The sequence below is a fragment of the Anomaloglossus baeobatrachus genome, chromosome 4 (genome assembly GCF_048569485.1).
Source record: "Anomaloglossus baeobatrachus isolate aAnoBae1 chromosome 4, aAnoBae1.hap1, whole genome shotgun sequence".
In the NCBI taxonomy this organism is placed as follows: domain Eukaryota; kingdom Metazoa; phylum Chordata; class Amphibia; order Anura; family Aromobatidae; genus Anomaloglossus; species Anomaloglossus baeobatrachus.
The window spans coordinates 684,527,155-684,599,243 of record NC_134356.1 but is presented as its reverse complement, the minus strand read 5'-3'; the positions used below and the strand labels follow the sequence as shown (position 1 = coordinate 684,599,243).

The 72,089-nt window shown below is 47.4% G+C and overlaps 2 protein-coding genes across 3 annotated transcripts; both read left to right on the top strand.

The window, feature by feature from the left end:
• Positions 1 to 7,622: 7,622 nt before the first annotated feature.
• LOC142302154 (vitelline membrane outer layer protein 1 homolog) lies at positions 7,623 to 14,065 on the top strand. Its single transcript, XM_075343238.1, has 3 exons — positions 7,623 to 7,847; positions 12,970 to 13,082; positions 13,757 to 14,065. Exons 1-3 carry the CDS (start codon positions 7,698 to 7,700, stop codon positions 14,040 to 14,042), a joined length of 549 nt encoding a protein of 182 aa, XP_075199353.1. The 5' UTR covers positions 7,623 to 7,697; the 3' UTR covers positions 14,043 to 14,065.
• Positions 14,066 to 39,719: 25,654 nt separating this feature from the next.
• Positions 39,720 to 70,378, top strand: GLTPD2 (glycolipid transfer protein domain containing 2). Of its 2 annotated transcripts, none has more exons than XM_075343237.1 (4): positions 39,720 to 39,848; positions 44,496 to 44,578; positions 54,821 to 55,005; positions 67,444 to 70,378. In XM_075343237.1, exons 1-4 carry the CDS (start codon positions 39,740 to 39,742, stop codon positions 67,967 to 67,969), a joined length of 903 nt encoding a protein of 300 aa, XP_075199352.1. In that variant the 5' UTR covers positions 39,720 to 39,739; the 3' UTR covers positions 67,970 to 70,378. The 2 variants fall into 2 exon arrangements, with proteins under 2 accessions (XP_075199352.1, XP_075199351.1); XM_075343236.1 differs by having other exon boundaries at positions 44,493 to 44,578.
• The last annotated feature ends 1,711 nt before the right edge of the window (positions 70,379 to 72,089 follow it).

Here is a 72,089-nt window from a genome sequence, read left to right as displayed (position 1 = left end):
GTGCTGGGCTTATATAGTCCAGATTCACACCCTGTGGATAACTGGTTGTGCTGGGCTTATATAGCCCAGATTCACACCCTGTGGATAACTGGTTGTGCTGGGCTTATATAGTCCAGATTCACACCCTGTGGATAACTGGTTGTGCTGGGCTTATATAGTCCAGATTCACACCCTGTGGATAACTGGTTGTGCTGGGCTTATATAGCCCAGATTCACACCCTGGGGATAACTGGTTGTGCTGCTCTTATATGGTCCAGATTCACACCCTGTGGATAACTGGTTGTGCTGCTCTTATATAGTCCAGATTCACACCCTGTGGATAACTGGTTGTGCTGCTCTTATATGGTCCAGATTCACACCCTGTAGATAACTGGTTGTGCTGCTCTTATATAGTCCAGATTCACACCCTGTGGATAACTGGTTGTGCTGGGCTTATATAGTCCAGATTAACACCCTGTGGATAACTGGTTGTGCTGCTCTTATATAGTCCAGATTCACACCCTGTGGATAACTGGTTGTGCTGCTCTTATATAGTCCAGATTCACACCCTGGGGATAACTGGTTGTGCTGGGCTTATATAGTCCAGATTCACACCCTGTGGATAACTGGTTGTGCTGCTCTTATATAGTCCAGATTCACACCCTGGGGATAACTGGTTGTGCTGCTCTTATATAGTCCAGATTCACACCCTGTGGATAACTGGTTGTGCTGCTCTTATATAGTCCAGATTCACACCCTGTGGATAACTGGTTGTGCTGCTCTTATATAGTCCAGATTCACACCCTGGGGATAACTGGTTGTGCTGCTCTTATATAGTCCAGATTCACACCCTGTGGATAACTGGTTGTGCTGCTCTTATATGTTCCAGATTCACACCCTGTAGATAACTGGTTGTGCTGCTCTTATATAGTCCAGATTCACACCCTGTGGATAACTGGTTGTGCTGGGCTTATATAGTCCAGATTCACACCCTGTGGATAACTGGTTGTGCTGCTCTTATATAGTCCAGATTCACACCCTGTGGATAACTGGTTGTGCTGCTCTTATATAGTCCAGATTCACACCCTGGGGATAACTGGTTGTGCTGGGCTTATATAGTCCAGATTCACACCCTGGGGATAACTGGTTGTGCTGCTCTTATATAGTCCAGATTCACACCCTGGGGATAACTGGTTGTGCTGCTCTTATATAGTCCAGATTCACACCCTGTGGATAACTGGTTGTGCTGCTCTTATACAGTCCAGATTCACACCCTGTGGATAACTGGTTGTGCTGCTCTTATACAGTCCAGATTCACACCCTGGGGATAACTGGTTGTGCTGGGCTTATATAGTCCAGATTCACACCCTGTGGATAACTGGTTGTGCTGCTCTTATATAGTCCAGATTCACACCCTGGGGATAACTGGTTGTGCTGCTCTTATATAGTCCAGATTCACACCCTGGGGATAACTGGTTGTGCTGGGCTTATATAGTCCAGATTCACACCCTGGGGATAACTGGTTGTGCTGGGCTTATATAGTCCAGATTCACACCCTGGGGATAACTGGTTGTGAAAGAAGTAAAGACGGTATCCCCTACCCTAACTCATTTATTTTCTTTTCACATCAATTGTGCTATTATGCGCCACTAACTTTGGTGCCACCTTGTGGCCAAAATGCTTAATTACAATCAGTATGAATTTCCTGTATTACACCTTGGTTCCACTTGTGTTGTGCTTCAGATGTGAGAGCATCGGATTTGATATGCTAATGGTCCTCGGCTCCTGTTCTGCTGCGAGCGTGAGCCGAGTGTAATTATACTGCGATATGATCTTGCGATCGGATCACAGCTGCGGAGAAGAGGGGGGAGCACTTTCTCCCCATCTCCTCTGCGTACATGCACTGCGGTCAGATTACATGCAAATGCAGTGCGATTTTTCACATGCTCCCATAGACTTGTATGGGGGAGCGTGAGCCGAGACTCGCTGCCAAATGCAGCATGCTGAGATTCTTTTTGATATGGCATGCAAAATCAATCACAGATGGACAGTGCCCCACTGGTGCGAGTGCAGCCCAATGTTTTATCGGATTGCAGTCGTCTGTGCAAAACGCAAATGGAACAAAGGTCTTAGTGGTATCTCTCTGAAGGGGATTTGCAATCAATACATTTGCGGGATTATAATGTCTTCACTTCCCATATGCAGATGTGCATTATGGCTTTATACCACTAAATATGTGCAGTGATGGCGGCCTCCCAGCTAAAACAACTGTATCTAAGATTTATAAAGGTTACAGGTCTGTACATGTCTTACAGCATCTGCCCCTGATGAAGCCGCATTCAAAGCGGCGAAACACGTGGGGATACACCCCAACTGCATGTATTATTTTTTCCTGGATGCCCCAGTATGGTATACTTCACTAACTGATATTTTTGCATCGGTTGTACTGGTAATGGGTTCACAGGACTTGAGAGTGCGCACATCATTATCCCTTACTTTTCATTTACGAGGCTTGAAGGTTTGCCTTCACCAAGCATTTCATCCTTTATATTACACGCATTAAGGGTTATACTCTTTATACACACTATTTTCATGAATCCTTATAAATTGCAATCAACATATCTGTTGTGATCAGCTATATATTGTATCAGCTTTAGTACCCAGCATTGCCCGGGATAGTAACTAATCTCTCTCTCTCTCTCTGTGTCTCCCCCATTCTCTCTCTCCCACTCTGTTTCTCTCCCACTCTCCCTTTCTCCATCAGTCACTCAACCACTCTCCTCTTCTCTCTCACTCCCTCTCTCCCACTATCCCCCTCTCCCATTCCCTCCCTCTCTTTCTTTCTCTCACTCTCCCCCCCTCTCTGTCTCTCCATCCATCACTCTTCCTCTCTCCCACTCTCCCTCTCTCTCCATCCATTGCTCTCCCACTCTTTTTCACACTCCCTTTCTCACACTCTACCACTCTCCCTCTCTCCCACTCCCTAACTCTCTCTCTCTCTCTCCCACTCTCCCTCTCTATCGCTCTTCCTCTCTCCCACTCTCCATTCCCACCCTCTGTCTGTTTCCCACTCTCTCTCTTTCGCTCCATCCATCATTCAATTACTCTCCCATTCTCTCTTCCACCCTCTCTCACCCCCTACAATTCCCTCACTCTACCTTTCTTTCTCCCACTCTCCCCCTCTCTCCATCCATCGCTATTTCTCTCTCCCACTCTCCCTCTCTCCCGCATCTCCCTCACTCATCCTTCTCTCTCCCACTCGCCCTCTCTCTCTCTCCCTCTCTCCATCCATCGCTATTTCTCTCTCCCATTCTCCCTCTCTCCCGCCTCTCCCTCTCTCTCTCACTCATCCTTCTCTCTCCCACTCGCCCTCTCTCTCTCTCTCTCCCTCTCTCCATCCATCGCTATTTCTCTCTCCCATTCTCCCTCTCTCCCGCCTCTCCCTCTCACTCATCCTTCTCTCTCCCACTCGCCCTCTCTCTCCCACTCTCCCCCTCTCTCTCTCCCTCTCTCTCCATCCATCGCTATTTCTCTCTCCCACTCTCCCTCTCTCCTGCCTCTCCCTCTCTCTCTCACTCATCCTTCTCTCTCCCACTCGCCCTCTCTCTCCCACTCGCCCTCTCTCTCTCTCCCTCTCTCCATCCATCGCTATTTCTCTCTCCCACTCGCCCTCTCTCTCCCACTCTCTCTCCATCCATCGCTATTTCTCTCTCCCACTCGCCCTCTCTCTCCCACTCTCTCTCCCACTCTCTCTCCATCCATCGCTATTTCTCTCTCCCGCCTCTCCCTCTCTCTCACTCATCCTTCTCTCTCCCACTCGCCCCCTCTCTCTCTCCATCCATCGCTATTTCTCTCTCCCACTCTCCCTCTTTCCCACTCCCTCTCCCTCTCTCTCCCACTCTCCCATTCCCTAACTCTCTTTCTCTCCCACTGTCTCTCTCACCACCAAAATCATATTAGCTTTTTAAACTAAGACTGTCCTTCGTTGCCTATAGCAACCAATCACAGCTGCTATTAATGACCTGCAAAATAGAAGCCTTTATGCAATTAAAATAATATTTCCTCTGTGTGTTTTTTATTACTGGGATAGTAATGGGGGTGTCTGATAGACACCTCTCCATTACTAACCCCTGCGCTTGATGTCAGCTGTCACTACATAGCTGACATCAACTTCAAAAGTATTACTCCGATCGCCACTGCACCAGGGCAGTCGGGATGAGCCAGGCAAAGTGCCAGAATTGGTGCAACTAATGTATCCTCCAATTCTAGGGCAGCTGCAGGCTGGTATATTTAGGCTGGGAGGGGCCAATAACCATGGACCTTCCCAGACTGATAATACCAGCCCCCAGCTATCTGCTTTAGTTTCCTGGTTATCAAAAATAGGAGGGAGCCATATAGGTTTTTTTTACTATTATTTATTTATTTATTAGGTTAAACTAGGCAAAAAAAAACAAACATGAAAGGCACTAAAGGGTGCAAGTGTAAAACCCTGCTCTAATCTATCCGCTCCCTCCTATATCACCTCTCCCTGAACTGCTTCTAGAGGAAAGTGTGCCGAGCATCTCGCTCACAAGTCTCAAATAAGACCCGATGATGTGATGCGGCCGGCCAATCACATTAATGCTGGTAGCCAACATAGTTACGGCATTACTGTGTATGGCAGGCAATCCTCAACTCAAGCACGGCGCTCGTCCAGTAACGCACGTACCCGACCACCTCGATGCTTGGTTGAGTATTGAGCAGTGGCGAGCACGCCCGGTCATCACTAGTTATTTTCCATAATTACTTGCATATACTTGTCCATCATAGAGAATTACAGTATATTCAGTATAATCTGGCAAGGTTTCACTATTGGGAATGAGCACATGAGGAGCCAGTGGTGCGGTGTGGGGTGCTGGCACACAACCAAGGCAGGTTTTGTATCCCCTAATTTGTAAACCATTAGCTTTCCCTGAGTCTCGTCCAGTATTTAATCCCTTATCCCCAAGCACATGTGTTGTAATTTGAGGATAATACTGATCTGATGTGGTTATATTCTGAGCTTTGATCTTCTAGTCCATAAAGACACCACTGGTCTCCATATGATAAAAGTTTCCCTCAAAAGACTCCAACGTTTCATAGTAACGGCTCCACTCTGCTCTTGGCTGATCTTGTTGGATGCACTTGTTCGAAAGCTCCTTTAGCTATCTTGGCCTACAATTCCTCATAGTCTGTCAAGCTCCCCATTACTTATTCTGCCTATTCCAGGTAACCGGTTGGCTGCACGGTGACTAGCTTGCACTCCGTCCCGGATTGTAGGATGTTGAAGAGTGAGTTAGATCAGAGGTGAGAGGAACATTCAGTGTGGATGTGCTGATAGAGACGTTTGGAGATGAACAGAAGTTTGGATGACAGTTAAATGTATGGAGGAAATGTAGTGGTTGAGTGTAGCACCCCTAAACCCTTCAGGGCACTACAAGGTATGGCATTCTCCCCAGAGATGCAGGACCTACCCCCAGGGACCTGGAAGAACAGTGCAGGTAACAGCAAAACACATTAAAATCCCTGTTTTTCCCTAATTCCCACAGACTGGTGACAGACTAGAATTGGACCCAATGGATGGCCAACCAGGGGTGGAGCCGATCCAGTCTACTAGACAACGACCAGCTGGGAGGGGGGAGACAATCAGAGAGTGAGTTGGTTGGAGTGAGGAGACGGATGCGACTGCTCTGACGCAGGAATGTAACGGTGACCTGAGGGTCCAGGCGTGTGGTTGACGGTGGAGTACAGCGAAGTACTCCCGAAACCATAGCACCCACGGGGCACAGAGCCCTAGGTCAGGCAAGCGTTCCAGGCCGACCTGACAAAAATCTGCACAGTGAGGGGACCATCCAGGACCTCATTGACCCTAGAAGCCTGGGGGCACCAGCAGTAACGGGAGAACCAGGGACCGGAACAGAATACCAACCCTACAGGGTTCACACTGCCCGCCATATGGACTAAAGACAGAGACAAACAGGAGTGGACCCCAAGACGCTCCAAGCCACGGAGACCCACCAACTTGAGAAAGAAGCCACCAGGTCATCAACCTGGCACTGGGACTAAGGGGACCAGCGGTGAATACCAGCCTTCCTCCGGGTACCAGTTACCATCTACCATCTACTGTGAGTAAAGAGAACCAGTTACATAGCAACCCCTGGTGTGGCCTCCCTTACTTTTTGTGCCTAACGCTATCACTCAACCCCCTGGGGCCCCAGCCCTACTTGTGGGGGGCCCAACATCCAGGCTGCCCTCACATCAGCCCCAGTGGAGAAACTGCGGCGGCGGTTCTATAACCATAACCGCACCCCGCAAGTGGCGTCGCAACATAAACTTTGTTGAACATTACCTTGTATATAAACCCCTTTTAAAGTGACCCCCAGGGTCACGGAACCGGGCAACGGCCACCCAGTGACACATCCCAGTAGTACACTGCCGAGTACCCCATAGCCCTGGGCGGCACATGAGCAGTAAAGATTTGATTAATCTCATTTTTGAAATGGTTGGCAAAGTCTAAAGTATGTCCATCTGCATGGGTGGCTGAAGAAGAACATTGGTTAAGATGTCCCTTGCGTAAGTAAATTTCTGCAGAACCTCTGAGCCTTTTCATGATATTGTGTACTAAACAGGGTGAGATACACAAAGTTTTTGTAATTTTATGTTGAGAAACATTTTTCTGAAATGTTTCCACCATTTTTAAATGCAGTTGTTCATAGTTTGGTGACCTCTGACCATCTTTGCTTCTGGGAGACTCTGCCTCTCTTAGTAGAAAATTGACCATCCAGCTGTTTTTTTCATTTGTACCACTTACTCTTTCAGCTTTTTGTAAAGCCTGTCATACAAATTTTACAATTTGCTTCTTACATTAATTTTTAAATGAGTTAATTTTTTCAAATGAAGTGGAAATATGTCTAATGTCCAACTTCAGATCTGTGCTCTACGTTCTGCTGTGGGTAAAGTATGGCTACGAGAAACTTCTAAACTGCTGCATTGTTGTTTTCTTTACATTTTATGCAGAATCCCAACATTTTTGTAGTTGATGTATATTGTAAAGCAGGATTGCAGTAGTTTAGTACCTGGTCCTCTCCTACAATGGGGCTGGAGAGTACAATGGATCATAAACATCCATATGTGCCATAAAGTGTAATTTTGGTAGACCTATTTTTTTGGCCTGGACCATGTCTTGGACCATCTTAGTTTTGGTAAATAAATTCTCCCAATTTTTATTTTTTCATTTCCGGTATTGATTTGCGGCTCATCTGTAATACATCCATCTTGAGAAATATCGGAGGAATGCAATAGTCATGTATCTCATTTGTTTTTGGTAACCCGGCATATGAAATCATCCATTGTATTCTGACGGCTGGCAAATTCCGTGATTTGTCCTCCTATGTCTTCGCACCTACGTAGAGAACACAAAGGAGCATGGTTGTGCCATAATCCAAAGACAAGATGCTCAGTATCCAGTCCATCGCAATGCCAGATATAAAGGACAGCCAAGGAGTTATGAAACCAGAAGGAAAGAACAAGACATTTCTTAATGAATAATAATCTTTTGTCCGTCGATTGGAGCAAACATAAACCAGGAAATCTGTTATAAACCTGTGGTGATCGGCCAAGTTCCTTGTAATATCCATATAAGAAGCCATGACCATCCACCACAGCTTCCATCCAAGTGGATCCTTCATACAGAAGACAAGATGTTGTCCGTCCTTCTTCTCCTGGTGACTTTGCAGAACTTAGTGGCAGCTCAAACCACCATATCGGTTCCAAATGGCGTACCAAAGGGTGAATGGGGACCAACGGAGGTTTGTGATCCAGGAACGAGAGTACGAGGCTTCGAGCTCAAAGTGAGTAATGAATGGAAGATGTGGAATTAGACCATGGGATTAGAATGAACAAGGGCTAGGACATATGTACAGACAGGGGCTAGGGTGGACTAGGACTGATGTATAGACTGGATCTAATATAACAAGTCTAGAATCTAGTATATAAAGGTGTGTGTGTGTGTGTGTGTGTGTGTATATGTGTGTGTGTGTGTGTGTATATATATGTGTGTATGTGTGTGTGTGTGTGTGTGTGTGTGTGTATGTATGTATGTGTGTGTGTGTGTGTGTGTGTATGTATGTGTGTGTGTATGTCCGCTAAATGAATCCGCACCGTCACATTTACAATCACGAAATTTTGCACAGACGCCTCATGTGACTCAGGGAGCATCATAGACTATAGGCCGCTTTACACGCAGCGACATCGCTAATGAGATGTCGTTGGGGTCACGGATTTCGTGACGCACATCCGGCCTCGTTAGCGACGTCGTTGTGTGTGAAACGTACGAGCGACCGCTAACGAGCAAAAATACTCACCTTATCGTTGCTCGTTGACACGGTGCTCTATTTCCAATTATCGTTGCTGCTGCAGGTAGGATGTTGTTCGTCGTTCCTGCGGCACCGCACATCGCTATGTGTGACACTGCAGGAACGACAAACATCTCCTTACCTGCGTCCACCGGCAATGAGGAAGGAAGGAGGTGGGCACTCATCTCCGCCCCTCCACTTCTATTAGGCGGCCGCTTAGTGACGTCGCTGTGATGCCAAACGGACCGCCCCCTTAGAAAGGAGGTGGTATGCCGGTCACAGCGACGTTGCTAGGCAGGTAAGTAGTGTGACGGGTCCGAGCGATGTTTTGCGCCACGGGCAGAGATTTGCCTGTGACGCACAACCGACGGGGGCGGGTACGCTCGCTAGCGATCTCGCTAGCGAGATCGCAGCGTGTAAAGCGGCCTTAAGTTTTAATGGGAAAATTTAACCCCACGCTTTACAGTTACTCTCTAAAAAACCTGCCTCCATTAAAGTCAACGGAGCTGCAAGCTGCAGGTTATTAATAGGAGATGTGATTGGTTGCTATAGGAATGATAGACATTCATAGTATAAGAAGCTTCTGTGTGAAGTAATAAGATGTCGGTGGGGAGACGGATAGAGAAAGGCAAGGAAAAAGACAGTGAGAGAGAGACAGACAGACAGTCAAAGAGTCAGAGGCAGACAGACAGGGAAAGAGACAGGCACAGACAGACAAACACAGACAGACAGGGAAAGAGACAGAGACAGGGAAAGAGACAGAGACAGGAAAAGAGACAAAAACAGCCAAAGAGACAAAAACAGGGAAAGAGACAGAGACAAAGAAAAGGACAGGGTAAGAGACAGGGTAAGAGACAGGGTAAGAGACAGGATAAGAGACAGGATAAGAGACAGGGAAAGAGACAGGGAAAGAGACAGGGAAAGAGACAGATGTGGAAAGAGACAGTGAAAGAGACAGAGACAAGGAAAGAGACAGGAAAAGAGACAGAGACAAGGAAAGAGACAGTGAAAGAGACAGAGACAAGGAAAGAGACAGGAAAAGAGACAGAGACAAGGAAAGAGACAGTAAAAGAGACAGAGACAAGGCAAGAGATGGGGAAAGAGACGGAGACAGATGAGGAAAGAGACAGACCGGGGAAAGAGGTAGACGGGGAAAGAGGTAGACGGGGAAAGAGCTAGACGGGGAAAGAGCTAGACGGGGAAAGAGACAGATGGGGAACGAGACAGGCCTGGAATGAGACAAACGGGGAAAGAGACAAACCTAGAACGAGACAGACCTGGAATGAGACAGACCTGGAACAAGACAGGCAGGGAAAGAGACAGACGGGGAAGAGACAGACGGGGGAAGAGACAGACGGGGAAGAGACAGACGGGGGAAGAGATAGATGGGGAAAGAGACAGATGGGGAAAGAGACAGACCTGGAATGAGACAGGCAGGGAAAGAGACTTACAGGCAGACAGACACAGAGATACAGAGAGACCAATAGACACAGACAGAGATAGTGAGAGACAGACAGACACAGAGAGAGAGACAGACAGAGAGACTGATACACAGACAGACAGAGATAGACACAGACAGAAAGACAGACATGGATAGAGACAGACAGGGAAAGAGACAGACAGGGAAAGAGACAGACACACAGAGACAGACACACAGACAGACACACAGAGACAGACACACAGAGACAGACACACAGAGACAGACAGACACACAAAGACTTGGAGAGACAGTTACTATTCCGGGCAACGACTGGGTACTACAGCTAGTATATGTATAAACAAGGGCTAGGACATATGTATAAAGAGGGAGTATGGTGGACTATGATTTATAGATTGGATCTAATATAACAAGTCTAGAATATATGTATAAACAAGGGCTAGGACATATGTGAAGACAGAGACTAATACAGCTGTATGTACAGGGATTATGATACAAACAGGGATTAGAACAGATGTATAGACAGGGACTAGGGTGTACTAATACTGATGTATAGTCTGGATCTAATATGGATGTATAGACATAATGGAGAGTATACAGCCATGACTGAAGTGTTGGCATCGTCGAAATTGTTCCAGAAATTTCTGCAAGAAAATTATTGCAATTACACAGGTTTTGTTCTACACGGGTTTATTTCCTTTGTGTGTATTGGAATAATAGAAAAAAAACATTAGAGAAAAAGACAAATTGGGCATAATTTCACACAAAACCCAATGGGCAAAAAAAATAAATGGGCAAAATAGTTGGCACCCTTAATATTTGGTTGCACGCCCTTTGGAATAACTTCCATCAGTCGCCTCCCATAGCCTTCACAGTATTCTTCCTCCTCTCACCTGGAATCACCTGGAGTGTGTTAATATACATCCACGGGTGTGTCTCTAATTAACTCAGATGTTGCCAATAAACCTATCAGAAGCTTCCAAAGACATGACATCATCATATGGGCTGTCCCATATTGTTTAAAGGCACAGTACTCTTAAGGGGGCTTTACACGCAATGATTTCGCTAACGAGATGACGTTGGGGTCACGGAATTCGTGATGCACATCCAGCCTCGTTAGCCATGTCGTTGCGTGTGACACCTACGAGCGACCGTTAACGATGCAAAATACCAAATCGTTGATTCTTGACACGTCGTTCATTTTCCAAATGTCGTTGCTGATTTTGGATGCAGGTTGTTTGTCGTTCCTGAGGCAGCACACATCGCTACGTGTGACACCGCAGGAACGACGAACAACACCGTACATGTGTCCTCCGGCAACGAGGTGGGCGTGACTTTTATGTGGCTGTTCTCCGCCCCTCCGAGTCTATTGGACGCCTGTCGTGTGACGTCACTGTGACGCCGCACAAACCGCCCCCCTTAGAAAAGAGGCAGTTTGCCGGCCACAGCGACGTCGCTAGGAAGGTAAGTCCGTGTGACGGGTACTAGCGATATTGTGCGCTACGGGCAGTGATTTGCCCGTGACGCACAAACGACGGTGGAGGGTGCAATCGCTAGCGATGTTGCAGTGTGTAAAGCAGCCATTAGTGTATGTAAATATTTCACTGTGCAGAAAGTAATAATGCCTGAAATCATTCTCTCTCTCTCTCATTATTCTGACATTTGGCAAATAGAAAGAATTTTGGTTCCTGATTGACCTAAAATGAGAAAGGTTTATTCTGATTTCATATCAGATAGTGAGAAAAACCTGCAGATGTGTCTTTATAGAGAGTGGAGGGAAAACCTGCAGATGTGTCTGTATAGAGAATGGAGGGAAAAACCTGCAGATGTGTCTGTATAGAGAGCGGAGGGAAAAACCTGCAGATGTGTCTTTATAGAGAATGGAGGGAAAAACCTGCAGATGTGTCTTTATAGAGAATGGAGGTAAAAACCTGCAGATGTGTCTGTATAAAGAGCGGAGGGAGAAACCTGCAGATGTGTCTGTATAGAGCGTGGAGGGAAAAACCTGCAGATGTGTCTGTATAGAGAGTGGGGGGGAAAACCTGCAGATGTCTCTTTATAGAGAGCGGAGGGAAAAACCTGCAGATGTGTCTTTATAGAGAATGGAGGGAAAAACCTGCAGATGTGTCTTTATAGAGAATGGAGGTAAAAACCTGCAGATGTGTCTGTATAAAGAGCGGAGGGAGAAACCTGCAGATGTGTCTGTATAGAGCGCGGAGGGAAAAACCTGCAGATGTGTCTGTATAGAGAGCGGAGGGAAAACCTGCAGATGTGTCTGTATAGAGAGTGGAGGGAAAACCTGCAGATGTGTCTTTATAGAGAGCGGAGGGAAAACCTGCAGATGTGTTTGTATAGAGAGCGGAGGGAAAACCTGCAGATGTGTCTGTATAGAGAGCAGAGGGAAAAACCTGCAGATGTCTCTTTATAGAGAGCGGAGGTGAAAACCTGCAGATGTGTCTGTATAGAGAGCGGAGGGAAAAACCTGCAGATGTGTCTGTATAGAGAGCGGAGGGAAAACCTGCAGATGTGTCTGTATAGAGAGTGGAGGGAAAAACCTGCAGATGTGTCTGTATAGAGAGCGGAGGGAAAAACCTGCAGATGTGTCTTTATAGAGAATGGCGGTAAAAACCTGCAGATGTGTCTGTATAGAGAGCGGAGGGAAAAATCTGCAGATGTGTCTTTATAGAAAGCTTTAAAACTTTAAAAACAAGTACCAGGATATACATATACACAGGGATTAGGACGGATGTATGGACGGCGACCAGGATATACATATATATAGGGACTAGGACGGATGTATGGACGGGGACCAGGATATACATATATACAGGGACTAGGACGGATGTATGGACGGGGACCAGGATATACATATATACAGGGACTAGGACGGATGTATGGACGGGGACCAGGATATACATATATACAGGGACTAGGACGGATGTATGGACGGGGACCAGGATATACATATATACAGGGACTAGGACGGATGTATGGACGAGGACCAGGATATACATATATACAGGGACCAGGATATACATATATACAGGGACTAGGACGGATGTATGGACGAGGACCAGGATATACATATATACAGGGACCAGGATATACATATATACAGGGACTAGGACGGATGTATGGACGGGGACCTGTTGTTTTTACACTTTGTTGTCTTACTCTTAGGTGGAAGAGTGGAAAGATGTTCTCGATGATACGGCTCTGAATGCGATCCGGCTGCTCTGTACTACACCTACATCTACGGACGTGCTGAAGAAGATTACCTCCACGGAAGGAGAGTAAGTTCTCACATAGGTGAAATGGGTACAAAATGGAAACCCAGGAAACGGAGGAGCAGAGGACAGCCATGTTGATACGTACAGAAGCCCAAACACCAATCCACCGAATAGATCTTCTGATCAGAGGCTTAGTCCGGGGCTTACAACAACCCGTCACCATATAGTTTCTTAGGCTAGTTGGCGTAATCAACAAGTGTGGACATTTGTTGGTGCCTTTAGGTCTCTTTCACACATCAGTTTTTTGCCATCAGTCGCAATCCGTCGTTTTGTAAAAAAAAACGGATCCAGTGCTGGATCAGTTTTTTTCTCATTGACTTGTATTAGCGACGGATTGCGACAGATGGCCTCACGTTTCGTCTGTCGTGCGACAGATCCGTCGTAAAAAGGTTTGTCCGGGCGATGGAGCCGACGTCCACAGGAACATATATAAATATGAATATAAAGATACAAAGCATATCACAAAAAAAGAGAAAAAAAATATTTGATCTCATGTAAACGTATGTATGGAAAAAATTGTCCCTGGTCATGAATACGGGTAAATGGAATGGTCCTAAGGTGGATCAAGAGGAGGAATCAGAAACCTAGTAGATGAGAAATAATTAACAATGGTCAGCATAGGGATGTAGAACAAGACCGTGTGGATTTGTATTCAGCATTGTTTGCTTTATCTTTAGATTTGGATCTTGGGGGAAGTATTTCTCGTGTCCCTCAGGATTTCTCTTAGGCTTCTGCCTAAGAGTGGAGACCGGAGACCCAGTCGATGACACAGCTGCCAACAACATCAAGTTCACGTGCTCTGATGGCTCCATCATAGAGGGAGATGGACAGACATGGGGAGACTATGGACCATGTAGTGAAGCATGTCCTAAAGGAATACGTGGAATCATAACCAGAGTGCTGCCAAAACAAGGATATTTCCGAGATGACCTTAGTCTCACCGATGTCAGGTTTATTTGTTAAGGTTCCTGAAAAGTCTCCCAAACAATCCGAATCACTCATATAATGAATCATTGCATTTTAGAATCACCTCTCTGAGCATATTAGTATATAGTTGTGAATGTTTTTCATGTGTATGACAGGGGCTGGATGAGGTATGACAGGTGAGGGCGTGAGAATTGGTGGAGGATGATGGTAATTGGTGTTGGGTGAGGGTGAAGGAAAGTGGGTTTTGGTGGGTGCCAAGATGTAATGGAAGATTGTGGTGGTGGCTGTTGGTGGATAATGGTGGTTGGAGGTAGTCACTGATGGGTTATGGCAGGTTTTGGTGTGTGTTAAGATGTTATTGTAGGTGGTACTTTGGTAGGTTGGTTGTTGGTGATGGTGGGTCTTGGTGGGTCTTGGTGGGAGGTGATGCTAGTTGATGGTGGTGAAGCGACCGATGGTAGGGCTGCGGGTGTGTGTGTATGCTCTATTCCAACAAAATCCCCATACTCAGATTTTACCGGTAGTAACATTTCTTTACTAGGAAACATGTTTATAATACAATCAACTGAGCTATCTGCACACATGGGTATAGGAAGCCCCTGGACTTTCACTCCTTCCGGGTATGCAGCAAGAAAAAACAACAACAAAAAAAATGGCGGCAACTTTCCCTAACTTTCCCTACCAACATGTACCAGTCTATCCCGAAAGAAGATGTCGCTCCCACGTCGCAGGCCTGGGGTCTCGCGGTGATGGGTCCCGGTGCAGCGCTGGAGAGATGAAGCTCCTCGGTCTTTTCTTTTCTTTTATCTTCCCCAGCTGGTGACGGATTATAAGTAGTCTTTTGGTCCCGGAACACGCCGGGCAGAAGAAGGCAGGTCACAGTCCCTGCAATTACACTCAGATGGCGGTGCTCGGTAGTCCGGTTAACTCCCTGAGGAAAACAAAGTTCTGCAGACTGGGAGTGACAGAAACTGCTTTCACCGGGTGATTTCTTCCTGACTTTTGCGGCAAAACGAGCCCTCTCTTCAGGGAGACCACACGCAGGACTCTCCTCACTGAGCTCCGGAGCTGAACACCACCTTCCCGCGTCTTCTCTTCTGGTTTTTCACACACCAGCTCCTGTGGGGAATTTCCCAGCTCTGTGTTTGTCGTTGTACAGTACGACGCTGCCCCCTTGTGGGCAATTGCTGGAACAGTATTCAAAGCCATTTCTACAGAAGGGATACAGTCGGACTTGTTGACCCCATTACATACCCCCCCACTTAAAGGTTGGCAGTCCCTGTCAACTACCGTCGGTTCCCAGGCAGCGATGACTGCAGACGTTACAGGGGTTGGTTGAGAAGTGGGCCATACGTACTGGTCCCTGTAAGACCGGCCGGGCGGGATCCCAGCAGTGGTGCGGTCAGTGCGCCTCAAGGGTCGGTTGTTCCCCTCCCTGTCACTGTCTCTACGCCCCACTCCAGTCAGCACCCCGGGGAAAGAACTGGGTTGTGTAGGGGGGTCACTGATCTCAGAGTCAAGGTGATCACTGTGCCGGGAAACGTCCGTGTCGTCAGTCGTGTTGGTAGTGTCATCCCCTCCGGGTACTGTGGTAGGGGAGTCAGTGTTATACATTTCCCCCACTATCTTAAGTTGTTCAGTCCATTCCGTTACAGGATAGTTCCGTCCGTCAAACTTCCTCACCTGATTGACAATAGACGGCGGGGGAGCTGTCTGGTTATAAGTTACTACCGGGGGATGATTTTGTTGGTCACACATCCTGCCGACTACGCCACATGAAGCGACCGATGGTAGGGCCGCGGGTGTGTGTGTATGCTCTATTCCAACAAAATCCCCATACTCAGATTTTACCGGTAGTAACATTTCTTTACTAGGAAACATGTTTATAATACAATCAACTGAGCTATCTGCACACATGGGTATAGGAAGCCCCTGGACTTTCACTCCTTCCGGGTATGCAGCAAGAAAAAACAACAACAAAAAAAATGGCGGCAACTTTCCCTAACTTTCCCTACCAACACGTACCAGTCTATCCCGAAAGAAGATGTCGCTCCCACGTCGCAGGCCTGGGGTCTCGCGGTGATGGGTCCCGGTGCAGCGCTGGAGAGATGAAGCTCCTCGGTCTTTTCTTTTCTTTTATCTTCCCCAGCTGGTGACGGATTATAAGTAGTCTTTTGGTCCCGGAACACGCCGGGCAGAAGAAGGCAGGTCACAGTCCCTGCAATTACACTCAGATGGCGGTGCTCGGTAGTCCGGTTAACTCCCTGAGGAAAACAAAGTTCTGCAGACTGGGAGTGACAGAAACTGCTTTCACCGGGTGATTTCTTCCTGACTTTTGCGGCAAAACGAGCCCTCTCTTCAGGGAGACCACACGCAGGACTCTCCTCACTGAGCTCCGGAGCTGAACACCACCTTCCCGCGTCTTCTCTTCTGGTTTTTCACACACCAGCTCCTGTGGGGAATTTCCCAGCTCTGTGTTTGTCGTTGTACAGTACGACGCTGCCCCCTTGTGGGCAATTGCTGGAACAGTATTCAAAGCCATTTCTACAGAAGGGATACAGTCGGACTTGTTGACCCCATTACAGTGGGATGAGGTTGATGGTAGGTTTAGATGACAAACATTAGTGGAGCTAGTCGGCAATTGGTTGTTGTGGGTGATTGTGAGTTGTAGTGGATGATTGTGGGCCGTGGTCGATAGTGATGAGTGATGATCTCTTGTGGTGGGTTGTGGTAAATGGAAACAAGTGATGATAGGAGATGATGGGTTGTTGTAAGAGTCAGGGGCGTAACGACCGCGGTCGCAGCGGTCGCCACTGCGACCGGGCCCGCAGGGTTTTAGGGGCCCGGCAGCCGCTCTGCACAGCCGGCTCCTCTCTGTAACAGAGGAGATGCGCTGTGTAGTGGCCGACTACGCGACCGCCAGGGGGCCGGCCTGTGAGTCAGGGGGCCCGGTGTCAGCAGGGGGCAGAGGGGCCCCCTGACCTGGAGAGACCCACCAGGCGTTTCTGAGCTGCGGCAGAGCAGAAGCGCTCCTGCACAGCAGACGAAATCCATCCTTCCAGGACCTGCGATGATGTCATGCCCATGTGACTGTGTGGGAGGAGACACAGGATGCCGGGCAGAAAGCATCAGAAGATACGGATTCCTGAAGGAGACATGGACACATGATGACTGGTAATGAGAAAAGAGGGGGCACGAGGGGGAGGGGAGTGCAGGGTGAGTGGCATGTGAGGGCTGCAGACTGTGACAGAAGGATGTGAAGGGGTGCAGAGTGTTTGAGAGGGGTAAGTTGGGGTACAGGCAGGGTGAGATATGTGAGCATGTGTGTGAGATATGGGGGTGTAGTGTGTGTGCTATGGGGGGTGCAGGCTGTATGGGGAGCAGGGTGTGTGACATATGGGGGTGTAGTGTGTGTGATCTGGGGGGTGCAGGCTGTATGGGGAGCAGTGTGTGTGACATATGGGGGCAGGGTCATAACTACCGTGGTTGCAGGGGTCAAAAGGAGAAGAGAGGTACTTGTTTTTTTATTTTGCTGGCTCCATGACACATGGAGGCCTGGAGGGTTCTGGCTGCATGACACATGGAGGGCTGGAGGGGCCTTGCTGCATGACACATGGAGGCCTGGAGGGGCCTTGTTGCATGACACATGGAGGCCTGGAGGGGCCTGGCTGCATGACACATGGAAGCCTGGAGGGGCCTTGCTTCATGACACATGGAGGCCTGGAGGGTCCTGGCTGCATGACATGGAGGCCTGGGGGCCTGGCTGCATGACACATGGAGGCCTGGAGGGTTCTGGCTGCATGACACATGGAGGGCTGGAGGGGCCTTGCTGCATGACACATGGAGGCCTGGAGGGGCCTTGTTGCATGACACATGGAGGCCTGGAGGGGCCTGGCTGCATGACACATGGAAGCCTGGAGGGGCCTTGCTTCATGACACATGGAGGCCTGGAGGGTCCTGGCTGCATGACATGGAGGCCTGGGGGCCTGGCTGCATGACACATGGAGGCCTGGAGGGTTCTGGCTGCATGACACATGGAGGGCTGGAGGGGCCTTGCTGCATGACACATGGAGGCCTGGAGGGGCCTTGCTGCATGACACATGGAGGCCTGGAGGGGCCTGGCTGCATGACACATGGAAGCCTGGAGGGGCCTTGCTTCATGACACATGGAGGCCTGGAGGGTCCTGGCTGCATGACACATGGAGGGCCTGGGGTGGCTGGCTGCATGACACATGGAGGCCCTGGGGTGGCTGGCTGCATGACACATGGAGGCCTGGAGGGGCCTGGCTGCATGACACATGGAGGCCTGGAGGGGCCTGGCTGCATGACACATGGAGGCCTGGAGGGGCCTGGCTGCATGACACATGGAGGCCTGGAGGGGCCTGGCTGCATTACACATGGATGCCTGGAGGGTCCTGGCTGCATGACATGGAGGCCTGAGGGCCTGGTTGCATGACACATGGAGGCCCTGGAGGGGCCTGGCTGCATGACACATGGAGGCCCTGGGGTGGCTGGCTGCATGACACATGGAGGTCTATGGGACTGCATAAAAAACATGAAGGACACCTTATACATGGACTAGGGGTACATTATACATGGAGGAGTATGGGCTGCATAATACAATATGAAAATTGATGGGGCTGGATTATAATACATATAGGACTATGGGGGCTGCATTATAATATATGGAGGACTATGGAGGCTACCTTACACATGGACTATGGAAGTGCATTATAAAACATGGAGGACTATGTGGTGCAGTATAATATATGGAGAACTATGGGGTGAATTTTAATACATGGAGAACTATGGGAAATGCATTATAATTGAAGGGCTACTTTATACATGGAGGATTATGGGGGTGCATTATAATATATGGAGGGCTATGTATCTGCATTCTAATATATGAAGGGTTATGTGAGACCCTTTATACAATTATTTGGAAGGCTATGTGGGAGCTGTTATAGTATTTTGAGAACTTTATACAGGGGGGACAAAGATACAAGTATGGGATGGAAATGTTTTGTGCTGAGGGAAAAAGGCTCTTTCCCTCAGCAGCCAACTTTCCCATGCTCTGCTATACATCTCTCAGCACCCAGCTTTCCCATGTTCTGATATACATCTCTCAGCACCCAGCTTTCCCATGTTCTGATATACATCTCTCAGCACCCAGCTTTCCCATGTTCTGATATACATCTCTCAGCACCCAGCTTTCTCATGCTCTGATATGGGAAAGCTGGGTGCTGAGGACAAGATAAATATCAGAACATAGGAAAGCTGGGTGCTGATAAAGGGATTTCAGGGTGCTGTGGGTGAGAGCCAAGTGTCAGCGTCATTATCCTGTACCCCGAGTGTCAGTGTCATTATCCCTTACCCCATACCTCCCAACCGTCCCGGATACAGCGGGACTTTCACGCTTTACGTTGTTTGTCCCGTTGCCACGATCGGGACGGCCGGCTCCCGGGCTCCGCCCACCCACTCTCTCCGCCTCCCTGCTTTTCCCTCCTACCATCCCAGTAGACGTGGCATAACAGAGAGGAGCGCTGCCTGTGCTGCTGCTGGTACAGTAAAATCTCCCCAGCGCTGATTTCCCTCCCTCCCCCCCCTCACCCCCGGCCGGAGCCTCTCTGTGCGGTCGGCCGGCCGCCTGTCTGTGCGGTCGGCCGGCCGCCTTTCTGTGCGGGCGCCCCCCTGCCGCCTGTCTGTGCGGGCGCCCCCCTGCCGCCTGTCTGTGCGGGCGCCCCCCTGCCGCCTGTCTGTGAAGGCGACCGGCCACCTCACTGTGTGGGCGACCGGCCGCCTCACTGTGGCTCCCTGCGTGTCCATGCTGGAGGCCCGCCGGCTGCCTGCGTGTCCATGCTGGAGGCCCGCCGGCTGCCTGCGTGTCCATGCTGGAGGCCCGCCGGCTGCCTGCGTGTCCATGCTGAATGGGTGTGGATGGGGAGTGGATATGGGCGTGACTGTGAAATGGGTGTGGTTAGGGGGCGTTGCCTAAAAATTTGCCGCGGCGCGCTACGCGCGCCGCAAACTTTGTCCTTCTTTTCCTTCTTTAAAAGTTGGGAGGTATGCCTTACCCCAAGTGTCTGTGTATGTGGAGGGGGGGCCCAGGTCTAAACTTTGCACCGGGGCCCATCCAACTCTAGTTACGCCACTGGTAAGAGTTAATTGTAGGTCATGGTGGGTTGTAGTTCGCGGTGGAGATTTGAGTGTAATTTTTTTGTTGATTTGTAAAGTAGTAATTTTCATTCTACGATTTAGGAAAACAAATCTTAAAATTGACCAATAAAAAATGTTCAGCAAATCTCATGAGAAGTTTCTTTAGTCATTTTTATCAAGTGTTATAGAAGAAGCTGATCAGACTGATATGTAGCTTTCTGGAAAAAGATTCAGTCACTCATTGAAATAGCTACTCATCCGATATTAGGAGTCAAGGGGGCGGTCCTAATCAGTGATTGACACCACACATGTACGGCACGAGTCAGGGGCAGGTTTATGACGCAGGCTCACAAGCTGAGCCTGCTCCATACCCAGCAGATAATGGCTGTGACACACATGCAGGATCTGACTCTGACAGCCGCGGGTGGTCAATCTCTGACAGTGGCTCTAATGGGAGTGCATCATTGTACATGCTCATCGGGGACCCTGTAACATGATGACTTGCTACGGCAGATGGGGGTCTGTTGAAGACCTCTATGCCTGCCATCATGGAGCTCCTTTGTAATCTACCCTGTGGCTGGGCTTCAAAGGACACTGTGCTTCTTTCTGCATACAGCCATACTGAGGAGTCAGGCGATCGCCGGATCAAGTCCCCCAATACACACATACACACAATACACACACTATACACTGCAGAGGTTACAGGGTGGGGGTCCGCCTGTCAGTGCTCAGACCATACACCACACACTGCAGAGGTTACAGGGGTGGGGGGGTCTGCCTGTCAGTGCTCAGACCATACACCACACACTGCAGAGGATACAGGGGTGGGGGGGTCCCCCTGTCAGTGCTCAGACCATACACCACACACTGCAGAGGTTACAGGGGTAGGGGTCCGCTTGTCAGTGCTCAGACCATACACCGCACACTGCAGAGGTTACAGGGGTGGGGGGTTCCGCCTGTCAGTGCTCAGACCATACACCACACACTGCAGAGGTTACAGGGGTGGGGGGGTCCGCCTGTCAGTGCTCAGACCATACACCGCACACTGCAGAGGTTACAGGGGTGGGGGGTCCGCCTGTCAGTGCTCAGACCATATGCCGCGCATTTAGGAAGTTACAGGGGTGGGGGATCCGCCTTTCAGGGCTCAGGTCATACGTCTAACATTGCAGAAGTTACAGGGGTGAGGGGTCCGCCTGTCAGTGATCAGACAATATGCTGCACACTGCATCAAATTGCTCTGCATAGCTGTCATCCCAGAAGGAAGCCTCTATTAAAGATGATGCACAAGAAAGCTGCTAACAGTTTTCTGAAGACAAGCAGAGTAAGGGGTGCTTCACACATAGCGAGATTGCTAGCGAGATCGCTGCTGAGTCCCAGGTTTTGTGACGCCGCAGTGACCTCATTAGCGATCTCGCTGTGTGTGACACTGAGCAGCGATCTGGCCCCTGCTGTGAAATCGCTGCTCGTTACACACAGCCCTGGTTCATTTTTTGCTCGTTGCTCTCCCGCTGTGAAGCACACATCGCTGTATGTGACAGCGAGAGAGCAAAGATCTGAATGTGCAGGGAGCAGGAGCCGGCGTCTGGCAGCCTGCGGTAAGCTGTAACCAAGGTAAATATCGGGTAACCAAAGCGAAGCCCTTTGCTTGGTTACCCAATATTTACCTTGGTTACTAGCGTCCTCCGCTCTCACGCTGTCAGTGCCGGCTCCCTGCTCCCTGCACAAGTAGCCGGAATACACATCAGGTAAATAAGCAAAGCGGTTTGCTTATTAACCCGATGTGTACTCTGGCTAGGAGTGCAGGAAGCCAGCGCTTAGCGGTGTGCACTGGTAACCAAGGTAAATATTGGGTAACCAAGCGCTTGGTTACCCGATATTTACCTTAGTTACCAAGCGCAGCATCGCTTCCACGCGTCGCTGCTGGCTGGAGGCTGGTCACTGGTCGCTGGTGAGATCTGCCTGATTGACAGCTCACCAGCGACCATGTAGCGACGCACCAGCGATCCTCACCAGATCAGATCGCTGGTGGGATCGCTGGAGCGTCGCTAAAGTGTGACGGTACTCTAAGACATGGATTATTGGAACCATCCTGTTGTTTTATGAGACCAAGATAAACTTATTTTGTTCACATGGTGATAAGCATGTAAGGCGGCTCCAGGTGAGAAGGACAAAGACAAGTGTGTTCTGCCTACAGTCAGGCATGGTGGTGGAGTGTCATGGTTTGGGGAAACATGAGTACTGCCAGCTGTGTTGACCCAGGAAAAGATGAGGGGTGTACTCACAGTGATGTGGGTCACACTGCTAAAGCCATTGCGGTGGCTTCATTTTTGATCCTCCTACAGCCCTGGGGATTGTGTATGTTTGATAAAGGTCAATCCAAGACTGAAACATCACACGCTTTACACATAATCTCAGCTAGGACAATGCAAATAAATATTCCGTTTTCTCACCAGAACATTTTCTGAGTGCCGGGTTCTATTAAGGATTCGGACGCTCTCCGTGCACCTACACCCTCAGGAGTGCCGCATGTCTTCTTCCTACAATTGTATCGCAACATATTTACCGCACAACGTAAAAGTACAACGCAAAAGCAAATCCCCAACAAAACAATCTGGTTTTTTTTTTCCAACTTACCTTAATGGGAAAAAAATGTGTGTGGTGAAATAAATGGAGTCATTAAAAAGTACAATTTGTCTAGAAAAAAAACAAGCTCCTCACGTGTCTGTGTGCACAGAAAAATAAAAACACGGCTCTCGGAAGATGGGGAAAACTACAATGCAACCCAGAAGAGTAGTCTGGAGATTGTGGGAAGGTTCCCAGCACGGAACGCGGAGTCCAGCGTCAGGCTCAGGAATCTGCGGACACATTCACAAGATTGGCTGTGTTTGTTTATTTGTTTGTTTATAATATATGAAAAATTGAGAAAAAACATCAAAAATTTAATAAAAATGAAACAAGAAACTTGATATAAATACTAAGGGGCACTTTGCACGCTGCGACATTGCAAGCCGATGCTGCGATGCCGAGCGCGATAGTCCCCGCCCCCGTCGCACATGCAAAACCTTGTTATAGCTGCCGTAGGGAATATTATCGCTACGGCAGCTGCACATGCACTCACCTGCCCTGCGACGTCGCTCTGGCCAGCGATCCGCCTCCTTCCTAAGGGGGCGGGTCGTGCGGCATCACAGCAACGTCACACGGCAGGCGGCCAATAGCAGTGGAGGGGCGGAGATGAGTGGGACGTAAACATCCCGCCCACCTCCGTCCTTCCTCATTGCAGCCGGGACGCAGGCAAGAAGATGTTTGTCGCACACAGCGATGTGTGCTGCCACAGGAACGAGGAACAACATCGTACCTGTCGCTGCCGCGACATTATGAAAATGACCGACACTACACAGATCACCGATTTTTGACTGTTTGACGCTCGTTCATCTTCTCTCCTAGGCTTTACACGTTGCGACGTCGTTACCGGCGCCGGATGTGCGTCACTTTCGATTTGACCCCAACGATATCGCAGTAGCGATGTCGCAGCGTGCAAAGTACCCCTAAGGCTCATGGTGCTACTACAGTTAAGTGGCCATGTGATGATGATAAACAATGTGTCTGTACATGAGGTGGATGAGGGCACTCTCTGCGCTCACTCTGCTCTCGCTCTGCCCTCCTTATGCCCTCACTCTGCGCTCCTTATGCCCTCACTCTGCGCTCCTTATGCCCTCACTCTGCGCTTCTTCTGCCCTCACTCTGCTCTCGCTCTGCCCTCGCTCTGCGCTCCTTATGCCCTCACTCTGCGCTCCTTCTGCCCTCACTCTGCGCTCCTTCTGCCCTCACTCTGCGCTCCTTCTGCCCTCACTCTGCGCTCCTTCTGCCCTCACTCTGCGCTCCTTCTGCCCTCACTCTGCTCTCACTCTGCGCTCGTTCTGCCCTCGCTCTGCGCTCGTTCTGCTCTCGCTCTGCGCTCGTTCTGCTCTCGCTCTGCGCTCCTTCTCCTCTCGCTCTGCGCTCCTTCTCCTCTCGCTCTGCGCTCCTTCTCCTCTCACTCTGCGCTCCTTCTGCTCTCACTCTGCGCTCCTTCTGCTCTCGCTCTGCGCTCCTTCTGCTCTCACTCTGCGCTCCTTCTGCTCTCACTCTGCTCTCCCTCTGCTCTCATTCTGCTCTCCCTCTGCACTCACTGCTCTCCCTCTGCACTCCCTCTGCTCTCCCTCTGCGCTCACTCTGCTCTCCCTCTGCTCTCATTCTGCTCTACCTCTGCACTCACTGCTCTCTCTCTGCTCTCCCTCTGCCCTCCCTCTGCGCTCACTCTGCGCTCACTCTGCGCTCACTCTGCTCTCCCTCTGCGCTCATTCTGTTCTCCCTCTGCGCTCATTCTGCTCTCACTCTGCGCTCTTTCTGCTCTCACTCTGCGCTCTTTCTGCTCTCACTCTGCGCTCTTTCTGCTCTCACTCTGCGCTCTTTCTGCTCTCACTTTGCGCTTTTTCTGCTCTCACTCTACGCTCGCTCTGCGCTCATTCTGCTCTCACTCTGCGCTCCTTCTGCCCTCACTCTGCGCTCCTTATGCCCTCACTCTGCGCTCCTTCTGCCCTCACTCTGCGCTCCTTCTGCCCTCGCTCTGCTCTCACTCTGCGCTCGTTCTGCCCTCGCTCTGCGCTCGTTCTGCCCTCGCTCTGCGCTCGTTCTGCTCTCGCTCTGCGCTCGTTCTGCTCTCGCTCTGCGCTCCTTCTGCTCTCGCTCTGCGCTCCTTCTCCTCTCGCTCTGCGCTCCTTCTCCTCTCGCTCTGCGCTCCTTCTCCTCTCACTCTGCGCTCCTTCTGCTCTCACTCTGCGCTCCTTCTCCTCTCGCTCTGCGCTCCTTCTCCTCTCGCTCTGCGCTCCTTCTGCTCTCACTCTGCGCTCCTTCTGCTCTCACTCTGCTCTCCCTCTGCTCTCATTCTGCTCTCCCTCTGCACTCACTGCTCTCCCTCTGCACTCCCTCTGCTCTCCCTCTGCGCTCACTCTGTGCTCACTCTGCTCTCCCTCTGCTCTCATTCTGCTCTCCCTCTGCACTCACTGCTCTCTCTCTGCTCTCCCTCTGCCCTCCCTCTGCGCTCACTCTGCGCTCACTCTGCTCTCCCTCTGTGCTCATTCTGCTCTCCCTCTGCGCTCATTCTGTTCTCCCTCTGCGCTCATTCTGCTCTCCCTCTGCGCTCATTCTGCTCTCACTCTGCGCTCTTTCTGCTCTCACTCTGCGCTCTTTCTGCTCTCACTCTGCGCTCTTTCTGCTCTCACTCTGCGCTCTTTCTGCTCTCACTCTGCGCTCTTTCTGCTCTCACTCTGCGCTCTTTCTGCTCTCACTTTGCGCTTTTTCTGCTCTCACTCTACGCTCGCTCTGCGCTCGTTCTGCGCTCATTCTGCTCTCACTCTGCGCTCATTCTGCTCTCACTCTGCGCTCATTCTGCTCTCACTCTGTGCTCATTCTGCGCTCACTCTGTGCTCATTCTGCGCTCACTCTGCTCTCCCTCTGCGCTCACTCTGCTCTCCCTCTGCGCTCACTCTGCTCTTGTTCTGCTCTCACTCTGCGCTTGCCCTGCTCTCACTCTACGCTCAATCCGCTATCACTCTACGCTCAATCTGCTGTCACTCTACGCTCGCTTTGATCTTGCGCTTCTGTCTTTCGATCTGTATGGAGGAATAACCGAGAGATGGGCTTTCAGCGCAGACAAGGCTTTAGATAATGACATAAGTAATGCACGCTGATAAGGTTCACTCACACGACCGTAGACCTCGAATGAATGTAAGTCAATGTTTTATCGGATAGCACTTGCTCCAATGTTATACTATGGGGCAGTAACAACCAGCAAATTTTTTCTCAAGCCTATTGGTGTGTGGAAATCATCAGGCTGCACTCAGATGACATCTGAGTGCAGTCCAATTTCCAAGGACTCACAGAATGGAGAAGATGGAGAAATGTTGTTCAACATCTTCTCCTCACCTGTTCTGTGATTTTACCATCAGATCAGAAAGTCATTTCCATAATCAGCCTCATTCTCTCCCATGGTTTTGTGAGAGACCTAAGGGGAGGGAAAGGAAGCTCAAGCTCTTATTGTGCCAGCAGAATGCTCATGAAGAAGAACCACCCATTTAAAAAAGTGGGTAGCAAATCAGAGCGTGAGAATTAGGAGAGTTCCTGGACATATTACACTGGTATGTGCACCAGATTCATCTCTTGCGGGGGTTGAGGACTGCGAATCCATACTGTTCTGCAGGTTTACAAACACCAGATGAGTCAGCTCACCATCCATCCTCGAAACCAGGCTCCTTGCTCCGCTGGGGTCCAGGCTGTATTCAAAATGCAAAAAAAAGGGAGGAAATCTGGTGATGAAAAAGAAGCCAGTGGTGAAGATGTAAAGAATACTTGCTTTAATGAATCCAAAGTATTAAAAACACATTCAGACAGTGACATCAAAAGTGTTGACAATGTGCACTGTCATGGGGTCCACAATCAACAGAGAATGAGAAGGGTGAACAATCCCAAGAACCTTAATTGTATGCAAACAGAAGGTCCATAAAATAATCCACCACACAGAGGGTAAAATAGTCCAGGAACACGATATAGTCCAATAACTGGATAAATACTGGGGAGATGAGAGTCACAATCTTCGAGCTGTCTGTTCCAGGGTAATCAGAGTTTTTCTGGAGTGTTGGCTTCAGCATAAGCGTCCTACAAAGGATCCATCTACAGAGTCACTACAGGAGGTGATTTTCAATATTTTGAGAACAGAAGAGTTATGAATGGACAGTCAGGAAATGTCAGCAGGGGTTCATCAAGAGGCATGGACATATCCAGGCCGCAGATGGGCACTGAGCTATTGTTATTAAGACTTTAGATAAGACGGGGAATACATAGAGCAACAAGGCAACACTCCTAAAATCAGTGAAAATATGAACATAGACAAGATATTACCAAACACACCATATCACATCATCACATGCAACTCTAAAAACCAATGCGTTTCGGCAGTGTCATCGGCTGTGCCTTAATCGTGGTTCAACAAGTTTAGAGTGAGAGGGCATGCCCCTTTTATGATGGCACGTGCCCGCTAAAGTGCAATAAGATGCCAGGTTGATGAAGCATTCTGAAAGTAGGCTCAGGAAATCTTCCAATTACACTACCAGGGGTTTAGTTGGCTTGATTTATAGGGTAACCACATCCTATTGGTGCCACTAGAGCAGGGGTCCCCAACCTTTAGCTCAGTACTTATATGTGGCTCGTGGGCTCATGGTATGTGGCTCGTGGGCTCTTGCTGTATGGCTTGGGAATCACATATGGCTCGAGGGCCTGTGGTGTGTGGCGTGTGGCTGTCTTCCAGTTTGGTGCATGAGCTCCAGGTCTAACAAATAGCTATGAAGATCAGGTCTCCAGATGGTGACTTTTGTGAGGAGCACCACATAGAAGAGCAGATCTGATCGGGGTAATGTGGGAACCCCTGGATTTTGGTATACTGCCTCAGTGTGATTTCTATGAAAAAGCTTTGGCTGTTTTTGTACTGGTCATGGGGTCTTTGGGTGTTTTCTACTGTGAAACGCAGTGGATGTGGCTCGCGACCATCTCTCAGAGCTGAAGGTGGCTCTCAAGGTCAGAAAGGTTGGGGACCCCTGCACTAGAGACACAAGTGTTCTTCTGGTGGAGACATAATTTGCATTTCTTTTCCCAAGGATCATTACATGGCCAATAAAATTATATTGTCTGTAATGCAAATGTTAAGATCTTGTTTGAAGATCTGAGTTGACACAAAGGAAATTTACAAATCAACACGATGTCTCCATGTTGTTCCAAGAAGATTTCCCCCCTACATTTTAGTGACATGGATGAGCACAAGGCACCGCGGCTGCGGACGACTCATTACTTCCTAGAAGATGATGATGAGGAAGGCTTCAGGGAATAAACTCCAGTCCAACGCCTGTCACCCAACCTGGACTCTGGACTCTGACACGTTCTCGTAATACGGCACAAGGTACTCCAATCCACAATGCCGGCTCTGCTCGTCCAGCACAGACAACTTACTCACATGTAGGACTGTGCAAAAGGTTTAGGTAGGGATAGAAAAAATGCTGATATGCTTTCAAAAATAGAAGGGTTAATAGTTTATATTTATTAGTGCTCGGCAATCGTAATAAGGAATGATGAGGGCACACTACAATGCTCGTGTGCTCACTACTTGAGTGAGGCAGGTTGGACGCACTGACGAGACAAGTATAATGGAAGTCAATGATGGGGCAGTCCGGCTTTCCGCCCACATACAGCCAGCCATAATAAGAGCATTTCCAAGGGAGGGAGGGTACGTTTACCTTTTTTTTGGGACACTACATCCGAAAACATTTTTACCCCCAGTGAGAGCGATTCAGAGACTGAGGTGCCGGCTCGCATCACTCAGTGAATGGAGCCGGCGCTTTGAGCGCAATGTTTCACGAATGACACATACGAGCACCAGCGATACTCAGCCGAGCAATGAGCACCACAATGCTTAATCGAGTAACACGCAGTGCCGAGCATGCTTGCTCCTCATTAGTGACCACCCTTGGTCTTCAAAACAGAATCAAAGCATCAATTCTTCTAAGTACACATGCACATAAATTTCTAAAGAAACTCGTCAGGAAGCTTGTTCCAAACATCTCGGGGAGATAACCCCAGTTCTTCTGTGGCTGTCATTTGTGGAAATCTTTTGTCTCTTGATCCCAGACAGACGGAATGATGTGAGACCAGGGCTCTGTGTGGCAGGATCATCACTGCCATGGCTCTCTGATCTTCTTTACACTAAAGATCGTTCTCAATGGCATGGGCTGGATGTTTGGAGTCGTTGACCAGAACTAGAATAAATTTCTTTTCCAGTAGTTTACTTCTCCAAGTTTTTCTACTATTTCATAGGGTCCCTGCCATTTGGCCAGAAGCTTACTCTTCACTGTCGAAATTAGCACGAGTACCCTGTCTCCAGGGCTGAACTGCCTCACCCTGGCTGACCGATTGTAGACCTGAGCTTCTTGTGAATGAAGGAGATGCTCTTTTATGATGGGTATTACCTTAGCCATCCTCTTCTGTATCTAGGCAAGGTGCTCAATGATGCTCCGGAAGGGGGTCACTTCAGCTTTCCAGGTCTCCTTTGCTATATCTAAGAGACCTCGCAGATGTCGGCCATACAGGAGATCAAACGGAGAAAAGCCAGTGGAGACCTGTGGAACCTCCTGGTCCTGGATAGAAAATAGTAGACACGGTAGCAAACAGTCTCAATCTTGGCCATTCTTTTCAATTACCCTCTTGAGCATACTCGTTAATGTCTTATTAAACCTCTCCACCAGACCATCCGTCTGCGGATGGTAAACCGACGTCTTTAATTGGTTATTCTGGAGGGCCTTACACAATTACCTCATCACCTTGCTCATGAAAGGAGTCCCTTGGTCGGTCAGGATCCCCTTTGGTAGTCCTGTCTGGGCAAAGATGTGAACCAACTCACAGGCTATACTTTTGGCTGATGAGTTTCTCAGGGGCACTGCTTCTGGGTAGTGTGTTGCATAATCGAGGACCACCAATATATATTGATGGCCATGAGCAGACTTGATGAGTTGCCCTACCAAGTCCATGGCAATTCGCTCAAATGGCGACTGGGGAAGTGAGAAGTTGGAGCGGTTAGCTGGCAGGTGGGACAGGACCTACAATAATCTCTGATCTCACGGTGACATCCGAGCCAGACCTTCTAGCAATCCTCTCTTGAGTTTTGTCTATGCCCAGATGGCAACCAATACATGTGAATAGGCTACGTCCAACATTATCTATCTATAGGGCCCTGGTATTGACAGCTGCTCAACTGTTTCCTCTCCTACCTTGGTGACCCAGTACAACAAGTCCCTGCCCATCATAAAATATGGAAACCTAGTGTCAGTCCCTGGCTCCTGAGCTATGTAGTTTATGACTGTTACATTATTGAAAGCTTCCCTTAGAGTTAGGTCTCTATGTTGGGTGTCGCGGGCGGTGGGGCGCTGCGCTCGCTAACGCTCGGGTCCGGCGCTGCTGCTGCTGCTCGGTGGCTCAAGCGGTGGGCCGGATCCGGGGACTCGAGTGGCGCTCCTCGCCCATGAGTGAAAAGGGGGTGGTTTGGTTTGGGGATTTAGTCCATGACACCACCCACGGGTTGTGGTGAAGATGGGCACCACCGCTGCTGGTAACGGGGATCCCGGGAGCGATGGTAGGGAGCAGCTTGGATGTTGTTTTCCCCCTCCGTGGGTAGGGGTTGGTGGTCCCGGGGCCCGGTGGTGTGACGGGGAGGCAGGGTCGGTGAGGTGCAGGGTCGCAGGGACAGAGCGGCGCAGTGCCGGATGGCACAGTTGTACTCACTCAGTAAGAGATGCACAAAGTCTCCAGTAAACCAAACGGCTGGATGGACGGGTCCCACAGCCGGCTGCAGTGTCTCTCCCCGGACAGGTGATGGCGGCTGTCTTTCCCTGCACCTTTGTGTACTGTCTTGACTACGATGGGTCCCCAACGGTAGCCCGCTCCCCGGTGTATGGATGCCGGAGGAGCCCGTTTTGCCCGCAGGCTCTGGCCCTTGGGTCTCTAGCCTGTGGCGGTGGCTGTATACCCTCACGGTGCGGACGGTTGCCTTCTAACGGGTCTTTGGTTGTTAGGAAACCCCTGGGGTTCCGGTCACACTCGGATTTGACTTTTGTCGGCAGCTCCAAGCCTGGTCGGGTTCCGATGGCCCTGCCTGTATGTGCTAGCTTCACTTCGCTCCCCGGTCGGTACCGGCGGGCCACCGACCGACCCCGATCCTACGGTTCCAGTTCATCCACCACTCCTGCAGACGGCCACCACCGTCTGCCAACCTTGCTGTCAGTGCCTGGGCTCCAACCCAGACACCTGAAGTGTTTACTCCTCTCACTTCAACCTCCTGAACTACACTCCACACTCTAAATGACTGCTTTTCCGCCTCCAGGCCTGTGAACTCCTCGGTGGGCGGGGCCAACCGTCTGGCTCCGCCCCACCTGGTGTGGACATCAGACCCTGGAGGGAGGCAACAAGGGTTTTGTGTCTGGCTAATGTAACTGTCTGGGGGTGTGGGTGTGTGTGTTACCTGTGACGACCTGGCTAGTCCAGGGCGCCATATTGGGCAGACCCAAAATTTAACCCGGTCACCCCTAACTCAGGAATGTCTGGATCAGTGGGTGCTGCCTCCTCCTTATTGCCACAAGCACACAAAAAGTGAAACATTCAGACACTGGTTGTGGTGGGGCTTACATCTGAGTGACGTGGCTTTTACCCGAAAAACTGGTCACCACACATCCCAAAACAAAGAAAAGTCCCGACCTGGTATAATGGGGTGCAATAAGTCCTTGGCCACGCCCACCTAATGGGAATCAGAACCTTGGGTCATCTCAATGACTACTCTAGCCATAGAATAGTCTTTAGCATCCCCGTGGACACAGCGGACTATGGTCTTCTTTCTGGGGATCAAGTTCAGAGGGAGTGTGGCTCATATCAGGGAGACCAAACACACCGAGTCTAATAGACCAGTCACTGGCACCCCGTTTACCTTTACAGGACACACTTGCGGCCCATCACTGGATGGACAGTCCTACACTGCAGGCCGGACACGCATAGTAGGAACACTGCCGACCCAAGCTACAGTCCATCTGTTCGGTGGTCAGGAGACAATGGGCAGCAATATTAATTAAAGAATGGACGTCCGGAACACCTATAGTGTGAACAGGGTGCAAGACTCAAAAATATACAACTAAACACTAGGATAAAGAGTTTGCACACCAGTCACAATGTATAGGAGAATAATGAAAAGCAGAACAGCTACAGGAATGCTAGGCAGCAATATGACCTGGGCCATGGCATCTAAAGCAATTTATGTCCCCAGTTGAGATCTTGGGTGAGTACCATTGTTACAGGTGGTGCTAGAGTGCGGGCAGCGTTCCCAGGGAACACGTGTGACGGCTGCAGGAGTAATACATATCGTGGGTAAAGGTGGCTTTCAGTGGCCAGGATGATTCACACAAGATGGAGGAAGTGGTTAAGCACCTGGTGCAGGCCCAGTAGTGATGTTTCGGTTGGGAACGATCCAACACAAAAATACGGCTCCCTGCTGTGACTGACAGGAGCCGGATCCCCAGTGAGAGCCACTAAATTCTCTAAATGGCTCTCACTGGGCGTAAAATTTGGGCAAAACCCCACCCACTTAGCAAAGTAATTGGTCCGTTGTGAGTGGGTGGGTCTTAGCCATGGGTGGGCGGGGTTTCGGCGGTGTCAACACAAGATTAAATATGTGTTTACTTGTTGTGAACACATAGGGAGCCAGGAACGAGCCAAAAGAGTCGGCTCTTTTTGGTGAGCGGAGCCATGGGAACCGGTTCACCAAAAAGAGCCGGACTGCCCATCACTAAGGCCCAGCAGGAGACAAACAGGCTGTTGATACAACAGTTGCAGCGGCAACAGGAGCAAGTGTTGGAATGTCAGCAGCAGCAGATAAATCATCTGGCAGAGGCGATACGTGGCATAGTGACAGATCTGACTCAGAGGCAAGACGATGACGTCTGGAAGTAGAGCCATGCAGAAGATGATCCCTGAGGATGACATTGAAGCCTTTCTAACCATGCTCGAGAGGGTTGGCGGAGCGTGAGAGATTCCCACAAGCACTGGGTGTGGAGGTGCTGGCGCCATACTTAACAGGGGAGCCGTAGAAGGTCTACTGTGACTTGGCCTGACAATACGTGCAAGAATATGCAAAATTAAAAACTGAAATTTTGGCACGCTTGGGGGTGACAATGACTGTCAGGGCTCAATTGCTCCATCGCTGGACGTATCACCGTGACAAACCACCCCTCTCCAAGATGTTTGACTTGTTACACCTGGTCCAAAAATGGTTGCTGCCGGAATCGACATACTGGGGTTCCCAACAAGGGGGCGGATACCGAAAAGGGGGCAGGATGTCCCCCATCCAAATGGGCAGCGGAGCTAGTACCGAAGGTCTCAACTGGGGACATAAATTGCTTTAGATGCCATGGCCCACTTTGCAGCAGGTTGAGCCAATAACAGGAACGGTTTCATTTGAATAGTCCGATTGGTTTATTCAAAAATGTCCCATAAACAGCTCCAGAGGAGCCATTTCAGACATAAACGTACAAAACAAATAAAACAATACGTCCTGCTCTTTTAAGGTCTAGTAACCTTCAGGCACTGACCGCATATGAAAAACAATTAAAGCTGATAATTATATAAACATATATTTTGCTGTAACTAATTAAAAAGCATAGTGCATATAAATAAATATAGGGTGCTGTCACGCTTCCTGGTCCCCTTGTCCCGTTCTCCGGTCCCCGTGGCCCGCTTCCCGCTCCCCGGCGGCGTCCCCTGCTCACCACTCCGGTCCCGTCCTCCTCGTCCCCGCCTGCAGCCTCCACGCGTCCAGCTCCCCGCTCCCGGCGCTCCTCTGCGAGGTGGGACTCCCAGCCGGGCGCTCCTGCTTCCTCCTCACCGCTTCCTGGACTGGCTTCTGGCACACGGGCCTCGCGCATGCGCATTAGGGCGCGCGCGCGGTCATTGACCCTTTCTTAAAGGGCCAGCACCCAGAAACAGGATATTGCATAGAAAGGTACAGGGTATATAAGGGTTCTCTTTCCTGGTGGGCGGGGCCTGTTCTACGTGTTTAGTAAGCTAGTGTTCAGGTCCCCTATTGCTTTGCCTTGTACCTTGCCTGCATTAACCCTGTCCTGTCTCGTAGAGCCTGTCCTGCCACGCCAGTCGCTCCGAACCACGCTCATTCCCGTACCCTGACGGTGACTTCGGCGGATGTTCCACCATCTCTGCAGCTCCGCCAGTCTCCAGTCCCTGGCTCCGCTTGGTGACCCGTTCCATCGCTCAGCAAGTCCCGGATCCCGCTTGACCTTACCACCTGGCCTCGGACTCTGAGCCTCGTCACCCGGACCACCGTCCAGAACTCCATCCACCTTTCCTGCTCCCATACGGACTGTCCGGCTACCAATAGTGCTTCGGCCGCCGTGCACCCAGATCCTCTGGCGGGGTGACCGGCCTGGCTGCCTCCTCAAGGGAAACCGGTGTACGGTCCAGAGGTTCCACCACCCGGACGTTACAGGTGCTTAGTAAACTGTTTTTGATCAAAAAACGCATAAAGCCATCCCACCGCGACAAGGTGTACACAGTCGGGACAGTACATACACTCTCTAATATTAAAACCTTACCATGTGTTAACAGACATCAATCTGAATAAGGGCAGAGAGTGGCCGGGTCCCAACTGCACACACAGCCATAGGAAGCACTAGATGAAATGTCCAGCCCACCGCATATGAGACTACTGGTCTCATTTTATTTCCAGAATCGTATGTGGGCAGCCTGTCCCACCCGCATCTCCAGCTGCTCATAAAACCCGGCCCTATTATGCCCTAATATTCTGCCAGCACTACCTGTCCTGGAGCTTACTCCCGGGCTTCCATTACAGAGGATAACCACCTCTGTGACACATACCTCCCATCGACTATATGACCAGCAGCCCTCTTACACCGTGTACTCATAAAGACCCCTCATTTGCATACCAAATATTGTTTCTTTTTATACCAACTAAACCACTAAAAGTCATATACAGTGGATACAGAAAGTATTCAGACCCCTTTAAATTATTCACATTTTGTTTCATTTCAGCCATTTGGTAAATTCTCATTAATGTGCACTCTGCCCCCCATCCTCCATCTTGACAGAAAAAAAACTGAAATGTAGAAATTTTTACAAATTTATTAAACACAAAAAACTGAAATCTCACATGGTCATAAGTATTCAGCCCCTTTGCTCAGACACTCGTATGTAAGTCACATGCTGTCCATTTCCTTGTGATCCTCCTTGAGATGGTTCTCCTCCTTCATTGGACTGCAGTGTGTAATTAAACTGATAGGACATGATTTGGAAAGCCGCACACCTGTCTATACAAGACCTCACAGCTCACACTGCATGTCACACCAAATGAGAATCATGAGGTCAAAGGAACTGGCCAAGGAGCTCAGAGACAGAATTGTGGCAAGGCTCAGATCTGGCCAAGGTTACAAAAGAATTTCTTCAGTGCTCAAGGTTCCTAAGAGCACAGAGGCCTCCATAATACTAAAATGGAAGAAGTTTGGGACCACCAGAACTCTTCCTAGACCTGGCCGTCCACCCAAACTGAGCAATCATGGGAGAAGAGCCTTGGTGAGAGAGGTAAAGAAGAACCCCAAGATCACTGCGGCTGAGCTCCAGAGATGCAGTAGGGAGATGGGAGAAAGGTCCACAAAGTCACCTATCAGTGCAGCCTCCACCAGTCGGGCCTTTATGGCAGAGTGGGCCGATGGAAGCCTCTCCTCAGTGCAAGACATATGTAAGCTGCATAGATTTTGCAAATAAACACATGAAGGACTCGCAGACTATGAGAAATAAGATTCTCTGGTCTGATGAGACGAAGATAGAACTTTTTGGTGATAATTCTAAGCAGTATGTGTGGAGAAAACCAGGCACTGCTCATCACCTGCCCAATACAATCCTCACAGTGAAGCATGGTGGTGGCAGCATCATGCTATGAGGGCAGGGACAGGACGACTGGTTACAATTGAAAGAAAGATGAAAGCAGCCAAGTACAGAGATATTCAGGAAGAAAACCTCTTCCAGAGTGCTCTGGACCTCAGACTTGGTGAAGGTTCACCTTCCAACAAGACAAGGACCCTAAGCACACAGCTAAAATAACAAAGGAGTGGCTTCAGAACAACTCTGTGACCATTCTTGACCAGCCCAGCCAGAGCCCTGACCTAAACCCAACTGAGTATCTCTGGAGAGACCTGAAAATGGCGTCCACCAATGTTCACCGTCTAACCTGATGGAACTGGAGAGGATCTGCAAGGAAGAATGGCCGAGGATCCCAAAATCCAGGATCCCAAGAAGACTCATGGCTGTACTAGCTCAAAAGGGAGGGTGCCTCTACTCAATACTGAGCAAAGGGTCTGAACACTTCTGACCATGTGATATTTCAGCTTTTCTTGTTTAATAAATTTGCAAAAAAATCTACATTTGTTTTTTTTCTGTCAAGATGGGGGATGGGAAGATGGGGGATGGGGGCAGAGTGTACATTAATGAGAAAAAAAATGTACCAAATGGCTGCAATGAAACAAAGAGTGAAAAATGTAAAGGGGTTTCAATACTTTCCGTACCCACTGTAACAAGTATGATTTGTATAGGGTTAAAAACCTTTACATACCGAAGTATTTGATACACGGACAATTTTGCAAGTTTTCGTAGGTAACGTCATCTGTGACAGACAGAATAAAAAAAAATCCAGAAAATCCCGTTGTATGATTTATAAATAATTTGCAATTTATTGCATGAAATAAGTATTTGATAAAATAGAAAAACAGAAGTTAATATTTGGTAGAAACCTTTGTTTGCAGTTACATGGGTCCAACGTTTCCGGTAGTTCTTGACCCGGTTTGCACACACTACAGCAGGGATTTTGGTGACTCCTTCATACAGATCTTCTCCAGATCTTTCAGGTCACTCCTCCAGACAGATCTTCTCCAGATCTTTCAGGTCACTCCTCCAGACAGATCTTCTCCAGATCTTTCAGGTCACTCCTCCAGACAGATCTTCTCCATATCTTGCAGGTCACTCCTCCATACAGATCTTCTCCAGATCTTTCAGGTCTCTCCTCCATACAGATCTTCCAAAGATCTTTGAGGTCACTCCTCCATACAGATCTTCTCCAGATCTTTCAGGTCACTCCTCCATACAGATCTTCTCCAGATCTTTCAGGTCACTCCTCCATACAGATCTTCTCCAGATCTTTCAGGTCGCTCCTCCATACAGAGCTTCTCCAGATCTTTCAGGTCACTCCTCCATACAGATCTTCTCCAGATCTTTCAGGTCACTCCTCCATACAGATCTTCTCCAGATCTTTCAGGTCACTTCTCCATACAGAGCTTCTCCAGATCTTTCAGGTCACTCCTCCATACAGAGCTTCTCCAGATCTTTCAGGTTACTCCTCCATACAGATCTTCTCCAGATCTTTCAGGTCACTCCTCCATACAGATCTTCCCCAGATCTTTCAGGTCACTCCTCCATACAGATCTTCTCCAGATCGTTCAGGTCACTCTTCCATACAGATCTTCTCCAGATCTATCAGGTCACTCCTCCATACAGATCATCTCCAGATCTTTCAGGTCACTCCTCCATACAGATCTTTTCGAGATCTCTCAGGTCACTGCTCCATACAGATCTTCTCCAGATCTTTCAGGTCACTCCTCCATAGAGATCTTCTCCAGATCTTTCAGGTCACTCCTCCATACAGATCTTCTCCAGATCTTTCAGGTCACTCCTCCATACACATCTTCCCCAGATCTTTCAGGTCACTCCTCCATACAGATCTTCTCCAGATCGTTCAGGTCACTCTTCCATACAGATCTTCTCCAGATCGTTCAGGTCACTCCTCCATACAGATCATCTCCAGATCTTTCAGGTCACTCCTCCATACAGATCTTTTCGAGATCTCTCAGGTCACTGCTCCATACAGATCTTCTCCAGATCTTTCAGGTCACTCCTCCATAGAGATCTTCTCCAGATCTTTCAGGTCACTCCTCCATACAGATCTTCTCAAGATCTTTCAGGTCACTCCTCCTTACAGAGCTTCTCTAGATCTTTCAGGTCACTCCTCCATACAGATCATCTCAAGATCTTTCAGGTCACTCCTCCTTACAGAGCTTCTCCAGATCTTTCAGGTCACTCCTCCATACAGATCTTCTCCACATCTATCAGGTTTAGGGTCTGTTGCTGGGCAACATTGAATTTCGGTTTTCTCCAAGGATTTTCTATTGGGTTCAGGTCTGGAGACTATCTAGGCCCACTCAAGGATCTTTAAATGCTTCTTACGGAGCCGCTCCTTAGTTGTCCTGGCTGTGTTTCTTGTCATTGCCATGCTGGAATATCCAGCCACGACCCATCTTCAATGCTCTTATTGTGGGAAGGAGGTTGTTGGCCAAAATATCACGATATATGAACCCATCCATCCTCAGTTCAATATGATGCAGTCATCCTGTTGCCTTTTGCAGAGAAGCTCCCCCAAAGTATGACGTTTCCACCCCCATGCTTCACGGTTGGGAAGGTATTCTTTGGGTTGCACTTATCCTTCTTAAGCGGGCTTTACACGCTACGATATGTCTAACAATATGTTGTCGGGGTCACGTCGGTAGTGACGCACATCCGGCATAGTTTGATATATCGTAGCGTGTGACAGCTACGTGCGACTGTGATCGTGCAAAAATACTCACCTTATCGTTGATCGTTTACACGTCGCTCATTTTCTAAAAATCGAATGTCCGGTTGTTCATTGTTCCCGACGCAGCACACATCGCTCCGTGTGACACCCCGGGAACGATGAACTGCAGCTTACCTGCGTCCCGCCAGCAATGCGGAGAAAGGAGTTGGGCAGGAAGTTTACGTCCCGCTCATCTCCGCCCCTCCGCTTCGATTGGCCGGCGGCTGTGTGACGTCGCGGTGACGCCGAACGTCCCTCCCCCTTCAGGAAGAGGATGTTCGCCGCCCACAGCGAGGTCGTTTGGAAGGTAAGTATATGTGACGGGAGGTTACAACATTGTGCAACACGGGCAACAAATTGCCCGTGCCGCACAAACGATGGGGTCGGGTGCGATCGCAAATGTGATCGCATGAGAAATTGTAACGTGTAAAGCAGCCTTTACTCTAAACACAGTAAGTGGAGTTGATACCAAAAAGTTCTATTTTGGTCTCATCTCACCACATGACCTTCTCCCATGCCTCCTCTGGATCATCCAGATGGTCACTGACAAGCTAACCTGGACATGTACTGCCATGAGCAGGGGGACCTTGCATGCCCTGCAGGACTTTAATCGGTGTAGTGCGCTACTAACGTTAATCTTTGAGACTGTGGTTCCAGCTCTCTTCAGGTGACTGACAAAATCCTACCGTGTAGTTCTGGGCTGATTCCTGGCCTTTCTCAGAATCATCCTTACCCCACGAGGCGAGATCTTGCATGGAGCCTCAGACCAAGTAAGACTGACAGTTGTCTTGTGTTTTTTCCATTTTATAATAATTGTGCCAACAGTTGTTTCACTCTCAGCAAGCTGCTTGCCTATTGTCCTATAGCCTATCCCAGCTTTGTGCAGGTCTTCAATTTTGTCCCTGGTGTCCTTAGACAGTTTCCATACCCTAGTGTCAGTATCCTGTACCCCCAGTGTCAGTGTCATTTTCCTTTACCCCAAGTGTCAATATTATTTTCTTGCACTACAATGTCTCCATTCCTTAAAATAAAATCAGTGCATTAGAAATGACAGGTGCCAAAGTTCTTTCAGGGATTGAGGACACCTCCGTCACCAGTGCCCTTTTGTAGCTGATCCATCACTATTGCTGCCTGTGCTCCTGTGTAAACTGATATAAGGGGTGAAGGTTCATCTCTTATCAGTCTCAGTAGGATTGTGAAACTATGACCTGACCGCAGCAGAATCCGGATATTCCAATCATTGCAGTATGGACACTCCGCGTTGGAGGTGACTATGCCGTGTGAAGCCTTCGTGGACGACATGAGCTGCCGCAAGGTCTTCCGAATGCTTATCCCACTGACTGTGATATTCCTGTTTCTATACCTGGGCTCCGTAAAGCTTCGTAAGTAGTCAACAGACACCTAAATGATGGGGTTGGGCACGGCGTCTGCTAAGCAGTAGACCCATCACGAAGGAAATACAGTTAGGTCCAGAAATCTTTGGCCAGTGACACAATTTTCGCGAGTTGGGCTCTGCATGCCACCACATTGGATTTGAAATGAAACCTCTACAACAGAATTCAAGTGCAGATTGTAACGTTTAATTTGAAGGTTTGAACAAAAATATCTGATAGAAATTGTAGGAATTGTCACATTTCTTTACAAACACTCCACATTTTAGGAGGTCAAAAGTAATTGGACAAATAAACCAAACCCAAACAAAATATTTTTATTTTCAATATTTTGTTGCGAATCCTTTGGAGGCAATCACTGCCTTAAGTCTGGAACCCATGGACATCACCAAACGCTGGGTTTCCTCCTTCTTAATGCTTTGCCAGGCCTTTACAGCCGCAGCCTTCAGGTCTTGCTTGTTTGTGGGTCTTTCCGTCTTAAGTCTGGATTTGAGCAAGTGAAATGCATGCTCAATTGGGTTAAGATCTGGTGATTGACTTAGCCATTGCAGAATGTTCCACTTTTTTGCACTCATGAACTCCTGGGTAGCTTTGGCTGTATGCTTGGGGTCATTTTCCATCTGTACTATGAAGCGCCGTCCGATCAACTTTGCGGCATTTGGCTGAATCTGGGCTGAAAGTATATCCCGGTACACTTCAGAATTCATCCGGCTACTCTTGTCTGCTGTTATCTCATCAATAAACACAAGTGACCCAGTGCCATTGAAAGCCATGCATGCCCATGCCATCACGTTGCCTCCACCATGTTTTACAGAGGATGTGGTGTGCCTTGGATCATGTGCCGTTCCCTTTCTTCTCCAAACTTTTTTCTTCCCATCATTCTGGTACAGGTTGATCTTGGTCTCATCTGTCCATAGAATACTTTTGCAGAACTGAGCTGGCTTCATGAGGTGTTTTTCAGCAAATGTAACTCTGGCCTGTCTATTTTTGGAATTGATGAATGGTTTGCATCTAGATGTGAACCCTTTGTATTTACTTTCATGGAGTCTTCTCTTTACTGTTGACTTAGAGACAGATACACCTACTTCACTGAGAGTGTTCTGGACTTCAGTTTTATTGTGAACAGGTTCTTCTTCACCAAAGAAAGTATGCGGCGATCATCCACCACTGTTGTCATCCGTGGACGCCCAGGCCTTTTTGAGTTCCCAAGCTCACCAGTCAATTCCTTTTTTCTCAGAATGTACCCGACTGTTGATTTTGCTACTCCAAGCATGTCTGCTATCTCTCTGATGGATTTTTTCTTTTTTTTCAGCCTCAGGATGTTCTGCTTCACCTCAATTGAGAGTTCCTTAGACCGCATGTTGTCTGGTCACAGCAACAGCTTCCAAATGCAAAACCACACACCTGTAATCAACCCCAGACCTTTTAACTACTTCATTGATTACAGGTTAACGAGGGAGACGCCTTCAGAGTTAATTGCAGCCCTTAGAGTCCCTTGTCCAATTACTTTTGGTCCCTTGAAAAAGAGGAGGCTATGCATTACAGAGCTATGATTCCTAAACCCTTTCTCCGATTTGGATGTGAAAACTCTCATATTGCAGCTGGGAGTGTGCACTTTCAGCCCATATTATATATATATAATTGTATTTCTGAACATGTTTTTGTAAACAGCTAAAATAACAAAACTTATGTCACTGTCCAAATATTTCTGGACCTAACTGTATGTCTCCATCTAGTTTTAGACATTACATGGGACATTGCCACCCATATAAACCTGAAGTAAATCTTTGAGTATTTGATTGAGCTCAGCCTTTAAGATCGTCAAAAGTTTCTTCAACCAAACTTTTCATTGTGGGTAATTTTTCGATAACCCTTTTGAGAGTTTACCCAAAATTGGAAGAGACCTGAAGATACGTGGCAGAGCAGGACAGGTAGCGTAGGCCAGGGATGATCACTTGGCACAGTCCATATCAAGCACATAATGGTGGGTGACTTCTCTTGTCACGAGTGCGTCATGACCTGTGGGGTATCTAGAATGAGAAGGTCATGGCCTTTGGCTGATTGCACATCCTCCTTAGAGCCCAGTCGGTGATTATCATAAGTGGAGCAGAATTATTTCCTTTCTGTGCTGAAGGGGTTAAGAGTGCCTTTTTTCCTGCTGAAAATCCTTGTAGCTTTAAAGGGAAGGTGTCGCGGTTTTTTATTTTCGTATTAAAAAATAGTGATTATGAAATCAAGTATTTCTAATACAAAATGAAAATCGCAGCTTATTTAGTTTTTATTTAATTCTTATTTTACTGGAGGCACTGGGGTCTGCCATGCTGGATTTGATGTGTGTGTGTAACGACAGTAACTCATTCATTTATGGCAGCCCCTGTGCATAGAGAACAGTGGTCGGGATCCGACCCCATGCAGTACGTTACAGTGGGCGTCTGCTGTGACCTGGACGTGCCCCCTGGGCTGTCCAGATCACAGCAGAGGGAGGAGATCAGCGCCATTATTGTGGAGCTCACAGCGTATGCTGTTTGCTCCACTTTACCCATGTCAACCGCCGGGATGTGTGAGTATGGGCCGCCTCCCCTCCCCTCCCTATCCCTCCCCCTTTACCGTCTCAGATGACATCCCATCCCTCCATTCTCCCCAGCCCCCGCTCTGCCCGCTGCCTCAGCTCCCCCCGCTCTGCCCACTGCCGCAGCTCCCCCAGCTCTGCCCGCCGCTGCTGTGTGTGTGTGTGTGTGTGTGTGGCACAAGGTCCCCATCAGGGGTGATGTGTGTGTGTGTGTGTGTGTGTGGCACAAGGTCCCTATCAGGGGTGTGTGTGTGTGTGTGGCACAAGGTCCCCATCAGGGGTGATGTGTGTGTGTGTGTGTGTGTGTGTGGCACAAGGTCCCTATCAGGGGTGTGTGTGTGTGTGTGGCACAAGGTCCCCATCAGGGGTGATGTGTGTGTGTGTGTGTGGCACAAAGTCCCCATCAGGGGTGATGTCTGTGTGTGTGTGTGTGTGTGTGTGTGGCACAAGGTCCCTATCAGGGGTGTGTGTGTGTGTGTGGCACAAGGTCCCCATCAGGGGTGATGTGTGTGTGTGTGTGGCACAAAGTCCCCATCAGGGGTGATGTCTGTGTGTGTGTGTGTGTGTGTGTGGCACAAGGTCCCCATCAGGGGTGATGTCTGTGTGTGTGTGTGTGTGTGTGTGGCACAAGGTCCCTATCAGGGGTGATGTATGTGTGTGTGTGTGTGTGTGTGTGTGTGTGTGTATGGCACAAGGTCCCCATCAGGGGTGATGTGTGTGTGTGTGTGTGTGTGTGTGTGTGTGTGTGTGGCACAAGGTCTCCATCCGGGGTGATTGTGTGTGTGGCAAAAGGTCCCCATCGGGGGTGATGTGTGTGTGTGTGTGTGTGTGTGTGTGTGCGCGCCACTGCATGTGAGTACCTGTGTGTGTACCGATGATACTGTCTGCAGGGTTGTGTATCTAATCCTATCCTGTGTGATACTGTCTGCTGAGCTGTGTATCTAATCCTCTCCTGTGTGATACTGTCTGCAGAGCCGTGTATCTAATCCTATCCTGTGTGATACTCCTGCTGTCCTTGGTGACACTTTAGACATTTCTGGTCACCAGGAAAATGGCTGTGCATTGTGTCCCTACATGTCATTCTCTGTTATCTGTTGTAAACACTCAGATTAGGAGGGGGAGGCGTGCCACGACACACAGGAGAGCAGACTCCGCCCACTTTACTGCAGGCTGTAATGTGAGCTTTTTTTACAGTGGGATTTCTGTAGGATTTCAGCAGCAAAATATAAAAAAAAATTTAAAAAGTTTGATATTTTCCACTGTTAAACACTAGGGGCTCCCTCGAGCTTTGGAGTTCCTTTTGATGTTTTGCCCCGCTTGTTTGCCTCTTTGTCTCAGTACAATAGTAAGGTTGCTTTCACACATCCGGCTTGAGCTCTGCGGCTCAATCCGGCTGTGCAAGCTATGCAACGGCTGCGGTGAAAACACCGCATCCTTTGCATAAGTTTTTCCCATGCGGCCCGTCCGGTTTTTGCCGCTTGTGGCATTCTACTGAGCATGCGCAGTGGCAAAAAACGCATGCGGCGGCCGGATGCGGTTTTTGCCGCATCACGCCGCATCCGGCCGCCATAGGCATGCATTGAAAAATGCGCCGCATCGGCCGGGTGCGGCGCGATGCGTTTTTTTTTGCCGCACGAAAAAACGTACCAGGCAACGTTCCATCCGGCCGCCGCATTTGCTAAATCTGCCGCATGCGGCAAAAACCGGATGGAACGCAAGGCCATGTGGCACCATGCGGCACTAATTAAAGTCTATGTAGGAAAAACGCAACCGGCAGCAAAAAAAAACGGTTGTGATTTTCTTGCAAAGTGCCGGATTGTGCCGCATTGCAGAAACCGGAGGTGTGAAAGCAGCCTTAGACTGCTGGTAGAACGGTCTTGTCTGTAGACTGGAATTGATAGCTGGAAAGCTTCTAGTCTAAATATTTTTCTGCACAAGGGTTCTATATGACTTTATGGTCTCGTAGTGTATGCATGTGTCTATACAGTATGGAATAGGGACTATTTTTTAAAAAATATAGTGTTGTAAAGGAGAAAACTTGTTAAAAGATTTACCCTTGATTACAGCAGATCCAGCCCTCCACGAGTGCGTGAGAGATGGAAAACCCTGCGCTCATCTGGAGAATGGCGTCATCCCAAGACAAGACATGAAAGTAAGTGTATAGCTCACATGCACACACCGCGCAACCGCAAAGTCCTGGTTAAACAAGTGCTTCTCAATAAATTAATGCATATATTATATAGAGTCATTACACACAGATGCGGACCAGATGGCCAGGCCCCTTGGCTGAGAAACAGCCCCACAGCATGATGCTGCCACCACCATGCTTGACTGTAGGGATGGTATTCTTGGGGTCGTATGCAGTGCCATCCAGTCTCCAAACGTCACGTGTGTGGTTGGCACCAAAGATCTCGATCTTGGTCTCATCAGACCAGAGAACCTTGAACCAGTCTGTCTCAGAGTCTTCCAAGTGATCATGAGCAAACTGTAGACGAGCCTTGACATGACGCTTTGAAAGTAAAGGTACGTTACGGGCTCGTCTGGAACGGAGACCATTGCGGTGGAGTACGTTACTTATGGTATTGACTGAAACCAATGTCCCCACTGCCATGAGATCTTCCCGGATCTCCTTCCTTGTTGTCCTTGGGTTAGCCTTGACTCTTCGGACAAGCCTGGCCTCAGCACGGGTGGAAACTTTCAAAGGCTGTCCAGGCCATGGAAGGCTAACAGTAGTTCCATAAGCCTTCCACTTCCGGATGATGCTCCCAACAGTGGAGACAGGTAGGCTCAACTCCTTGGAAAGGGTTTTGTACTCCTTGCCAGCCTTGTGACCCTCCACGATCTTGTCTCTGATGGCCTTGGAATGCTCCTTTGTCTTTCCCATGTTGACCAAGTATGAGTGCTGTTCACAAGTTTGGGGAGGGTCTTAATTAGTCAGAAAAGGCTGGAAAAAGAGATAATTAATCCAAACATGTGAAGCTCATTGTTCTTTGTGCCTGAAATACTTCTTAATACTTTAGGGGAACCAAACAGAATTCTGGTGGTTTGAGGGGTTGAATAATAAATGACCCTCTGAATAAACTTTTCACAATTTAAAAAAAAAAAAAAGAAATAACATTCTTTTTTGCTGCATTTCACACTTCCAGGCTGATCTACAGTCCAAATGTCACAATGCCAAGTTATTCCGAATGTGTAAACCTACTAAATCTGCAGGGGGTTGAATAATACTTGTAGGCACTGTATATATTTTATAGAGTCATTACACACAGAGGGATCTATTCCTATATATTATATAGAATCATTACACACAGAGGGATCTATTCCTATATATTATATAGAGTCATTACACACAGCGGGATCTATTCCTATATATTACATAGAGTCATTACACACAGAGGGATCTATTCCTATATATTACATAGAGTCATTACACACAGAGGGATCTATTCCTATATATTACATAGAGTCATTACACACAGAGGTATCTATTCCTATATATTATATAGTCATTACACACAGAGGGATCTATTCCTTTATATTATATAGAGTCATTACACACAGAGGGATCTATTCCTATATATTATATAGAGGCATTACACACAGAGGCATCTATTCCTATATATTATATAGAGTCATTACACACAGATAGATCTATTCCTATATATTACATAGAGTCATTAAACACAGAGGGATCTATTCCTATATATTACATAGTCATTACACACAGAGGGATCTATTGCTATATATTATATAGAGTCATTACACACAGAGGGATCTATTCCTATATATTATATAGAGTATTTACACACAGAGGGATCTATTACTATATATTATATAGAGTCATTACACACAGAGGGACCTATTCCTTTATATTATATAAAGTAATTACACACAGAGGGATCTATTCCTATATATTATATAGAGTAATTACACACAGAGGGATCTATTCGTATATAATATATAGAGTCATTGCACACAGAGGAATCTATTCTTATATATTATATAGAGTCATTGCACACAGAGGAATCTATTCTTATATATTACATAGAGTCATTACACACAGAGGGATCTATTCCTATATATTATAAAGAGTCATTACACACAGAGGGATCTATTCCTTTATATTATATAGAGTAATTACACACAGAGGAATCTATTCCTATATATTATATAAAGTAATTACACACAGAGGGATCTATTCCTATATATTATATAGAGTACACACAGAGGGATATGTTCCTATATATTATATAAAGTCATTACACACAGAGGGATCTAATCCTATATATTATATAGAGTCATTACACACAGAGGGATCTATTCCTATATATTATATAGAGTCATTACACACAGAGGGATCTATTCCTATATATTATATAGAGGCATTACACACAGAGGCATCTATTCCTATATATTATATAGAGTCATTACACACAGAGAGATCTATTCCTATATATTACATAGAGTCATTACACACAGAGGGATCTATTCCTATATATTACATAGTCATTACACACAGAGGGATCTAATCCTATATATTATATAGAGTCGTTACACACAGAGGGATCTATTGCTATATATTATATAGAGTCATTACACACAGAGGGATCTATTCTTATATATTATATAGAGTCATTACACACAGAAGGATCTATTCCTATATATTATATAGAGTCCTTACACACAGAGGGATCTATTCCTATATATTATATAGAGTCATTACACACAGAGGGATCTATTACTATATATTATATAGAGTCATTACACACAGAGGGACCTATTCCTTTATATTATATAGAGTAATTACACACAGAGGGATCTATTCCTATATATTATATAGAGTCATTACACACAGAGGGATCTATTACTATATATTATATAGAGTCATTACACACAGAGGGACCTATTCCTTTATATTATATAGAGTAATTACACACAGAGGGATCTATTCCTATATATTATATAGAGTCATTACACACAGAGGGATCTATTACTATATATTATATAGAGTCATTACACACAGAGGGACCTATTCCTTTATATTATATAGAGTAATTACACACAGAGGGATCTATTCCTATATATTATATAGAGTAATTACACACAGAGGGATCTATTCGTATATAATATATAGAGTCATTGCACACAGAGGGATCTATTCCTATATATTATATAGAGTCATTACACACAGAGGGATCTATTACTATATATTATATAGAGTCATTACACACAGAGGGACCTATTCCTTTATATTATATAGAGTAATTACACACAGAGGGATCTATTCCTATATATTATATAGAGTAATTACACACAGAGGGATCTATTGCTATATATTATATAGAGTCATTACACACAGAGGGATCTATTCTTATATATTATATAGAGTCATTATACACAGAAGGATCTATTCCTATATATTATAAAGAGTCATTACACACAGAGGGATCTATTCCTTGATATTATATAGAGTAATTACACACAGAGGGATCTATTCGTATATATTATATAGAGTCATTGCACACAGACGAATCTATTCTTATATATTATATAGAGTCATTACACACAGAGGGATCTATTCCTATATATTATATAGAGTCATTACACACAGAGGGATCTATTCCTATATATTATATAGAGTCATTACACACAGAGGGATCTATTCCTATATATTATATAGAATTATTACACACAGAGGGATCTATTCCTATATATTATATAGAGTCATTACACACAGCGGGATCTATTCCTATATATTACATAGAGTCATTACACACAGAGGGATCTATTCCTATATATTATAAAGAGTCATTACACACAGAGGGATCTATTCCTATATATTACATAGAGTCATTACACACAGAGGTATCTATTCCTATATATTATATAGTCATTACACACAGAGGGATCTATTCCTATATATTATATAGAGTCATTACACACAGAGGGATCTATTTCACGTGTCCATTTCTGGTAATGTTGATGATTATGGTTTACAGCCAATGAAAACCCAATAGTCATTATCTCGGAAAATTAGAATAATTACCATAAAACATTTGCAAAGGCTTCCTAAGCATTTAAAATGGTCCCCTGGCCTGGTTCAGTAGGCTACACAATCATGGGGAAGACTGCTGACAGGTGTTCAGAAGGCAGTCATTGACACACTCCACAAGGAGGGTAAGCCACAAAAGGTCATTAGTAAAGAAGCTGGCTGTTCACAGAGTGCTGTATGCAAGCATATTAATGGAAAGTTGAGTGGAAGGAAAAAGTGTGGTAGAAAAAGGTGCAAAAACAACCGGGATAACCGCAGCCTTGATAGGATTGTTAAGAAACATTTTGTGGGAAGATTCACAAGGAGTGGACGCAGCTGGAGTCAGTGCTTCAAGAGCCACCACACACAGATATATCCAGGAGATGGCCTACAAGTGTCGCATTCCTTGTGTCACCGCTCATGACCAATAGACAACGCCAGAAGCCTCTTACCTGGGCCAAGGAGAAAATGAAAAGGACTGTTCTCAGTGTCCAAGGTGTTGTTTTCAGATGAAAGTAAGTTTTGCATTTCATTTGGAATTCGCGGTCCCAGAGTCTGGAGGAAGAGTGGAGAGACCACAATCCAAGCTGCTGAAGTCTAGTGTGAAGTCTCCACAATCAGTGATGGTTTGGGGAGCCATGTCATCTGCTGGTGTAGAAACACTGTGTTTTATCAAGACCAAGGTCAGCGCAGCCGTCTACCAGGACATTGTACCGCACTTCATGCTTCCCTCTGCCGACAAGCTCTTTAGAGATGGAAATGTCATTTTCCAGTAGGACTTGGCCCCTGTCCACACTGCCAAAAGTACCAATACCTGGTTTACTAACCACAGTATCACTGGGCTTGATTGGCAGCAAACTCACCTGACCTAAACCCCATAGAGAATCTATGAGAGACACCAGATCAACAATGCAGACGAGCCTGACCTAAACCCCATAGAGAATCTATGAGAAACACCAGAGCCAACAATGCAGACGAGCTGAAGGCGGCTATCAAAGCCACCTGGGCTTCCATAACACCTCAGTAGTGCAACAGGCTGATCGCCTCCATGCCACATTGCTGCATTGATGGAGTAATTCATGCAAAAGGAACCACGGCCAAGTATTGAGGCATTTACAGTACAGACTGTTCACATTTGTCCTGTGGTGTGGTCTCCATCATGGGGAAATAAGCATCATCACCATATTTTCCTGGATGATGGGAGATGCTGGTCTTGGAAGAGGTTTAGATCCCATTATTTATGACCGTGTTCTCCGGTATAATTGTCAGTGAGCCCCCTCCATCGGTGAGAAGCCCCCACACATGAATGGTCTCAGGAGGCTTTATGGTTGACTGACACTAGACTCATGGTAGAGCTAACATGTTCTTCTTCGAACAGTCTTAATTAGAGAAAACAACCTTACCCCATCCGCTGCAGCACAATCCCAATACTTGATGTAGCACGTCACTCTGTCTGTGAAATCTTTCTTTGACATACTTGCTTCTTTGTCCTTCTTGACCCCAGGTCAGCCTCTAAAATCACTGGCTTCACTGTGCGAGCAGATGCACCGACACCTGCCTGCTACTATTCCTGAGCAAGCTCTGCACTTGGTGTGAACTAATCATGTAGCTTAAATTCAAAAAGTCAGCAGGATTGTGAGGCCCCACTGTCTGTAGTGAAATGAAGATCAATCAAACTTTCACCCTTCTGCTCCACAAGAGGACATGGACATACTGCACTTTTTTGGGCGCTCTGAAGCCGTCTTCACTTTTCACATCAATTGAACCTTTCTCTTTGAAGTTCCTGATGGTCCAATAAAATGTGGATTTATGGGAAATCTTACAAGCAGCAATGTCCTTGCCTGTAAAGCCTTTTAGATCTAATGTAGTGAGGACTGCTTGTGTTTCCCTGGAAGTAGCCATAATTAAAAGACGAAGACAATAATATCAAGCACCAGCCCACTTTCATCTTATATAACCTGGGCATATTCTGTATATCATTATATATGTACAGCTGGTATAACCCGGGCATCTTCTGTATATAATTATATATGTACAGCTGGTATAACCTGGGCATCTTCTGTATATAATTATATATGTACAGCTGGTATAACCTGGGCATCTCCTGTATATAATTATATATGTACAGTTGGTATAACCTGGGCATCTCCTGTATATAATTATATATGTACAGCTGGTGTAACCTGGGCATCTCCTGTATATAATTATATATGTATAGCCGGTATAACCTGGGCATATCCTGTATATAATTATATATGTACAGCTGGTATATTCTGGGCATCTCCTGTATATAATTATATATGTACAGCCGGTATAACCTGGGCATATCCTGTATATAATTATATATGTACAGCTGGTATAACCCGGGCATCTTCTGTATATAATTATATATGTACAGCTGGTATAACCCGGGCATCTCCTGTATATAATTATATATGTACAGTTGGTATAACCTGGGCATATCCTGTATATAATTATATATGTACAGCTGGTATAACCTGGGCATCTCCTGTATATAATTATATATGTACAGCCGGTATAACCTGGACATCTCCTGTATATAATTATATATGTACAGCTGGTATAACCTGGGCATCTCCTGTATATAATTATATATGTACAGCCGGTATAACCTGGGCATCTCCTGTATATAATTATATATGTACAGCTGGTATAACCTGGGCATCTCCTGTATATAATTATATATGTACAGCCGGTATAACCTGAGCATCTCCTGTATATAATTATATATGTACAGCCGGTATAACCTGGGCATCTCCTGGATATAATTATATATGTACAGCCGGTATAACCTGGGCATCTCCTGTATATAATTATATATGTACAGCCGGTATAACCTGGGTATCTCCTGTATATAATTATATATGTACAGCCGGTATAACCTGGGCATCTCCTGTATATAATTATATATGTACAGCTGGTATAACCTGGGCATCTCCTGTATATAATTATATATGTACAGCTGGTATAACCTGAGCATCTCCTGTATATAATTATATATGTACAGCTGGTATAACCTGGGCATCTCCTGTATATAATTATATATGTACAGCTGGTATAACCTGGGCATCTCCTGTATATAATTATATATGTACAACCGGTATAACCTGGGCATCTCCTGTATATAATTATATATGTACAGCTGGTATAACCTGGGCATCTCCTGTATATAATTATATATGTACAGCTGGTATAACCTGGACATCTCCTGTATATAATTATATATGTACAGCTGGTATAACCTGGGCATCTCCTGTATATAATTATATATGTACAGCCGGTATAACCTGGGCATCTCCTGTATATAATTATATATGTACAGCTGGTATAACCTGGGCATCTCCTGTATATAATTATATATGTACAGCTGGTATAACCTGGGCATCTCCTGTATATAATTATATATGTACAGCTGGTATAACCTGGGCATCTCCTGTATATAATTATATATGTACAGCCGGTATAACCTGAGCATCTCCTGTATATAATTATATATGTACAGCCGGTATAACCTGGGCATCTCCTGGATATAATTATATATGTACAGCTGGTATAACCTGGGCATCTCCTGTATATAATTATATATGTACAGCCGGTATAACCTGGGTATCTCCTGTATATAATTATATATGTACAGCCGGTATAACCTGGGCATCTCCTGTATATAATTATATATGTACAGCTGGTATAACCTGGGCATCTCCTGTATATAATTATATATGTACAGCTGGTATAACATGAGCATCTCCTGTATATAATTATATATGTACAGCTGGTATAACCTGGGCATCTCCTGTATATAATTATATATGTACAGCTGGTATAACCTGGGCATCTCCTGTATATAATTATATATGTACAGCCGGTATAACCTGGGCATCTCCTGTATATAATTATATATGTACAGCTGGTATAACCTGGGCATCTCCTGTATATAATTATATATGTACAGCCGGTATAACCCGGGCATCACCTGTATATAATTATATAGGTACAGCCGGTATAACCTGGGCATCTCCTGTATATAATTATATATGTACAGCTGGTATAACCTGGGCATCTCCTGTATATAATTATATATGTACAGCTGGTATAACCTGGGCATCTCCTGTATATAATTATATATGTACAGCCGGTATAACCCGGGCATCGCCTGTATATAATTATATATGTACAGCCGGTATAACCTGGACATCTCCTGTATATAATTATATATGTACAGCCGGTATAACCTGGACATCTCCTGTATATAATTATATATGTACAGCTGGTATAACCTGGACATCTTCTGTATATAATTATATATGTACAGCCGGTATAGCCTGGGCATCTCCTGTATATAATTATATATGTACAGCCGGTATAACCTGGGTATCTCCTGTATATAATTATATATGTACAGCTGGTATAACCTGGGCATCTCCTGTATATAATTATATATGCACAGCTGGTATAACCTGGACATCTCCTGTATATAATTATATATGTACAGCCGGTATAACCCGGGCATCACCTGTATATAATTATATAGGTACAGCTGGTATAACCTGGACATCTCCTGTATATAATTATATATGTACAGCCGGTATAACCCGGGCATCACCTGTATATAATTATATAGGTACAGCTGGTATAACCTGGGCATCTCCTGTATATAATTATATATGTACAGCCGGTATAACCTGGGCATCTCCTGTATATAATTATATATGTACAGCCGGTATAACCTGGGCATCTCCTGTATATAATTATATATGTACAGCCGGTATAACCTGGGCATCTCCTGTATATAATTATATATGTACAGCCGGTATAACCTGGGCATCTCCTGTATATAATTATATATGTACAGCCGGTATAACCTGGGTATCTCCTGTATATAATTATATATGTACAGCCGTTATAACCCGGGCATCTCCTGTATATAATTATATATGTACAGCCGGTATAACCTGGGTATCTCCTGTATATAATTATATATGTACAGCTGGTATAACCTGGGCATCTCCTGTATATAATTATATATGTACAGCCGGTATAACCTGGGTATCTCCTGTATATAATTATATATGTACAGCTGCTATAACCTGGGTATTATCTATATATAATTATATATGTACAGCCGGTATAACCTGGGCATCTCCTGTATATAATTATATATGTACAGCCGGTATAACCTGGGCATCTCCTGTATATAATTATATATGTATAGCTGGTATAACCTGGGCATCTCCTGTATATAATTATATATGCACAGCTGGTATAACCTGGGCATCTCCTGTATATAATTATATATGTACAGCTGGTATAACCTGGGCATCGCCTGTATATAATTATATATGTACAGCCGGTATAACCTGGACATCTCCTGTATATACAGTAATTATATATGCACAGCCGGTATAACCTGGACATCTCCTGTATATAATTATATATGTACAGTTGGTATAACCTGGGTATCTCCTGTATATAATTATATATGTACAGCTGGTATAACCCGGGCATCTCCTGTATATAATTATATATGTACAGTTGGTATAACCTGGGTATCTCCTGTATATAATTATATATGTACAGCCGGTATAACCTGGGCATCTCCTGTATATAATTATATATGTACAGCCGGTATAACCTGGGCATCTCCTGTATATAATTATATATGTACAGCCGGTATAACCTGGGCATCTCCTGTATATAATTATATATGTACAGCCGGTATAACCTGGGCATCTCCTGTATATAATTATATATGTACAGCTGGTATAACCTGGGCATCTCCTGTATATAATTATATATGCACAGCTGGTATAACCTGGGCATCTCCTGTATATAATTATATATGTACAGCTGGTATAACCTGGGCATCTCCTGTATATAATTATATATGTACAGCCGGTATAACCTGGGCATCTCCTGTATATAATTATATATGTACAGCCGGTATAACCTGGGCATCTCCTGTATATAATTATATATGTACAGCCGGTATAACCTGGGCATCTCCTGTATATAATTATATATGTACAGCTGGTATAACCCGGGCATCTCCTGTATATAATTATATATGTACAGCCGGTATAACCTGGGCATCCCCTGTATATAATTATATATGTACAGCCGGTATAACCTGGGCATCTCCTGTATATAATTATATATGTACAGCTGCTATAACCTGGGCATCTCCTGTATATAATTATATATGTACAGCCGGTATAACCTGGGTATCTCCTGTATATAATTATACATGTACAGCCGGTATAACCTGGGCATCTCCTGTATGTAATTATACATGTTCATGGACACAGTGATATGGATTATTCATTATGTGTTCTCTCCTGACAGGCAGGGGGCGCTGGCTCCCTGAAGGATGATGCCACGTACCTGGAGGTGGTTGAGAGTTCACTAAAAAATTGCAAAGGGAAGAATTTTCAAATCGGAAAAATGCTGCAATCATTTCACTCCTGCGCAACTATCGACCAAGAGATTCTGCTGGAGCATTACATAGAAGCATGGAGGGAGCTGATCAAGTGAGTTCACTTCACCCTCCTGCCTTTAGATACTTCTCCTGCTGTAAGTATTGAACACGACGCCAATTTTCTAAGTAAATCTATTTCTAAAGCTGCTATTGACATGAATTTCTCACCAGATGTTGGTAACAACCCATTCAATCCCCACAGGCAAAGAAATCAAACCATAGATGTCCATAATTTTAGTGATGTCCATAAATGACACAGAGAAAAAGTATTAAACACATGAAGAAAGAGAGATTCAAAAAGACATGTGAAGTCATGAAAATAGATGAAATCTATCAGTAATTAGAAAGCAATCTGGCCCCCTAATGAAAAAGAGCTGGTTTAACTGATGGCCTATAAAAAGGTGTCTCATTATTAAGGTTCCACACAAGAAACATCTTATGATGGGTAAAACCAGTGAGCTGTCTCAAGACCTTCGCAAACCTTATTGTTGTAAAGTACTGCAGGCTCCAAGGAGGACACTAAGGCTCCAGTGGGTCATAAACTGGAAGTGGAAGGAACATAATTAACTATAAACCAGCCACAAACAGGTGTTCCTGGCAAGATTTCAGACAGAGGAGTGAAAATAATTATCGTAGGAGTTGTCGAAGAGCCAAATACACCTGTGCAGAGCTACAGAAAGACCTGGAATCAGCAAGTACAACTGTTTCAAAGAAAACTATAAGTAATGCACTTCCCCTCCATGGCCTGTATGCACGCTCCTGTATGCACACTCCTGTATGCACGCTCCTGTATGCACGCTCCTGTGTGCACGCTCCTGTATGCACGCTCCTGTATGCACGCTCCTGCATGCACGCTCCTGCATACATGCTCCTGCATGCACGCTTCTGTATGCACGCTCCTGTGTGCACACTCACCTCGCAGGACTCCACTGCTGAAAAAAAAGCAGGTTCAAGAGCGTTTACAGTTTACTCAACAAGATTTAGACAAGTCTGTGAAACACTGGGTGAATATAGTCTGGTTAGAGGAGACCAAAATTGAACTCTTTGGAGGCCATAATGCACACGGTTTGGAGGCCAAAAGGCAAATTATCCCAAATGCACCAACAACAGTGAAGTGTGGAGGCGGGAACATCATGGTGTGGGTCTGTTTGTCAGCAGACAGCACTGACAAACTTCATATGACTGAAGGAAGGATGAATGGACAAATGTACCGAGGCAATCTTGATAAAAATCCGCTGCCAGGATGAGGAAAATGAAACGAGGGTGGAGATTTCAGAAAGACAATGATAAGGAAACTCTCAAATGGTTTACAAGAAAGAAAATAAACCTGCTAGAATGGCCGAGCCGATCACCAGAGCTGAACCCAATAGAGAATGTCTGGAAGAAACTAAAGCTCAGAGCTCATAGAAGGAGCCGGGACCTGCAGGATGTGAGGAGTGTGTGTGGAAGAATGGGCCAAAATCCCACCTGAGCAATGCAGGCGACTAGTGTCTCCATACAGGATGTGAAGAGTGTGTGCAGAAGAATGGGCCAGAATCCACCTGAGCAATGCAGGTGACTAGTGTCTCCATACAGGATGTGAGGAGTGTGTGCGGAAGAATGGGCCAAAATCCACCTGAGCAATGCAGACGACTAGTGTCTCCATACAGGATGTGAGGAGTGTGTGTGGAAGAATGGGCCAGAATCCACCTGAGCAATGCAGGTGACTAGTGTCTCCATACAGGATGTGAGGAGTGTGTGCGGAAGAATGGGCCAAAATCCACCTGAGCAATGCAGGCGACTAGTGTCTCCATACAGGATGTGAGGAGTGTGTGCGGAAGAATGGGCCAGAATCCACCTGAGCAATGCAGGTGACTAGTGTCTCCATACAGGATGTGAGGAGTGTGTGCGGAAGAATGGGCCAAAATCCACCTGAGCAATGCACGTGACTAGTGTCTCCATACAGGATGTGAGGAGTGTGTGCGGAAGACTGGACCAAAATCCACCTGAGCAATGCAGGCAACTAGTGTCTCCATACAGGATGTGAGGAGTGTGTGCGGAAGAATGGGCCAAAATCCACCTGAGCAATGCAGATGACTGGTGTCTCCATACAGGATGTGAGGAGTGTGTGCGGAAGAATGGGCCAAAATCCACCTGAGCAATGCAGGTGACTAGTGTCTCCATACAGGATGTGAGGAGTGTGTGCGGAAGAATGGACCAAAACCCACCTGAGCAATGCAGGCGACTAGTGTCTCCATACAGGATGTGAGGAGTGTGTGCGGAAGAATGGACCAAAACCCACCTGAGCAATGCAGGTGACTAGTGTCTCCATACAGGATGTGAGGAGTCTGTGCGGAAGAATGGGCCAGAATCCACCTGAGCAATGCAGGTGACTAGTGTCTCCATACAGGATGTGAGGAATGTGTGCGGAAGAATGGACCAAAATCCACCTGAGCAATGCAGGCGACTAGTGTCTCCATACAGGATGTGAGGAGTGTGTGCAGAAGAATGGACCAAAATCCACCTGAGCAATGCAGGCGACTAGTGTCTCCATACAGGATGTGAGGAGTGTGTGCGGAAGAATGGACCAAAATCCACCTGAGCAATGCAGGCGACTAGTGTCTCCATACAGGATGTGAGGAGTGTGTGCGGAAGAATGGACCAAAATCCACCTGAGCAATGCAGGTGACTAGTGTCTCCATACAGGATGTGAGGAGTGTGTGCGGAAGAATGGACCAAAATCCACCTGAGCAATGCAGGTGACTAGTGTCTCCATACAGGATGTGAGGAGTGTGTGCGGAAGAATGGCCAAAACCCACCTGAGCAATGCAGGCGACTAGTGTCTCCATACAGGATGTGAGGAGTGTGTGTGGAAGAATGGACCAAAATCCACCTGAGCAATGCAGGTGACTAGTGTCTCCATACAGGATGTGTGGAGTGTGTGTGCGGAAGAATGGACCAAAATCCACCTGAGCAATGCAGGTGACTAGTGTCTCCATACAGGATGTGAGGAGTGTGTGTGCGGAAGAATGGCCCAAAATCCACCTGAGCAATGCAGGCGACCAGTGTCTCCATACAGGATGTGAGGAGTGTGTGCGGAAGAACGGACCAAAATCCACCTGAGCAATGCAGGCAACTAGTGTCTCCATACAGGATGTGAGGAGTGTGTGCGGAAGAACGGACCAAAATCTACCTGAGCAATGCAGGCGACTAGTGTCTCCATACAGGATGTGAGGAGTGTGTGAGGAAGAATGGGCCAGAATCCACCTGAGCAATGCAGGCGACTAGTGTCTCCATACAGGATGTGAGGCGTGTGTGTGGAAGAATGGGCCAAAATCCACCTGAGCAATGCAGGTGACTAGTGTCTCCATACAGGATGTGAGGAGTGTGTGAGGAAGAATGGGCCAGAATCCACCAGAGCAATGCAGGCGACTAGTGTCTCCATACAGGATGTGAGGAGTGTGTGTGGAAGAATGGGCCAGAATCCACCTGAGCAATGCAGGCGACTAGTGTCTCCATACAGGATGTGAGGAGTGTGTGCGGAAGAATGGGCCAAAATCCACCTGAGCAATGCAAGTGACTAGTGTCTCCTTACAGGATGTGAGGAGTGTGTGAGGAAGAATGGGCCAGAATCCACCAGAGCAATGCAGGCGACTAGTGTCTCCATACAGGATGTGAGGAGTGTGTGCGGAAGAATGAGCCAAAATCCACCTGAGCAATGCAGGTGACTAGTGTCTCCATACAGGATGTGAGGAGTGTGTGCGGAAGAATGGGCCAAATCCACCTGAGCAATGCAGGCGACTAGTGTCTCCATACAGGATGTGAGGAGTGTGTGTGGAAGAATGGGCCAGAATCCACCTGAGCAATGCAAGCGACTAGTGTCTCCATACAGGATGTGAGGAGTGTGTGCGGAAGAATGGGCCAAAATCCACCTGAGCAATGCAAGTGACTAGTGTCTCCTTACAGGATGTGAGGAGTGTGTGAGGAAGAATGGGCCAGAATCCACCAGAGCAATGCAGGCGACTAGTGTCTCCATACAGGATGTGAGGAGTGTGTGCGGAAGAATGAGCCAAAATCCACCTGAGCAATGCAGGTGACTAGTGTCTCCATACAGGATGTGAGGAGTGTGTGCGGAAGAATGGGCCAAATCCACCTGAGCAATGCAGGTGACTAGTGTCTCCATACAGGATGTGAGGAGTGTGAGTGGAAGAATGGCCAAAATCCACCTGAGCAATGCAGGCGACTAGTGTCTCCATACAGGATGTGAGGAGTGTGTGCAGAAGAATGGGCCAAAATCCACCTGAGCAATGCAGGCGACTAGTGTCTCCATACAGGATGTGAGGAGTGTGTGTGGAAGAATGGGCCAAAATCCACCTGAGCAATGCAGGAGACTAGTGTCTCCATACAGGATGTGAGGAGTGTGTGTGGAAGAATGGGTCAGAATCCACCTGAGCAATGCAGGCGACTAGTGTCTCCATACAGGATGTGAGGAGTGTGTGCGGAAGAATGGACCAAAATCCACCTGAGCAATGCAGGCGACTAGTGTCTCCATACAGGATGTGAGGAGTGTGTGCGGAAGAATGGACCAAAATCCACCTGAGCAATGCAGGTGACTAGTGTCTCCATACAGGATGTGAGGAGTGTGTGCGGAAGAATGGACCAAAATCCACCTGAGCAATGCAGGTGACTAGTGTCTCCATACAGGATGTGAGGAGTGTGTGCGGAAGAATGGCCAAAACCCACCTGAGCAATGCAGGCGACTAGTGTCTCCATACAGGATGTGAGGAGTGTGTGCGGAAGAATGGGCCAAAATCCACCTGAGCAATGCAAGTGACTAGTGTCTCCTTACAGGATGTGAGGAGTGTGTGAGGAAGAATGGGCCAGAATCCACCAGAGCAGTGCAGGCGACTAGTGTCTCCATACAGGATGTGAGGAGTGTGTGTGGAAGAATGGGTCAGAATCCAGCTGAGCAATGCAGGCGACTAGTGTCTCCATACAGGATGTGAGGAGTGTGTGCAGAAGAATGGGCCAAAATCCACCTGAGCAATGCAGGCGACTAGTGTCTCCATACAGGATGTGAGGAGTGTGTGCGGAAGAATGGGCCAAAATCCACCTGAGCAATGCAGGTGACTAGTGTCTCCATACAGGATGTGAGGAGTGTGTGCGGAAGAATGGGCCAAATCCACCTGAGCAATGCAGGTGACTAGTGTCTCCATACAGGATGTGAGGAGTGTGAGTGGAAGAATGGCCAAAATCCACCTGAGCAATGCAGGCGACTAGTGTCTCCATACAGGATGTGAGGAGTGTGTGCAGAAGAATGGGCCAAAATCCACCTGAGCAATGCAGGCGACTAGTGTCTCCATACAGGATGTGAGGAGTGTGTGTGGAAGAATGGGCCAAAATCCACCTGAGCAATGCAGGAGACTAGTGTCTCCATACAGGATGTGAGGAGTGTGTGTGGAAGAATGGGTCAGAATCCAGCTGAGCAATGCAGGCGACTAGTGTCTCCATACAGGATGTGAGGAGTGTGTGCAGAAGAATGGGCCAAAATCCACCTGAGCAATGCAGGCGACTAGTGTCTCCATACAGGATGTGAGGAGTGTGTGTGGAAGAATGGGCCAAAATCCACCTGAGCAATGCAGGAGACTAGTGTCTCCATACAGGATGTGAGGAGTGTGTGCGGAAGAATGGGCCAAAATCCACCTGAGCAATGCAGGAGACTAGTGTCTCCATACAGGATGTGAGGAGTGTGTGTGGAAGAATGGGTCAGAATCCAGCTGAGCAATGCAGGAGACTAGTGTCTCCATACAGGATGTGAGGAGTGTGTGCGGAAGAATGGGCCAAAATCCACCTGAGCAATGCAGGAGACTAGTGTCTCCATACAGGATGTGAGGAGTGTGTGTGGAAGAATGGGTCAGAATCCAGCTGAGCAATGCAGGTGACTAGTGTCTCCATACAGGATGTGAGGAGTGTGTGCAGAAGAATGGGCCAAAATCCACCTGAGCAATGCAGGCGACTAGTGTCTCCATACAGGATGTGAGGAGTGTGTGTGGAAGAATGGGCCAAAATCCACCTGAGCAATGCAGGAGACTAGTGTCTCCATACAGGATGTGAGGAGTGTGTGCGGAAGAATGGGCCAAAATCCACCTGAGCAATGCAGGAGACTAGTGTCTCCATACAGGATGTGAGGAGTGTGTGTGGAAGAATGGGTCAGAATCCAGCTGAGCAATGCAGGAGACTAGTGTCTCCATACAGGATGTGAGGAGTGTGTGCGGAAGAATGGGCCAAAATCCACCTGAGCAATGCAGGAGACTAGTGTCTCCATACAGGATGTGAGGAGTGTGTGTGGAAGAATGGGTCAGAATCCAGCTGAGCAATGCAGGAGACTAGTGTCTCCATACAGGATGTGAGGAGTGTGTGCGGAAGAATGGGCCAAAATCCACCTGAGCAATGCAGGAGACTAGTGTCTCCATACAGGATGTGAGGAGTGTGTGCGGAAGAATGGGCCAAAATCCACCTGAGCAATGCAGGAGACTAGTGTCTCCATACAGGATGTGAGGAGTGTGTGTGGAAGAATGGGCCAAAATCCACCTGAGCAATGCAGGAGACTAGTGTCTCCATACAGGATGTGAGGAGTGTGTGCGGAAGAATGGGCCAAAATCCACCTGAGCAATGCAGGAGACTAGTGTCTCCATACAGGATGTGAGGAGTGTGTGTGGAAGAATGGGTCAGAATCCAGCTGAGCAATGCAGGAGACTAGTGTCTCCATACAGGATGTGAGGAGTGTGTGCGGAAGAATGGGCCAAAATCCACCTGAGCAATGCAGGAGACTAGTGTCTCCATACAGGATGTGAGGAGTGTGTGTGGAAGAATGGGTCAGAATCCAGCTGAGCAATGCAGGAGACTAGTGTCTCCATACAGGATGTGAGGAGTGTGTGCGGAAGAATGGGCCAAAATCCACCTGAGCAATGCAGGAGACTAGTGTCTCCATACAGGATGTGAGGAGTGTGTGTGGAAGAATGGGTCAGAATCCAGCTGAGCAATGCAGGTGACTAGTGTCTCCATACAGGATGTGAGGAGTGTGTGCAGAAGAATGGGCCAAAATCCACCTGAGCAATGCAGGCGACTAGTGTCTCCATACAGGATGTGAGGAGTGTGTGTGGAAGAATGGGCCAAAATCCACCTGAGCAATGCAGGAGACTAGTGTCTCCATACAGGATGTGAGGAGTGTGTGCGGAAGAATGGGCCAAAATCCACCTGAGCAATGCAGGAGACTAGTGTCTCCATACAGGATGTGAGGAGTGTGTGTGGAAGAATGGGTCAGAATCCAGCTGAGCAATGCAGGAGACTAGTGTCTCCATACAGGATGTGAGGAGTGTGTGCGGAAGAATGGGCCAAAATCCACCTGAGCAATGCAGGAGACTAGTGTCTCCATACAGGATGTGAGGAGTGTGTGTGGAAGAATGGGTCAGAATCCAGCTGAGCAATGCAGGTGACTAGTGTCTCCATACAGGATGTGAGGAGTGTGTGCAGAAGAATGGGCCAAAATCCACCTGAGCAATGCAGGCGACTAGTGTCTCCATACAGGATGTGAGGAGTGTGTGTGGAAGAATGGGTCAGAATCCAGCTGAGCAATGCAGGCGACTAGTGTCTCCATACAGGATGTGAGGAGTGTGTGCGGAAGAATGGGCCAAAATCCACCTGAGCAATGCAGGCGACTAGTGTCTCCATACAGGATGTGAGGAGTGTGTGTGGAAGAATGGGTCAGAATCCAGCTGAGCAATGCAGGTGACTAGTGTCTCCATACAGGATGTGAGGAGTGTGTGCAGAAGAATGGGCCAAAATCCACCTGAGCAATGCAGGCGACTAGTGTCTCCATACAGGATGTGAGGAGTGTGTGTGGAAGAATGGGTCAGAATCCAGCTGAGCAATGCAGGCGACTAGTGTCTCCATACAGGATGTGAGGAGTGTGTGCGGAAGAATGGGCCAAAATCCACCTGAGCAATGCAGGCGACTAGTGTCTCCATACAGGATGTGAGGAGTGTGTGTGGGGAAGAATGGGTCAGAATCCAGCTGAGCAATGCAGGCGACTAGTGTCTCCATACAGGAGGCGTCTGCAGCTTCATCACCAACAAAGACTTTTATTTGAAGTATTTAATACATTTCAGTGACGTGTTCAATACTTTTTTCCCTGCGTCATTTCTCATTATTACACATCACTAAATGTATGGACATCTATGGTTTCATTTCTTTGCCTGTGTGGATTGGATGGATTGTTATCGACATCTGGTGAGACGTTCATGTCAATAGCAGCTTTATAAATATACATACTTAAAAAATTGGTGACGTGTTCAATATTTATTTCACCATCTGTATCTGGAAGTTATTAATGTACCCCTCCTCCGGTACACTGACACACTCAGAAGAAGCTATCACTGTCAACAGCCCCAGATTTCAGGAAACAAACCAAGCAAATGTGTATTCCCATCAGTAAAGGGCCATGGTGTATGTAAACCTTGTCCAAAAGTGGTCTATGAGTCTCATCCCCCTGCAGGGTGATACAGATAGGAGGAGCTATGAGTCTCCGCCCCCTGCAGGGTGATACAGATAGGAGGAGCTATGAGTCTCCTCCTCCTGCAGGGTGATACAGATAGGAGGAGCTATGAGGCTCCTCCCCCTGCAGGGTGATACAGATAGGAGCTATGAGTCTCCTCCCCCTGCAGGGTGATACAGATAGGAGGAGCTATGAGGCTCCTCCCCCTGCAGGGTGATATTGAGAGGAGGAGCTATGAGTCTCTTATACGGTGATAGATAGGAGGACCTATGAGTCTCCTCCTCCTGCAGGGCTATATAGATAGGAGCTGTGAGTCTCCTCCTCCTGCAGAGCTATATAGATAGAAGGAGCTGTGAGTCTCCTCCTCCTGCAGAGCTATATAGATAGAAGGAGCTGTGAGTCTCCTCCTCCTGCAGAGCTATATAGATAGAAGGAGCTGTGAGTCTCCTCCTCCTGCAGAGCTATATAGATAGGAGCTGTGAGTCTCCTCCTCCTGCAGAGCTATATAGATAGAAGGAGCTGTGAGTCTCCTCCTCCTGCAGAGCTATATAGATAGAAGGAGCTGTGAGTCTCCTCCTCCTGCAGAGCTATATAGATAGAAGGAGCTGTGAGTCTCCTCCTCCTGCAGAGCTATATAGATAGAAGGAGCTGTGAGTCTCCTCCTCCTGCAGAGCTATATAGATAGGAGCTGTGAGTCTCCTCCTCCTGCAGAGCTATATAGATAGAAGGACCTATGAGTCTCCTCCTCCTGCAGAGCTATATAGATAGAAGGAGCTGTGAGTCTCCTCCTCCTGCAGAGCTTTATAGATAGAAGGAGCTGTGAGTCTCCTCCTCCTGCAGAGCTATATAGATAGAAGGACCTATGAGTCTCCTCCTCCTGTAGGGCTAAATAGATAGAAGGAGCTGTGAGTCTCCTCCTGCAGGGCTATATAGATAGAAGGAGCTGTGAGTCTCCTCCTCCTGCAGAGCTATATAGATAGAAGGACCTATGAGTCTCCTCCTCCTGCAGAGCTATATAGATAGAAGGAGCTGTGAGTCTCCTCCTCCTGCAGAGCTATATAAATAGAAGGAGCTGTGAGTCTCCTCCTCCTGCAGAGCTATATAGATAGAAGGAGCTATGAGTCTCCTCCTCCTGCAGAGCTATATAGATAGAAGGACCTATGAGTCTCCTCCTCCTGCAGAGCTATATAGATAGAAGGAGCTGTGAGTCTCCTCCTCCTGCAGAGCTATATAAATAGAAGGAGCTGTGAGTCTCCTCCTCCTGCAGAGCTATATAGATAGAAGGAGCTATGAGTCTCCTCCTCCTGCAGAGCTATATAGATAGAAGGAGCTGTGAGTCTCCTCCTCCTGCAGAGCTATATAGATAGAAGGAGCTGTGAGTCTCCTCCTCCTGCAGGGCTATATAGATAGAAGGAGCTATGAGTCTCCTCCTCCTGCAGAGCTATATAGATAGAAGGAGCTGTGAGTCTCTTCCTCCTGCAAAGCTATATAGATAGAAGGAGCTGTGAGTCTCCTCCTCCTGCAGGGCTATATAGATAGAAGAAGCTGTGAGTCTCCTCCTCCTGCAGAGCTATATAGATAGGAGCTGTGAGTCTCCTCCTCCTGCAGAGCTATATAGATAGAAGGAGCTATGAGTCTCCTCCTCCTGCAGAGCTATATAGATAGAAGGAGCTGTGAGTCTCCTCCTCCTGCAGAGCTATATAGATAGAAGGAGCTATGAGTCTCCTCCTCCTGCAGAGCTATATAGATAGAAGGAGCTGTGAGTCTCCTCCTCCTGCAGGGCTATAGAGATAGAAGAAGCTGTGAGTCTCCTCCTCCTGCAGGGCTATATAGATAGAAGGACCTATGAGTCTCCTCCTCCTGCAGAGCTATATAGATAGGAGCTGTGAGTCTCCTCCTCCTGCAGGGCTATATAGATAGAAGGAGCTGTGAGTCTCCTCCTCCTGCAGAGCTATATAGATAGAAGGAGCTGTGAGTCTCCTCCTCCTGCAGGGCTATATAGATAGAAGAAGCTGTGAGTCTGCTCCTCCTGCAGAGCTATATAGATAGAAGGAGCTGTGAGTCTCCTCCTCCTGCAGAGCTATATAGATAGAAGGACCTATGAGTCTCCTCCTCCTGCAGAGCTATATAGATAGAAGGAGCTGTGAGTCTCCTCCTCCTGCAGAGCTATATAGATAGAAGGAGCTGTGAGTCTCCTCCTCCTGCAGAGCTATATAGATAGGAGCTGTGAGTCTCCTCCTCCTGCAGAGCTATATAGATAGAAGGAGCTGTGAGTCTCCTCCTCCTGCAGAGCTATATAGATAGAAGGAGCTGTGAGTCTCCTCCTCCTGCAGAGCTATAGAGATAGAATAAGCTGTGAGTCTCCTCCTCCTGCAGGGCTATATAGATAGAAGGAGCTGTGAGTCTCCTCCTCCTGCAGAGCTATATAGATAGAAGGACCTATGAGTCTCCTCCTCCTGCAGAGGATATATAGATAGAAAGAGCTGTGAGTCTCCTCCTCCTGCAGAGCTTTATAGATAGAAGGAGCTGTGAGTCTCCTCCTCCTGCAGAGCTATATAGATAGAAGGACCTATGAGTCTCCTCCTCCTGTAGGGCTAAATAGATAGAAGGAGCTGTGAGTCTCCTCCTGCAGGGCTATATAGATAGAAGGAGCTGTGAGTCTCCTCCTCCTGCAGAGCTATATAGATAGAAGGAGCTATGAGTCTCCTCCTTCTGCAGAGCTATATAGATAGAAGGAGCTGTGAGTCTCCTCCTCCTGCAGAGCTATATAGATAGAAGGAGCTATGAGTCTCCTCCTCCTGCAGAGCTATATAGATAGAAGGAGCTGTGAGTCTCCTCCTCCTGCAGAGCTATATAGATAGAAGGAGCTATGAGTCTCCTCCTCCTGCAGAGCTATATAGATAGAAGGAGCTGTGAGTCTCCTCCTCCTGCAGAGCTATATAGATAGAAGGAGCTGTGAGTCTCCTCCTCCTGCAGAGCTATATAGATAGAAGGAGCTATGAGTCTCCTCCTCCTGAAGAGCTATATAGATAGAAGGAGCTGTGAGTCTCTTCCTCCTGCAGAGCTATATAGATAGAAGGACCTATGAGTCTCCTCCTCCTGCAGAGCTATATAGATAGAAGGACCTATGAGTCTCCTCCTCCTGCAGGGCTATATAGATAGAAGGACCTATGAGTCTCCTCCTCCTGCAGAGCTATATAGATAGAAGGAGCTGTGAGTCTCCTCCTCCTGCAGAGCTATATAGATAGAAGGACCTATGAGTCTCCTCCTCCTGCAGAGCTATATAGATAGAAGGAGCTGTGAGTCTCCTCCTCCTGCAGAGCTATATAGATAGAAGGAGCTGTGAGTCTCCTCCTCCTGCAGAGCTATATAGATAGAAGGAGCTGTGAGTCTCCTCCTCCTGCAGAGCTATATAGATAGAAGGACCTATGAGTCTCCTCCTCCTGCAGAGCTATATAGATAGAAGGACCTATGAGTCTCCTCCTCCTGCAGGGCTATATAGATAGAAGGACCTATGAGTCTCCTCCTCCTGCAGAGCTATATAGATAGAAGGAGCTGTGAGTCTCCTCCTCCTGCAGGGCTATATAGATAGAAGGACCTATGAGTCTCCTCCTCCTGCAGAGCTATATAGATAGAAGGAGCTGTGAGTCTCCTCCTCCTGCAGAGCTATATAGATAGAAGGAGCTGGGAGTCTCCTCCTCCTGCAGAGCTATATAGATAGAAGGACCTATGAGTCTCCTCCTCCTGCAGAGCTATATAGATAGAAGGACCTATGAGTCTCCTCCTCCTGCAGAGCTATATAGATAGAAGGACCTATGAGTCTCCTCCTCCTGCAGAGCTATATAGATAGAAGGACCTATGAGTCTCCTCCTCCTGCAGAGCTATATAGATAGAAGGAGCTGTCAGTCTCCTACACCTCCTATATAAGGAATAATCTGACACTTCTCTCTCCTTCAGGTTCATGGACTCTATGGGGACCGTCTTCACCTTCATATCACATGAAACCGTCACCAAAATCAATATTCTTCAAAACTACTTAGATGGGGAAAACGGGAGAAGCTACAGGACTGTCAGGTCGATGATGAAATATGAGCTGGAGAACGGAGTGGTTAATTTCGAAGAACTTCCACCCAACAGGGTCCCTTCTGGTTGTCGGACGCTGTTGCGTATGCACCGAGCACTGAAGTGGTTGGAGGTTTTCCTTTACAATATCGGCACCAATCCTGGTGAAGACAAAACATCTGAGATGTGTGCCGAGGCCTATCACAAGACCCTGGCCCACTATCACAGCTGGTTCATCCGGCAGGTGGCTGAGGTGGCCTTCCTAGCTCTGCCTCCTATAGAGGAAATGTACAAGGTGGTCTGTGTGCAGGACTATAAAGAAGCGAGAGTAGTTCTCCTGACCACTGTAAACGCCATTGTGAAGGTCTACAACCTTACCCAAGAACTGTATGTGGAAAACCACATGTTGGATCTACCTTGAGAGGTGACCAATAGTTGGATTCTTCTAGGAAAGGATGAAGATGTGAAGGATGATGGACAAGTTCATAACTTTAATATTACTTTGATCTATGTAGACTTCATAGGCTCCAGAAGAGGTGATTAGACCATCCAACACGCTGTGGTTATCAGATATTGTATATTGAGTTGCTTGATGGCTTCTCCTATGGTCACTAATGGCATAGTTTCGTATTTAAGGTTGAAGGTCCAAGTATAAGTCCGAGTTCAACCTATAACCTAACATGTTGATTCAGAGGAGGCAAATACTCCTTGCTGATTGCCCCAAATTAGGGGTAAAAGTAATTCCTAATCTACAATAAGCCCTCAGACGAATTGCCTGAATCAACGTTCCATCACAGAATTACGTACCGATTCTAGTTATGAATGGTGTAGTGGGTTTCTATATGAGAGGAGCACGCTCACTCACTTTCCATTATATTGAATAGGAGGGGTGACTGCTGTTGACTCGCCATAGTTGAGGTGAGGTTGGAGGACCAGATACCCCTGTTCTTGAGATCTGGGGTGGTCGATTCTCATTCATGGATGTCCACGAAGATGATTGCTTTCAATGGCAAGAGAGCCAGGCCTGGACCTAGCCTGAAATTTGAAATCTTGGTGCTTCTGTAGAATCACATGAAGAGGCCAGGACACATGGATCTTCAGGAGTTCTGGTCTCTACAACTTAACAGCACCAACACCGGAAGAAGCTTCTTCCGGTGTCTTTGCTGAACTCGCGAAGATCCATGTGTCCTGGCTTCTTCATATGAATCTGCAGCAGCACCGAGACGTCAACTTTACTCCTTCCTCAACTCTGGATCTGGCCTTATGGCCCAGTCTCTGCAGCAGCTGCCATATCTCTAATACCTCCGCAATGTTGTGTATACACAACTATACAAGGTGAGGAAATAATCCACACTCCTTCCATGGGCTCCTCAGTGTCTTTTCAGCGTGTAGACCTACCTCACTAACTTTTATAGCTGGTGGTCCCACCATCCACGGCAGGTGTTCAACCAGGAGAGCGAGTGTATGGACTCCAATGATGAGGCTCCTATTATCATGCACAAAACTTTCAATGATCGCGGCCTTCTGGGAGGTATCGTAGACACTTGCTATTGTGGCACCCCTGCGGCTTCAGGCACCACAGAGTACTGCACCTCATCTCAGATACAAAGGAGGTCATCGCCGGTAAACCCACCGCAATCCACCAAAACACAGTTTAGTTGCCCTCTCACAGGGAATGGGCTGGGGTAGAGACATTGTTGGGTGGCCATCACTAATGTAGTGGACCCTCTGCTCACTAGTTCAGGAACCCGAGGGGGAGGAGCTTCACACGGGGAGTAACGCGACATACACAAGCAGCCACGCAGTCAGTGGTCAGACAGGGAACAAGTGAGACGTGGAGGGCACGGTCGCTGGGGAGAGAGCTATGTTATCGCTCCCTCAGGAACAGGCGCACAGAGAACAGGGTTCGGACCCTAGGCTGGTGGGCACTGTATTTCCCGCCAGCAGAATCCGCTGGGCAGAGGATTGCAAGTCTTCTGGCCCACATTAAGTGCCCGGGGCACAGCGGCATATAGAGCCGGGAGTCGTAACACATTAGCGGCACCAGTGACGGACTCGCGCTGCCTGCCATACGGGACAGGAACGGAGTCAAATCCAAAGACTCGGGTCCTAGCGTAGCTTCAAGCCGCCGGGACTCACACAACACAGCGCAGGGAGGAAGGACTCGCAGAAGGACTCAAACCCACCGGTTCTGACCTCCGATCTATCCGGGATTGGCTGGAGACCATGACAGCAGGGATCGGCGGTCCAAAGGCAGCGACATATCAGTGAGTAAAGAACTTTGATTGCAACCAGTGTCGCTCCCTTTCTTTACCGCCTCCAACTCTGCGCTCCTTTAAGAGAGTGGACTACTACTCCCAACATCCTCCCTGGGGCCTGAGCTCCGCCTGTGGAGAGCTGTACCATCCGGGCAGCGTTATCATCGCCCCAGAGAAGACCTCCCGCACACCACAGGTGGTGTCACGAATAACTACAACCCCTATCCTCATCATTCCCCGTTTATTGACACCACCGGGGTCACGGAACCAGGCCTGGCCGCCGTGACAACCCAAATCGACATCGGCCCGGTGACGAGTGACCCCCACGACCCTGTGGGCACGTGACTATCTCTTCTGGGAGTCCGGGAGGTCTTCTCTTACTCTGGTAGTCTTCTGGACATTTTGGAAGAGTTGTCAAGCATGATGTGTGCCCTGCCCTCCGATATTCTGTGCTTGTCCCTGTAGACTCTGGAGCCTACATTTCCTTCTCTTCTACAAGTTATGGGAGACTGCCTGGCATGGGGGCATAAACCGGACCAGGGATGGAGAGGGCCGAAATCCTGTCGTTACGGGTCACCATGTTTCTGCCCAGGAGACCACAGAATAAAGGTTCTACGATGAGACTGTTCTCTTGGGGTTCTTCTACATAATCGGGTGCCATTATAAGAAGGACAGATAATATTCAATAGACCGGGAAATGGCTGACAACAAGAAGCAATAACCTACCCTCACTAGTCCTACCTTGCCACCACTCTGAGAAATGGTGGATAACAGGGAGCAATGGCTCAAATTTACCAGCCCTTTCATCAGCTTCTCTGAATGACAGGGAGCAAGATAAATGTTCACCTACGCCTATTCAGTCTAAAATGACTGATAACAAAGGACAATAGCTTGTAGTCCCGTGTCCTATGGTCAGCCTCTACCGAGCTGAAATGGCGGCCATCAGGGAGTATGTTACATGGAGATTTTCACAAACCTCGCAGACTGTCATGGCAGCGTCAGGTTCTCTTCAGATTACAGATTATGACACTCCGCCCGATGGTTCTCTGGTGTCTGGGATCAACACAGGCAGACCCGGGCGTCCTTGTTGTGTGCTGAATCATAGGCAGGCTAGCAAGAGTTAATCTTTGGTAGTCTGCTTGTTAGTCTCCTTTGATCACCAGTTGTGAGGGAGTCTATCACATCTGCTCCCCTCCTATATATGCTGGCTGGGTCCTTCCACCTATGCCAGCTATAGTTTATTTTTAGTTGGTCTGGTGAGCTGTTCCAGACAATCTTTTGCCGCTTCCTTCCTGCTCTTGTTTTCCTCCTGTATCTCTTATTGTCTAATGCTGTGGGTGTGTGCGGTGTGTAAGAGTTTTGATTTTCCCTTATATGCCTTTATCTGTGGTTAACATTACACTCTTGCCTTGTCCTTCTCTGATGGGAGCGGGGAAAATCAGACTAGGTGCAGGGCCAGGAATGGGGCTCAGGCATCTCCACCATTAAGAGTATCCCTGAGGATAGGGACAGCACAGGGACCCCTATTTCTTGTTATCCAACAGTCACATTGTGACAGAGTAGCAGAGCACTATATACTGTATGTTCTGTTCACAAGTCCTAGAAGAGCAAAAAATGTCACTGATGTTCCATGTAAGAGGTCGGTCCAACAGAAGCACAGAGTATTTCAGCATAACAATGTGTGGAAAACCCTCAGCCACTGTACAGGGAGCAGAAGTCGTAGCGCCCCCATTACATGAGATTGAAAACAAATTAATATGTCTGTGTCCCAAATCCCCATTCTGCGATGATAACAGAAGGTAGACTCCTCCTCAATACCTCCGCTTGCAGACAGTGAATGGATAGGCTCTAGCTTATACCCAGAAGCTGAAACCAAGTGCAGAGTTTGATGTAATGCTCCCGGCACAGCAGAGGGTTTGTCACAATGTGTCAGTGTGAGTGCTATCTTACAGTATAGTGATGAGCCGAGGTCATTGTATCCCTTGCAGCTCCGCAGTGTCCGTACGTTTGCTGTACAATGAGCCCCGCGGATCACATTAGCCCCCAGAACCGCAGCGTTCTCCCCCGGTCCACAGTCACATCATGTTCTGTGCTCGCTGTTTACTGTCTATTTATAACCTGGGCTTATCCAGGCAGCGTTATCCAGGACGTCCCGGGAAGCACTGACTGAGCGAAACCGGATCAGCCGCAGCAGCCCGGGGGACGCAGGCACTGCAGGAATATACCACAATGTGCGGGATCTCACACTGCACCAACACCAGGGGCACCGACCACATGTGTATA

Bases quoted from the DNA above. Each gene is read 5' to 3' on its own strand.
- LOC142302154 (XM_075343238.1), top strand. From the start codon at position 7,698: ATGTTGTCCGTCCTTCTTCTCCTGGTGACTTTGCAGAACTTAGTGGCA. The intron at 7,848-12,969 runs GTGAGTAATGAA...TCTTACTCTTAG, and splicing joins TACGAGGCTTCGAGCTCAAA to GTGGAAGAGTGGAAAGATGT. The intron at 13,083-13,756 runs GTAAGTTCTCAC...CTTTATCTTTAG, and splicing joins ATTACCTCCACGGAAGGAGA to ATTTGGATCTTGGGGGAAGT.
- GLTPD2 (XM_075343236.1), top strand. From the start codon at position 39,740: ATGCCGTGTGAAGCCTTCGTGGACGACATGAGCTGCCGCAAGGTCTTC. The intron at 39,849-44,492 runs GTAAGTAGTCAA...CCTTGATTACAG, and splicing joins CCTGGGCTCCGTAAAGCTTC to CAGATCCAGCCCTCCACGAG. The intron at 55,006-67,443 runs GTGAGTTCACTT...TCTCTCCTTCAG, and splicing joins GCATGGAGGGAGCTGATCAA to GTTCATGGACTCTATGGGGA.